This window comes from Rhinolophus ferrumequinum, chromosome X, assembly GCF_004115265.2.
Source record: "Rhinolophus ferrumequinum isolate MPI-CBG mRhiFer1 chromosome X, mRhiFer1_v1.p, whole genome shotgun sequence".
Classification (NCBI taxonomy): Eukaryota; Metazoa; Chordata; class Mammalia; order Chiroptera; family Rhinolophidae; genus Rhinolophus; species Rhinolophus ferrumequinum.
The window spans coordinates 123,392,295-123,464,383 of NC_046284.1; the positions used below are offsets into that span (position 1 = coordinate 123,392,295).

The window sequence follows — 72,089 nt, forward strand, 5'->3', positions numbered from 1 at the left end:
TGGCAAATACCGCTGCCGGGACAAAATTTTCCCCACAAATAACTCTAGGCTGGTACCAACCTCTATATGGTCTCTATAAGCCTTAAGAACGGGAGTATTTGTAAATACTGATTTTTTTCTGGCATTAATTCATCTATTGATTTACATTTGTTTAACACACTTTATTAATTCATCTGTTGACATCATGTGCCAACCTTCTACGGTGCCTTTGGGCTGTCAAGAAAAATTCACTACTTAGTGGTTAGACATTTATGTAATTTGCAAAGTGATCCTCTCTATAAAATTTTTTAAAAAAATAAATAAAAAGTTTTAAAAAGCCAAAAAAAAAAAAAGTCACTACTACAACAATGAAACTTCAAAACAAACAAAACACGTCTTGCTTTAAAAGCCAGTCGAGTGTTCCAAAACGGTTGATCTTAATGGTTTAATGTCTGGGTGAAGAAAAAAGTGCCTGTTTGACAAAGATGAAATGACTTGGCTTCTTCCCATGTCACCCGCAAGGACGGGGGCAGGTCCTTCTGCAAGAAGAGGCATGCCGCTTTCATGGTAACTGTGGGTGGAAATTTTGGTTGAAAAACAGTGCTGTGAAATTAAACAGGCTGCTTGCTTTTTTTTTTAAAGATTTTATTGGGGAAGGGGAACAGGACTTTATTGGGGAACAGACTTTTTTCCAAGTCAAGTTGTTGTCCTTTCAATCTTAGTTGTGGAAGGCGCAGCTCAGCTCCAGGTCCACTTGCCATTACTAGTTACAGGGGGCAGAGCCCACCATCCCTTGTGGGAGTCGAACCAGCAACCTTGTGGTTGAAAGGACTCTCTCCAACCAACTGAGCCATCGGGAGCTCAGCAGCAGCTCAGCTCAAGGTGCCGTGTTCAATCTTAGTTGCAGGGGGCGGAGCCCACCATCCCTTGCGGGACTCGAGGAATTGAACCAGCAGCCTTGTGGTTGAGAGCCCACTGGCCCATGTGGGAATCGAACCAGCAGCCTTCAGAGTTAGGAGCACGGAGCTCTAACCGCCTGAGCCACCGGGCCGGCCCAGACTGCTTGCTTTTTATTCACACAAGCTTAATATCTTCTTGGAATATGAAAAGCACAGCAAGTGTAGCCACAAACAGACACATCTACACCCTACATACATGCAGGCACACATAAAAGGTCTGACAATTATGTTCGTGAACTTGTTGCAACACTGTTATTGACCTCTTTTGATATCAGAAGGATTATTCATTATGAGTTTGTACCAACTGGACAAACAGTTAACCAAGTTAACTCTTTGGAAGTGCCGAAAAGGCTGCGTGAAAAAGTTAGATGACCTGAACTTTTCACCAACAATTCATGGCTGTTGCATCACAGAGCACTGTCTGTGAGGGAGTTTTTAGTCAGTAAACAAATAACTGTTTTGGAACACCCTTCCTACTCACCTGATCTGGCCCCCAGTGACTTCTTTCTCTACAAGAAGACAAAGAAAATATTGAAAGGAAGACAGTTTGATGACATTCAGGACATCAAGGGTAATATGACTACAGCTCTGATGGCCATTCCAGAAAAAGAGTTCCAAAATTGCTTTGAAGGGTGGACTAGGCACTGGCGTCAGTGCATATCTTCCCAAGGGGAGTCCTTCGAAGGTGACCATAGTGATATTCAACAATGAGGTAGGTGGCACTTTTTCTAGGATGAGTTCGGAAACTTCACTGTCAGACCTCGTATGCATGTGTATTGTAAATCTCTTCTTGGCTCTGTTTTTGTTGAGATAATTTTAACCTCTCGGATAGCTAGGCCAGCACATTATATGTAGCGATCAACTTGGGCCCTTTAGGTTCTTACGGAGAAAAACAGCAGAAGGGTCCAGCTTTGTGACAGCCCTAGCTCTGTACCTTCCAGTAAAGTGACTTGTATCCCATTTGAATAAGCAGCTAGCGGCGGATCTGAGATGCATTTTGGGCGATCAGGGTGTTTGGTGCCAACCTCAGGGGATATGGATGCCTGTTATGAATAAATACTGGCTCTTGTCCTCTGACCTCTCCCTTAGGCTACCCAACAAGCCCAGGGGCTGTCAGCTGTCCCCCAGGGAGACCGTTTTCCTTCTCTGCTTTATCAGCTTAGCAGGAGCTGAGGGACTCTATGCTCCCAAGTGCCTGGAGATCTTACTCCAGCCAAACTCCATACAGGAAGCATCCGCACATTTCTGTGGGGTAAATACCCTCCTCCCAGCCGCCTGTGAGCTGTCAATCAGTTTAGCTGCATCTCCAGCACAGCAGCAGCGCCCCATGCAAACCACACTTCCACTGGCGTATCTGGTCTGTCATTCGGCAAACTAGAGGGTCCCGAACTTGCCCACACATTTAGCAATACCCGAGGAACTTGCCCCAATCTACACTCCCTGCATGCATCCCAGATCAGTCAGGTACCACACCCTGGCTGTGTGGCCACCAGTATCTTTAAAGATGGGCCATGTGTCCAGCATTTGAGAAAACTGGGAAGCCTCAGCTCCACGTATTATACCATGAATTCGGTAATTAAACCTTTTTGTAGGTGCCCGCTTCTTGCCTACTCTGACGTGTCTGAATTTTCAGGGTGACACCTGGGGCCCCCTCACCCTGACATGTTTGTAAAACGGGCAGCCCCCATGCCTGGAATCGTCGTCAGAAAGGTGACCTTGGGCAATACAAGGTGACCTGTGTGTTAAAAGCACACCTATGTATCTAGGGAGCAAACCTCAACCTGGTGTTTCATGTCAATTCGTAGGCTAGCTTGCTGGAAATTAAAAAACAAAACAAAAAGTGATGCTGTCATTAAAAAGCTAACTTAGGGTGGACGCACGTCTTTAGACATTTGTCCAAACCCATAGAACGTACAACACCAAGAATGAGCCCAATATAAATGACAGACTTTGGGGACGATGACGTTTCCGTGTAGGTTCGTCAGCTATGACACAAGTTCCACTCTGGTTGGGGTGGGGCGGGGGCGGGGAACATTAACAACTGGGGAGGATGTGGATGTGCGGAGGGCAGGGGGCACACGGGAAAACTTTGGACCTTCATCTCAGTTTTGCTGGGAACCTACAAGTGCTCTGAAAAAATAAATGTAAAGAAAAGCTGATTTGTCGGAACAAGACAAACAAATGAAGAAACAAAAACTCATAGACACAGACAATAGTTTAGTGGTTACCAGAGGGTAAGGGGGGTGGGGGGTGGGAGATGAGGGTAAGGCGGATCAAATATATGGTGATTAAAAGAGAACTGACTCTGGGTGGTGAACACACAATGTGATATATAGATGATGTAATACAGAATTGTACACATGAAATCTATGTAAGTTTGCTAATAATTGTCACCCCAATAAATTTTAATTTAAAAAAAAGAAAGAAAAGAAAAAGAACAACAAAAAAAGAAAAGAAAACCTGATGTGTCTCATGCAAATTAAAATATTTTTCTCTCTTTGCAATGGCCTTAGAAACAGTAGTTAAAGAAAATTGAGCTTTTCAAACATTTTTCTTTAAGCCTGAAGGTTTTACATCAGCTGAGTTAGATCCCGGACCCTGGGTTCCTGGCTTCTCTTTCCCCTGTACTGACATAGGTCAGGCGTTCAAATGTGTCCCCATTCGCGGTCTGCTCCCCAGAGAGTCACGTGAGGTTGTAGACGGTATTGTGAACGCCCACCTGACACAGCAAGAATTTGCATCCTGGTTGTCTCCAGTTCTTGAGCAATTATTTGTTTTAAGTGCCTCTGGACCGTGTTGGGCTTTGGACAGGATTTAGCAAGACGCAGTATGCTGAGGGCTCAGTTGGAGGTACATATAGAAATTATTCTCATAGCTGTGCTTCTTAGCCTGTGGAATGGTGTTTTCCCACTGGAAGAAGTGAGTCTCGTCCTGTGGTATGGACTTATATCCCAAACCAAACACAGAGATGCAGGCTTGTCCTACTGTGGACGGAATTCCACTAGCCAGTATCCATGTACACACCACCTCCTTTTTAAATATACTCTGTGTCCAAAATACTGCCATTGCGGCAATGGGAAAAATGCAATAGTTGGGACACGTGACTTAGGACCATAACCAGAAAGCAACAGCTGATCAAATCCTTTTCAAATTAGTGATTTCATCCTAGGGGAGAAAGAATGCCGTTTGGTGTTCACTGTCTGCCCCACTGCTTATTAGGCATCCTGAACCTCAGCCCTGGCAGCCTGGGAAAACACATCCTGACATGCCTCCCAGCCCGAGGTCAGAAGCTGAACAAGGCACCTATTAGGATTACCAGCACTGAGACACGGAAAGCACCAGGAGTCATGACCCTTGCCATTCTTATGGTTTAGAAGTGAAACAAACGTAAGTAGTAGGACATCAATAAGTTAGATGTGTGCCCATGAGCTCAATGAGGAACAAGTTTCCACGTGTTCACGAATGGCTGTGTGAGCTCCCCCAGTCCACACTTTGCAGAATGACCAGCCAGAAGGATAGCTCCCGTGGGATGGTGTTTCCTGTTTTGCGTCCTCATCCAACACAGGCTGGCCACTGGCGCGGGCTTCAAAGAGCTCGGCATTGTGGTACCTGTCTCCATTTGTTCAAGGGAGTTGGCGCTGTGCCTGCTGATACCAGGCACGACTTAGGTGAGGGACGTTAAGGAGAGAACACAACCAGACAAGCATAGAACTCACACTCTAGGGGAGGCAGACAGTAATGAAAAAGAAAACTCAAGCAAATAGTAATAGTTGTGTAATTACAGGCTGTGGTAGATACTCCGATGGAAATCAATACCACGCTGGGAGAATGTGTAACAGAGAGGATGGGTTGCTTCAGGAGGTCTGAGATGCATGCTCTGAGTTTCAGGGTGGCCCTAGAAGACATAAGACGTCCAAAAGCTCTCCATCAGAGGGAGGTGGAAATGGCAGGCAGCCAGAGGGGGCGGGATGGCACATGGAAAGAACAGAGAGGGGAGAAATGAAACCAGGGAGGGAGGGAGAAAGGGAGGGAAAGACTGGAGCATTGAGTCTTGTGGGTCACGACAAGAATATCATTCCTTGTAAGAGCAATGGGAAGAGCTTAAAAGGTTTAAGGAGGCAGGATTTCCTCAAGTAGAGGGAGATTTCAGAACGGTCCCTATGGCTGCAGAGTAGAGAATATAGATCACAGTGGCTCCACAGGTTGGCCTGGTAGAAAGCAGAGAAAGTGTCCAGATGAGAGACGGTGGTAGTTTCCACTAGACTGACGGTGAATGGAGAGATGCATAGAAATGAGTTACCATCAAGGTTAGTGATGGATGAGACAAGGGGGTATGAAGTCTTCTAGGTTTCTGGCTTGTGGGACTGAACCTGCCAAGCTGCAACAGATGCTTGATCTTTTGGTCAAGAGTTTAACGACCTTTGTGATATCAGAGAGGAAATGTTGGAGATGAAATGAAATATAGAAGCCTGCAGTGTCTAGGCAAAATCTGGGCTGGAAACCTAAGTTTGAGATGACAGGTCTAGAGATGGACACCCAGGGTATCCGATAACAAAATTTAGAAGTGTTGGGTAGACTATGAGAATCGCCCAGGAGAGACCCTTGAGTTGCTGCAACATTCAACTGCCTGGTGAAGGTCAGAATGCATCCTTTGTGTTACTTGATGTTGATTAGATTATCATGCGCTCACTGAGAGCTAAAGGAACGGCAGGAAGGGTACATTTCAGATTCTGTCTGAGATGAAGGGGGTGGAGGAGTTGGAGTCTGACCATCAACAACTCAAAGAAAGTTGTCCATTACACTCACTTAGCTGTGATTCTTCTTCATGTTCTATCATCTACATCTGATAGGTTATATCACCGTATGTCGTTAGAAAGAAACTATTTCCTGTTATTTGTCTTACCACTGTATAAAGTTGCAACTCAGCAAGAAGCAGTGGATTCTAGTTCACTGATGGAAGCACAATCTGTATATCTCTTATCTCCCCTGAGATATCGTTTGGTTTTGTTTTTCTCCCAAATGCCTGGAACGGAAATAATTAATATGCAAAAACAAAAACAGATATCTTCCATTTCATGGCATGGCCAATTGCCAAAAGGAAGCCTTTTTTTTCCTTTTTTCTTTTCTGGAAAGTTCCCAAACTCACCAAGTCTATGAAAAGCAGAAGACCCTTCCTGAAAATATATGTCTACAATGACAGTAAAGAAGTACCATATGTTCCAGGAGAAGTCACAGGGATGGGCTCTGCAGCCCTACCAAATCTGTTCAGTCGAAAGCACTCTGTTTTTCTGCACGGAACTGCCTGTGTCAGCAATTCTCTGCACACGAGCTGAGCTGAAAATAGCCTGCTGACGAGGCTGGACCGCTTGGAACGACCTGTTGTCCAGATGCTTTGAGCTGCCCTCCTGTGTGGTCAGCAGCCAGCCCTCCTGGATGGAATGCAGACAGACAGCATTGTCCAGCGAGGGCAGGGTACAGACTCAGTCAGCAGCCATCGTCAGCCAGGGAAATTCCGGGAAGGAGGTGATATGTTCTTCTCCCCTGAAAGAACGCAACGAGGATGAGATTTTTTCCACATCGTGGTCTCTCGGTGTCTCGGAGGCCCCAGGAAATGTCGTGGGCGAGACTTTGGCTACTGCTGGAGGGAGCAAGTTTCTGGACAGGAAACTGGCCTCCCACGCAGAGGATACAGCACGGAAGGGGGATAATCAGAAGCTCCCGGGATGAACTGAGGGGACTTGAAATGTCTGGCAGCACAGAAAAGAAAAGCTGTAGCCCCAGTCACCATAAAGCTCCTGCCTGAGTTCCCCTCCCGCCCCACTCACGCCTCCTCTAACCTGTCACGTCCACTTTCCCTCTTTTCTGTGCCTCTCCCCTCTTCCCACCTCCTGGGCTCTCTCCTCCCACACTCTCTACTGCCCTTCCTCCCTCGCCATCCACTCTCCACTCTCCGAGAAGGACTTTGCATTCATTTAATAACTGACAACTCGTCCTATTTCATCCCTTGGTCTCTTCTGGGACGTCTTTCCTTTAAGTACAAGACTGTTACACCCTGCAAACAGGGGACGTCTCCCCAACCCCCCCACCCCGTGATGTTATAAGAAGTGACCACTGAGAGGAGGAACTGTGTTGAGCTGGAGAAAGTTTTCATCATGCCAGAAAGGCAGTCTCCCCGAAGCCCCCACCCCCATCCAGGGCTGGCTCCACGTGATGCTAATGTGTCAGACATACATATACACTGAGACGTCTCTATGTGCTTCTGCAGGTCAGTCAAGGCTTTTGGAGATCAAAGGAGAAATCCACACGCAGTGATACTGGAGCAGCTTAAGGCTTTGAGCAACGATGTTAGGGAATCAGGGCATGGATCTGAACGCCAGCTTCCATGAGTGTATTAGTTTCCCCGTCCTGGAGGCTGGAACCTGAGACCCAGGTGTCCCAGGGCTGGTCCCCCCTGAGGCCTCCCTCCTGGGCGTGTGGACGGCCGTCTGCTCCCCGTGTCCTCACACGGTCGTCCCTCTGCATGAGTCTGTGTCCTCATCTCCTCTCCTTATAAGGACACAGTCCTGTTGGAACAGGGCCCACCCTAGTGATCCCATGGTACCTGAATCCCTTCTTTAAAGCCCCATCTCCAAATGATAGTTTACTTAAGAGTGAATGAAAGAAAAAAATCACAGGACCCATTGAGTTTTTACTTAGCAGTGGGAAAAGATTTCTCCAACTTAATAGATTGAAAAGGGGTAATAGAAGGTGAAAATGGACTTTCTTTTTACCCTATGGTTATGGACTGAATTGTGTCTCCCCAAACTCATATGTTGAGGTTCTCACCCTTAAGACCTCAGAATGAGGCTGTACTTGGAGACGGGTCTGTAAAGAAGGGACTAAGGTAACATGAGGTCACTAGGGTGGGTCCTGAGCCAATAGGACTACGGTCCTTATAAGAAGAGCAGATGAGAACACAGACACACACAGAAGGACGACCGTGTGAAGACATGGGTAGCAGACGGCCGTCCACATGCCCAGGAGAGAGGCCTCGGGGGGACCAGCCCTGAGACACCTGGATCTCAGCCTCCAGGCTCCAGGACCGGGGGACACAAATGTCTCTTCTTCAAGCCCCCTGGCTTGTGGCCCTTCTTAATGGCAGCCACAGGACACTAACACATGTATGCACTGGCCACGCCTGTCCATGCATGTTGCCTGCATATCTGAGCTCAATAGGGTCCCTTTTCCCAAACTTTAACAGTCATGGTGAGAACCATCACAGCTTATGTCACAGTATCTGGTTCATTTTTTTTCCCACTTTCATCTTAGATTTGTTATCTTTGAACCACGTCAAAGTTCATCTTAAGACACAGTTGGCGTAGAGAGTTTTGCAAGCTTGGCATAGAGAGTTTGTGGCAATGACCTTTGACTTTTAGAGATGAGTATATTCTGTGCCTCTCTCTTCCCATTAGTAATAAAGACTGCCATTCATTAGGAAATTTTAAGAGATATTTACTGAACCGACTCTTAGTCAACCGCGAATGTCCATTCACTGAAAGCTTGCAAGAGTAAATCAGAAAGATTGAATAGGAAAGGTAGCTCGTTTGATTGTGGTTATAGACACTCTTAAGTCCTGAGCCCTTTTGAAATACGGAGATCAGAAGGTGAAAAGGGAATCTTTTTAGAGCATCCGCATAAAGTGCAGTGTGTCCTCTGAGTATTCACACTTCTGGAAAACCCACCCCACCACCAATACGTGGTGAGATGTTTACTGTAGACAAAACAACCCAGCAGGTAACTATGAGAAAACAGACACATACACACACACACACACACACACACACACACACACACACACTCGGTGCTTGCGGAGGTGTGCCATTTTAGATTGCAGATGAAATATCACAGCAAGGAAAGAGTGTTCTGTGCTTCCAAAGAAGTCATTGTAGGTTAGTTCAGTGCATTGGCTGGAGGTGAGATATGGCGGGTGTGCTCTGGTGTCTTATGTTTGCAGCTGGCGTTTCTACAAAGGTTCCTTACTGGTCTAATCAGCAAATTAACTCCATGTCTAGACAGTGAGTTACGCCTGGCAGGGGTCAGCTCTGCTCATGCAGATAGTATGGGCTGCAGTCATCTAGCCAAAACCTCTGAGAACCGCATACTGTTGTACAGACAGCAAGGAGGACGGGTTCCATCACAAGAATGGCCCCTTTGAATTCTGAGGGGTAGGTTGCATATATTCAATGAAGGACCTCCCACACATTATTTACCTAAAACACAGCTTGTTGAGATCATTTTTGGCAAGACCAATGCATCATAATAAATCATTATTTCCTAGTCTTCATATTGTTGGCAATTTTTTTTTTTTGGCCTGCGTTATTCTACAATTCCCCAAGGCACATTTTCATATCCTAACGGCCCTCCTTCCCTCCGCACATGAATCTTAAATGATCTCATGGCTTCAGCACGTTGTCAGTAGGTAACATGTCTGGAACGGTAAGAAGTTGAAGAGACCGCGTTGTCCGATGGGCAAAAACTAAAGGGAACCAGGTGATGAAACATCATCGTGAAGAAACAAAAGCATGTAAACTCATCACGATAACACTTATCAAACGCTTCCTGCATGCTAATTGTTGCACAGCCATTATCTTCCTGCACCCAGTGAGTCACGACTGTTAGGATTGATGATCCAAGTGGAGGCTGCAGTCTGGACCCATGGTTTGGCCGGTGTCTCTGCCTTCTTACTCACCCGTCTACACAGCACAGCATTTCAGGGCTCAGCACAATCATGACATGTGGGGTTTTCGTTTTTTCCTTCTTCTTCTTTTCACCTCAGGGATCTTGGAGTTCTTTCAAAATATAAATAAATGGGGATTTTTGTGTGTGTGAAACAGAAACTTTTTGCTGGATTTTTTTTCTTTTTTCTGTTTTTTTTTTTTTTTTTTTTTTTTTTGCTTTTTCTAATCCTCCTCCAAGCCGAGGAGTATAACTGAAGTGGTGATGCCCTCCAAGTAGGAATCACTTCTTGTGGGTGAGAAGGTACCAGAGCCCTTCTGATTTACTTCCAACACCAGCCTGGATTGAGGCCATCAGACGGACCAGCTCTTAGCTCTCCACTCAACTTTCAATGGAGGGCGTCTCTCAAGGTGTGGTTCACCGGTGGTTTCTGTAAGGTGCCAAAGGATATCTCTCAATGGGACATTTCTCAACAACACAATCTCTGTAAATCTGTTCCTCATGTTCTCTAGAAACCCTAGTCACTGTGGAAAGAGACATCTTTTGTTTCCAGAACTACAGAGTTTTGCCCTGCGCTGCGGCGTGACAGTGAGACGAGGCAGGCTGAAGCCCTCTGCTCTCTCGCCTTTCACCCCTGGCTGTTTTATGCCCCCCTTCAGGCTGAGTTCATTTGCAGCTACAGATACGGTTGGTTCCTATGGCTTTTCAGGAAATTGCTTTTGAAAACAAACAAACAAACAAACAAACACATTTTGATGAAGTTGAGTGGGTGTGTTGGAAATGTAGATGGGCGGTACAAAGAATGGTGGTGTCCTCCAAATGAACAGTAGGATTTTGTGTCTTGTGTACGCTGGAACCCAGTGTCACCTTGACCAAATGCTTCTGTCGTCACCACCCGTCTGTCTCTCTTGTCTCTTCGTCCACCTCATGGCCTTGTAATTCGATCAAGGATGAAGAATGGCCTCTTCCCATTTGGTAAGCCACATCAACACCCAAGGACAAATGACAGGAGTGTGTGCTTGAATTTCCTCCACTCTTGCTTTGGTAACATGAACAGAATGTCGTTCAGTCCTAAAAACCACTCGATCTCATTCCCCTCTTTGGAGAACCCAGGCGTCGGTGTCCATCTGCAGTTTGCCATTCAGACTGCATGTCAGAGTTACCCGGGAAGTTCAAAGACAAATTCAGTGCCCAGGCTCTGCTCCTAGAGATTCCAGCCTAATGAGTCCGCTACTCAAAGTGTGGTCCGTGGACCCACCGTGATAGCCAGCGTCACCTGGGGTTTGGACCCCACACGAGAGATGCTGAACCAGAGCCTGCATTGTAACAAGACTCCTGGGTGATTCATTCCCATGTTAAACTTCAGAAGCTCTGGTCTGGGAGAATCTCTCAGATCCTTATATTATGGTTTTTCCTATTGCAAGGCATTATGCATATTGCCACATATACTAAAATTAGAAAGTACCAATTTTCTATTAAGAAGTTCTTACCAGGCAGATCATCCATGAAACACGTTCACCCCAGAACACACTTCTCATGCCTACGCAGTACACCTATGCTTTTCATTATTAGTATTATATTTTTAGATTTCCTTAATAGATACTTGCTCTTGCAACCCTTTAATTTCATGTAGGATAAATTATGCACCAAAGAGGAACCTGAAACCTCTTCCAAGTAAACAGTGTTGAGAAAGAGCCCTTTTGATGGCGCATCAAATCTCTTTTTCTAAACCCAAACTAAACCCCAGAAGACTGTCTACTCCAATTCCAGGGCACCATGTGGAATCGTAGAAACAAATTATACGTTGAGAATTACCAACCACAAATTCCCCGGTGATCAGTAACTGGGAGAATGGGCACAGCGTACAAAGAATAAAGAAGAAAAAGAAAAGGAGACATTTTTCCGGCTGAGGCTTTATTTTTTAATTTGGAACTTGGCTTCCTTTTCCCACTTGTCTTCCAAGATGTGGACAAACTTAATGAATGGCCACTTGCCACCTGCTTCATTCAATTTAAAACGCCTCTGATCATATGATTTTTTAAACCGCCACTTTTTTGCCCCCTATTTTTGATCTACCTGCTCAGTGACACTGAAAATGTGCATTTGCTCTAAGTGGCTGCAGTTTTCAAGGCCTTTGCCAAAATGATATACATAGATACAGTTGCTTCTCTTTATTAAGTTTTTAGAGTTTTTCCTTTAGCCACTGACACTCTATAGATCATGGTTTATCTTCCTTTCCAAAATCTGTCTTCTGCGTGTAATGAATATTCACCATTTGCATTATTTAGTGACAATGTGTTATGTTTTGCATTTACAGTATATTCTATTATAGCAAAATAATTGCAGATTTTTTCCCCCTGTGCTGTGGTCTCTATAAGAACTGTTCAAATAAAAATGTCTAAAAATACCAATTGTTTTCCCTTTTGGATGTAGTTGGATTGAAGATCCAAAGGGTTTCTATATCATCAAAGATTACTTCTGACTCCAGCGCCAAGATGAAGAAGTATGAGTCTTTTGAACTGATGTCACTTATTTTCCAAATGCTAGCCATATAATGGTTTGCAAATGCCAAGAACATACTTTAAAAACACCCAGAAGGCACGTGGCTGAAAATGATCAAAGGAGGATAGGATGAATATTTTAGTATCACATATGGAGATGAATTTTAAAAATACATTTGGTCCACATTTCTACTTTGAAAGAAAAGCCTCTATTTCCTGTGAGTTCAATGGTTCATCTTTGCCTGATAGCATCCTGACCTGGAGAAAGGACAAAAAGAGGGCTGATGAGCAAGATGCAGCAAGCAGGCTTGACCTTGAATGGATATTAGAGGTAAATAGGGAAATTCTCCCACCAAAAGAAACAGTTATCACCATCACCATCACCACCATCATCACCACCATCACCACCATCATCACCATCACCACCATCACCATCACCATCACCATCATCACCATCACCACCATCACCACCATCACCACCATCACCACCATCACCACTACCATCACCATCATCACCATCACCACCATCACCACCATCACCACCATCACCACCATCACCACCACCATCATCACCATCACCACCATCACCACCATCACCACCACCATCACCACCATCACCATCACCATCACCACCACCATCATCACCATCACCACCATCACCACCATCACCACCATCACCACCACCATCATCACCATCACCACCATCACCACCATCACCACCACCATCACCACCATCACCACCATCACCATCACCATCACCACCACCATCACCACCATCACCATCACCATCACCACCACCATCATCACCATCATCACCATCACCACCATCACCACCATCACTATCACCATCACCACCACCATCAGCATCATCATAGTCACCATCATCATCATTCTATTGACGCTAAAGGGTCAGATGTTTAAACTAATATCAACTCTTTTATCTTTTTACTTCTCTAAATTCAAATGGCCAGTGGTAGGGTTGCCAGATTTAGCAAACAAAAATACAGGATATTTTTATTTTGTGTAGTGGAAGGAGCGTTTCAGATTAACAAAGAGGTTTTTGGTTTTTTGTTTTTTTTTCTAAATTTGACCCACTAAACATGTAGGATAGACTTACACTAAACAGAAATGTTCATCAGAAAATGTAATTGAACTGACGTCTGGTCTTTAATCAGGAACCCTAGCATGTACAGGGAACGCTGCACCTTCGATGCGTCAGACACAAGGGGAGTGCTGTGTTGTTCTTCCCGAGAGGAAGGTTGGGCAGCCGTCTGCACACATGGAGCTCCAGTAAGGAGGTGTTGCCTTGGGGACCACGTGCTACGAAGAAGGAGGTAGGCAATCAGTCAGGCTCTGCCTCATTCGTGATGTGGCTCTGAGCAAAACCTTGCTGCTGGAGCCATCCCAACACACGATTGCCTCATCCCCTGGCTAACGACACAGTGACCACAGAGTGACTTCATTAGGAGAGGCTGATGTCTGTTTGGTGGTTCCTAAGAAGAAAGGCATATGGACTAGTTTATTCCGAGATGCCTTGTAATCTCCTTTCTTCTGGCCACTTAGCACTCATTGCCTTTTCCTTCTGTGATCTGTTTTTGCCTCACCAACACGTGCCCTTCATTGGTCTTGGCTGGTTAGCAAAATAAAGTTAAGAAAAAACCAAGGCCTGCATTCTCGCAACAACGCTTTCTTTTCTTTCTTTCTTCTTTTTTCTATGGAGGGCGCAGCTCACAGTGGCTCATGCAGGGATCGACCCGGCAACCTTGGTGTTATTAGCACCACGCTCTAACCAACTGAGCTAACTGGCCACCCTGCAAATGTGCTTTCTGAGTTTTCTTAGGCTTCTCTTTGATTTTGCCATCTCCTGTGTCTTCCCTTCTCTCACAAATCGAACAATACCAATGTAATGTAGACCCTCATTGGTTTTGAGTGGAGAGTAGGATAAATGGATGGATGGGGATTTAATATGAAACGGGGTCTTCTCCTTCCCTAATGTAGAGAATCTCTGATTTCCATGGAGCCTGGAGTGCAATGGGGAGAAACTTTTCTCTCCCTCATTGCCGTGTGGAGCACTTGGCTGGCACCTAGTTTTGCATTATATTTTCATGGATATCTATCTACCCATCCATCGCACTGAGGTCAAGTTCTAACGGGAGATTGTTTCCAAAAGTAAATTGGGACAAACTGACAGGAGGAGGTCATTTTGGGGAGACAGAAGCACGTACACTCCTCTGAGAAGGAGGTCTCTGAATAAACCATTCAGCATCAGACGAAGACGTTTCTAAGCAGAGGGACCAGCAGTTGCAAAGGGCCTGAGGTGGCTTCATCTTGTAGTGTATGCTGAATGTCAGTGTTTACATGTGTGAGTCTCCTAGGGTGGCTGTAGCATATTACCTTCAACAACACGCATCTATGCTCTTTCTATGCTGCATATCAAGGTCTTAAAATTAAGGGGTGGGCAGGGCTTCTAAAGCCTCCTTGCAATCCTGAACTCACAGTGCTCCAGCCTCTGTTTCTCTCAACACGTCTCCTTTTTCTAGCATTGAGCCCCCCCCCCCGCCTCCCTTTCAAAAGGACCTCTGTGATGACACCAAGTCCACCTGGTTACACCAGCTATCCTGATTCCCTCCACCACCAGCACATGCCACGTCCGCTCTACACCTGACGGGCAGAGATTTCTGAGCAGCTCTGAAAGCCTTCACAGATATCTACCATGGACTCCATGTGGGTGGGTCGTGAGAAATACCTGCCCAGATCAAACGCTGCACCATGACATCCATTTCTATCACCTGAGGGGTAAACACGGCACTCTTTCCTACCTGGGCTCACCTGGGCAGCCATGAGCATGGGTTGCTGTGCTGTGAAAGGACATAGGAAAGGAGAAGTGGTGCAAGCAATGGTGCAACCATGGCATACATGAGCTTACATTTACTCCAAAGAGGATAAATGTAGCATATGAAGGGCTGCCATGTAGAAGTACCAGGGATCTCCCACATGTCCCTTCGGGAGGTACCCAGGACCCAAGACGGTTAGAAAGAGACAGACTCACGGGGTAACAGCGCTGGCTGAAGGTGGGAAGCATCTGCCACAAGCTCCCATCCCTGGGGGCTGTAAAGTAATTTAATCTGAGCAAGGATGTCATGAGATTCATTTTGCCATCGGGGAGCCGGTACCATTCAAGTGGGGAACACATAACCCAGCAGGGAAATGCACCCACTAAATTGATTTCCTTTGAAAGCACAGTGTTATCTCTTATTTCAGTCATCCCTTAAATGACACTCCCCTGTTAAGCACGTCAACGTCACTTCTCTCTTTTTATGTTACAGTGCCCCTCAGGACTAACGCTAGAAAAGGTCTGCATCTGACTTCCAGATCTACACACGCTTTCCCTCCATCAAAGTTATACTCACTATTGCCACCGTATTATTATTATTATTATTATTATTATTATTATTATTATTTGCAATTAATGTAGCTACTTAGGTTACGTTCGCAGACTACTGTTTCCTTACGTGGAAACTATGTAACTTGTATCAGTACACCTTCAGAAGAAAAGATATAGCTTTCCAGGTGTTTCATTGCTGTTTTGGCCCCAGGGTTAAATTTGATGTATGAACATGTTACTTGCTTTCTACTTGTTGAACAGTCCTGAAATGTTTCTTCTTTCTTGGAAACTGTTACATAACATCCTCCCACGGTGTGTCACTTAAGGATACAGGATATTTGGCTAAGTCAGCTCTTCTTAGATACCGAGGCAGGACACCTGGGCAGACTGAGGGCGGTTCCTTTAGAACATTTTGCCATCATATTTTAGCGTTCTAATTCAAGTACACGTGGCACTTTTCTTTTTTTCTGGGACTGGCAGAAGCAGGGTCTGAAACTATGTGGTCAAATTCATTTTTTTTTAATCCAGTTACACAATCTGATTTGCAGTCAGTGCCTTCACAAGCACTTTTTTAAAAAAGGAAGTTGGAGTGTCAAGTCCCTAAGCGGAAACTATGAGAATTGCACTTATGTTGTCCTGTTGACCACGTGACCCTCAGATTACAAACAAGATTGCCTTCGGCGGGGTTGATAATTCAGGGTAAAATTGATAAAATTGGGAAGGGGGGAGAAGAAAACTTATGACAAAGTTTCACCTCATTGGACTTGCCGAAGATTTCTTGTATATGACTCCAAAGGCAGAGGCAACTAAAGGAAAAACAGTCAAAGTGGACCTCTTGGAAAATAAGAAATTTTGAGCAGCAAAAGACAAGCTCCACAGAGTCAAAATGCAACCTGTACCATGGCAGGAAATATTTGCAAAGCGTGAATCAGATAAAGGATTACTATCCATAGTCTATCGAGTTCTTATAAAACTTAACAACTATACCAAAAAAACCCAATTTCACAAATAAGCAAAGGATTTGCATAGACCTTTCTCCAAAGACAACGTAAGACGGGCCGATAATCCCATGAATCAATATCACTAATTATCAGTGAAATGCACATCAAAACCACAGGGAGATACCACCTCACACTATATTTAAAATAAGAGAGAGAGAAAAAAACGAGGGTTGGTGAAGATGTGAAGAAATCGGGACCTTTGTGTCTTGTTGGTGGGAATGTAAAATGGTACAACCGCTGTGGAAAACAGTATAAAATTCCTCAAAAAAATAACAATGGAGCTACCATGTGATCTAGGAATTCCACTTCTGGGCACGTACCCAAAAGAATGGAAAGCAGAGTCTCACTTTTTCTTTTTTATATGGAAAGGCATTTTATTATTATTTTATGTTAGAAGAAATCATCAGACTCAACATTTCATATGGGCCTATGGATAAGGCTGTTTTTGTTTTGTTTTTTAAATCAAATTAATAGAAATGGGTTCCATTCATTTATCTTCAGGGAAGGTAGATAGAAGATTGATAATAGATGAGATAGATAGATAGATAGATAGATACATGATAGATATAGATAACCTTATTCCATCCAGCAGAAAAAAGTAGCATATATTAATATATTGAGTGGTAATAATAGACAAAATTTCAGAAGAGGTTCTGTGCCGAGAAGAAACTTACCATAAACAGGCCTTTATTAATACTGGTTTTAGTATCTGTCTCTCTACTTTTTCATACATGATGGATTGGAAAGATGTATGCATATGTACATGAAACAACTGAAACATCGGAACGGGACCTTATCTGGAAACGGGGTCTGTGCAGATGGGACTCAGTGAGGGGTCTGAGGTGAGGTCATCCTGGATCAGGGGGCCCTGAACCCATTGACAGTGTCCTCATCAGAGACAGAAGAGGAGGGACACAGACACAGAGGAGACGCCACGTGGAGACGGAGGCAGAGATGGGAGGGAGGCGGCCACCAGCCCAGGGACGCCTGGAGCCCCCAGGAGCTGGAAGGGGCAGGAGGGCCTGGGGTCTCCGGAGGGAGCGTGGCCCTGGGACACCTTGATGTCACACTCCTGGTCTCCAGGACTTGGGGACAATAAATGTCTAGTTTTAAGCAACCTGATTTGTGGTGATTTCTTACAACAGCCCCAGGACACCCATGCAACTAATACCAACGCTGCAGGTAGTTTCTATTTCCTATTTGCTTTGCATTGTTTCTTCTTTGCCTTTTCTTCTGGAGCTTCCTTTTGTTCTCCACTCTTCCTCACCATTCCGAGTCATGTGGTCCTTCTGATTCACTCACGAATGAATGGTATTTATTATACCTGTAAACACTGTGTCCCAAAGCATGTGGACACTTCTTGAGTTGAGTTTGGGTGTCGGAGAATGTCTCCTGCTCACACACAGATGCCTGAATTCACAACCAGGGAAATCTCGGTGGTTCTCTTCCCTGACACCCAGGGAGAGTAGAAGGTTCCCGGGCACATAGATTTATTGACTTCAGGTCTCTCCACAAATCATCTTTTGTCCATTCGTGAGGCCACTCCTTCCAATTCATGAAACAGGCGTGTCACCAAAGAATCAATGACTTTACCTAAAGTCCTGAATGCATCCACAGGTAAAACGGAGACACCCCCCACTTATTTCCTTATGAGACCCATAGCACTCAGAAATATCTCTTAATGACATGCTTTCGTTCCAGGCTCTATGGCGGCGTCCCTGGGAAAAGCCCTGGAAGCCACTGGGGTTTCATTCCTGGAGTCAGCCTGACTGGAGGAAGTGGAGTCAGCATGAATGCAGACCAAATGCCCTGCACAGTCCAAAAACAGAACACACACAATCAAAGGTCTTGACGCTCTAGGGAATGCTGACGCTTCCTCCTTCGCAGGCCATCTTTCGGAAATAAATAGTTTCATTTTGAAGTGGAGACCTCCGGCAGTTTTTATTTTGCAAAGGGAGACGGGTCTCGGTGCTGAGTCAGCATCCAGCGTTGAGGTCTTTGAAGGGGTGCATGCATAGGTGCTGGCCTCTCCATGTCTGCCTGTCACTGGCCTGTGTGGCACCGAGAGAGGACGGTGCTGAAAATCCACGCTCTCATCCCCCAGCAGTTGTTTTTTTCCCCAAGCAGAATGTGGGCAGTACCCAGAGTACAGGAGCACGTGTCTGACTCCCCTCATTTAGATACAGGGCGGTGATGGATGCATAGCTTCCCTTTTGCCCTGAAATCCCTTCCAGCGTGTCCCCCACGATGGGTCACACTGACCTCATGACTTGACATGCTGGCTGACCGGCAGGGCAGCATTTACTCCAGCCTATTTTTGCAGAAATGATTCAACTGTCCTTGGGAGATCTGGAGAGTTTCTTCAACATGGACCTCTATTTTTTTTTTTTTTTAAATCCTGTTCCATTTAAAAAATATGCTGTTGAGAAAATCTGGAAGCATTTTAGGACACACAACCGAGCAGGAGACGTCTACTGACTGTGGTGTGTGTGTGTGAACAAACCCAAACAAAAATACCCTGTCGTTTTCAGCGAGATTGCCAGCAGCCTGTGCTGTCATTGAAGGGTGACATAGACAAACGAGCCTTAAGTTTTACATGGAAAATTCCTAGAAGGCTCTTTCTGCTCACATAAAGATATGGCCTTACGAGCTCTTATCCACCCCCGGGATTTCCCAGCTGTGCAAGTAGACACTTCCTCTATGGCCTCTGTGTGTGTGTGTGTGTGTGTGTGTGTGCACGCGTGTACACGCGTTTGTCTCCAGTCATCCTAGAATATTTTGGGGCCACCATCCGCTGGTGATGCAGGCTGGGCAGCAGTGGAGATGAAAATCAGCATGAGTCAGAAATAACGTGTACAATCCCTGGTGAGCAGAGAGCCACGTAATTCCCGACAAGTCTGCTTTACAAGAGCAAACTCTCCCCCTGAAGAATCAGAAAGCCTAAGACCTTCAGCCCATGCAAGAAACAGCCACCATATCTGCAGAGATCCTGCCTTGGGGTGAAATTATATAAAAGGATGACAGACACAAGCATGCAGTCAAAATGAAAGACTGTTGGTTCGTGAGGTGCTGTAGATTGCATCCTGGTGTCACAACAGCTCTGAGAGGTGGTGTCATTGTCCTTATTTTGTGTCTGGGAACGCTGACTCCAGGGAAGGGGAAGACTGTGTTCTCGGCTCGCCATGGCGCAGGCTTGAGGAGGGGCTTACCGGATCGCAGCTGTCTGACTCAGAAAGCATTTGCTCGGAGGTCGGTTTTTGTGGGCCATACTCCCCTCAGAAGACAAGTAGATTGGAGGACCCTTACAATGACGCAGGAAAGACTGGGCGGTGAGGGGTCCCCCACAGAAAGGCTAGAGGGACTTCTGGGCAGAGCTTTAACTACCCCCACATTCCTAAGGGAAGCCTGCAGAAGCGCAGGAGTTGGAAGCTGGGGACTGACCTGGCCAGCCTTGCTGGGGTTTCCTTCTGAATGAACACACACACACACACACACACACACACACGCACACACACACACAGCTGAATTTCGAGAGCAGACACGTATCAGTCATGCCTTTTCCACATATCGCCTTTAAAAGGCTGCACACCCTCAGTGGCTGCTGGGGCATCTCAGTAGACAGGAGCTGTAAACCGTACCATTGGGCTCGTAAAAAATGCCTGTGTGTACGAAGAGAGGTCTTTTGTCGATCTGAGCCCACAAGTAAGCGAGAGTTCAAGACGAAGTGTATTGTCTTAGCTGGGGGGGCTGCTGTAACAAAATAGCACATGGGTGGTGGGGGGTTAGACCACAGACGTTCAGTCCTCAGAGTTCCGAGACCAGGGCAGCAGCAGAGTGAGTGACAATGGTCTTCCTCGTGCAGGACGGCCGTCTTTTCCCTGTGTACCCACGTGATGGAGAAAGACTTCTGCTGTTTCTTACTCTCCTTATAAGGACACTGATCAGCTGCATGAGGGTCTCGTGGCATTGCGTCACTAGGAGAAGTCCAACTTCCTGTCGGGCCACCATCACTTCTCTGCTCAAAGCACGTTAGTAGGTACCTACAGAGTTGTCCTGTCTCCTTAGCCTGTCTGTCATTCTCTCAACCTTCCTCAAGCACAGCTAGAGGAGCTGGGAGCAAACAGCTGAATTCAATTCAACCAACACGGATTTAAAACCTTCCCTAGGCAGACACAAACTCTGTTGGTGCTTCTGGGGATTCGACCACAAGTAAAACAGGGTTTCCTACCCGTGGGGCTAACCACCCAGGAGGCGGGCGATGCTAGCAGGACAAATGTCAAAACAAAAGCACTACACACACCAAAATATTGGTTTTTTTCCCTAAATTTCCCAATCACTGAGCATCCATAATGCTGTGTACGTGGATTTGTCATAGAAGCTAGGGACCGTGACTTCTTAAATGTACGCATTTCTTAGTAGACTTGAACTTCATTCGTTCGTTCGGTCATGCATTTAACCGAGCACCTAGTGTACGCTAAGCACCTCCGTCTTAGTGTTTCGACTTCAAAAAGGTACCATGTAATCAGAAAAGGGAAGTAATTGGCTATCGTGCAGACCAAGGGCCGTGTGGATGGGTGGGGGTGTTGGGAAATGCTGTGAGATGGGTGCTGAGGGGGAGATTGCCACAGACCAGTGGGGGAGGGGTAAAGAATGGGCTCAAACCAGCCCCTCCAGATGAGAACGTGCACGGACATTCGAAGAAGGAGAAGGGGAGGAGACGGAGACGGAGAAGGAGAGGGAGAGGGGGAAGGAGGAGGAGGAGCGATCTGGTACCATTTCTTCCAAGGCAGACATGTCAGCAGATGCAATATCCCTGGGATGGGCTGGGGTGACACTGGAAGGTCAACGTGCCACCCAGGACAATGTCAGGACCTGTTTTGATGGAGATGGCAGCTTTGGTGGCCCCTGGAGGTTGAGCAAAGAAGGAATTGGGGGAATCAAGTGGTTGGCAGAGGCTGAGACATGAGTTCTCAGTACTGCAGTGAGACAAAGGGAAGCTGTGGGGTCCCACAATTGTTAGGCATCAAAAGTCGCTAAGCTGGTCACCACTTGACTTCCAAGTCCTGAAGGAGAGGCCTGGGGGCGAGGATGAGCTCCCGGTTTAGTTCAGTTGGTGCATGACTGACATTGCTATTAAGGAAGGTAAGGAGATGGTCTGGGAACGGTCTTTGCTCTGTTTTTGTTTGTTGTTTGGTTTTAATCGGTGGGTTTTGGGCTTTCCAAGAAAGTGAAGGCCTGAAACGAGCTCCTGGAAATAAATTGTCCACACAGGATGGAGAAGTAAAGTTATAGAAGAAGTGAATTGGCCCGTTAATGAACCCACAGCTACACAGACTGTACCCTGGGGGCAGCGCTGTGGGCGGGGGCCACGAGCAGTGGCTGGACGCTTCCTGGGAGAAACTGAGGCACTCCTTACTCCATGCATGGGAAGGAACTCATCTCAGAGCCGTCTGAGGCCACCTCCTAACAGCCCTGCCAGAGGCCTGAGCGTGCAATACGCTCAGTCAGGACCCAGCACGCTCCTCCCCTGCATGGATGCTGGTGCTTGGACACCCCTGTTCTTGCTCTTCACAGTCGCTCTGTCCTTTGGTCCCAGGTGGGTTCAGCTGATGTCTGTCCCCACCTGACCGCTTCCTACCTTTGGGGGGTCTGATTCCTTCTGGAGGCCAGATGACCTCCTTCTCTTCCCTCCCTTTCTGCGTTAGCAAAGCCCCATCCTCTCCAGCCTCTGTTTCTTGCCTTCTTCTGGTCGTCAGTTCCCATTTCCCCCAGCTAGCACCATGAGGCTCCCCAAATTCCCTGTGCTGGCCCGGCTCCCTCAGGCTCCCCAAAATTCCCTGCTCCCGCAGGCTCCCCAAGCGGGACGAGAGCCGTCCCACCTTTTTGGCAGGAAGACTCTGGCAGCCGGAGGGAAGCAGGCGGCCAGGAGCCACAGGAGAGGCGGGAGGGCGTGTCCGTGGGTCTCACGTTGCAGCAGGGCCCGCAGCTCGGGGGACGCTGGCGGGGCGCAGCCGGCTCCTGCCTGCACGGGGGCTCCGAGGCGCTGCCAGAGGACACTGAGTCCCGCCTAGGGGAGTGCAAGCCCTGCTCCTTCTCTTTTCCCGAAAGGAAAGAAACCGTCTCCAGCTCTGCTGGGAGGAGAGCTCGGAGCGCGGACTCTGCAGCTCGCAGCGCTTCCTGCTTCCCTTCTCCACTCGGGTCCCAGGACTTTCTCTCCGACCAGCAATAAACGGTGCGAGTTTGGCGCCTGCCCTCCTTCCAGCGGGAGTGGGCGAGGCGTGCCCACCCGAGACGAGGCGCGATGAACAGACGAGAGGAGGGCTGAGCGCAGAGCGGCGCGGCCAGGGTCCCTTGGCTCCGGCCCGCGCGCGTCTCCCGGGGTGGGGCAGGGTGGGGGTGGGCCGAGGCGTGGACTCTAGAAGCCTCTCGGCGACGGGAATAAAAGGGCGCCGGCTCGCCGTGCCGCGCTGGGAAGCCGTGTCACCTCGCCCCCGGCTCTGGGAAGGGTATGGCCCCGGCGGACCCCCGGCGGTGACTCGTGCGTCCCGGCCTCGCGGATGCTCCGTGCGCACAGCTCCCGTGTGTCGCGGCTTCCGAAGAGCAGGTGAGGTCGGAGGACGGCCTGGGCGGCCGGGGGAGATGGAGGGCGCTGGCAGTGTCTGCACTGAGTGAAGAGAATTGGGGAACAACCAAGGGAAAGACCGATGGGTGGAGGGCGAGGGCAAAGAGGCGTAGTGAACTGTTCCTGGCACGACTTTAAGCGGCCGAGGGACCACTTAAGATCCAGAAGAGAAGCTGAGGAAGTCTGGCGGGAGGGTGCTTGAGTAGGTCTAAGGAACGTCCGACTCTTTCTCCCTCCTTCGCTCCGTCTCCCTAGCGACTTGTCACCCATCCACCCCTGGTTTCCAGGGAGCCACCTACTGGAACCCCTAGTGAAACCGACTGCGCCCCGGCGTTGGTGGGGGAAGCACAGTGGCGGGGCCTCCTCCCCCGACCCTCAGGCTCCCGGTGGTTAGCAGTCTCCTCCCTCCTCCTACTCGTCCCCTGGAAAGGGGGAGACCGAAGGCCCCGCCGGCGGCTGCGCGGTGTGGAAGCTGGAGAAGTCATCATGTTACTCAAGAGGCGTTCGGTGTCCCACTCCCAGGCAGCAGGGATCCGCGGGGCCACCCGAGCCACGTTCGGGCACAGCTCTTATTTCCCCGCGCCGCCGCCGCCGGGGCGCGTCCGAGCGGGCGCTGGAAGCCGGCCAGGGACGCCAGGCAGCTCCAGGTTGTGCGCCCCCGGCGCGCATCCCCCGCCCAGCTTTCCGGGGTTTGCCAGCTCGCTCCCCGCAGCCTTGCAAACTCAGGGCGGTTTCCCGAGCGGGCCCGGGACTAGGGTTCCCTGGGGCGCGCGCGTGCTTTCGGTGCCCGGGGAGGACCTGGGCAGGGCAGGGAGAGAAGCCTGGAAAGGAGGCATTGGGACACCGAGGCCAGGTCCGCCTGCGGGCACAGGGCGCCGGCCGCGGTGCCCTTGGCAGAAGCCCAAGTCGAGCGCGAAGGCGGGGCGGGGAGGCTGCTCTCTGCAAAGCTGCGGGAGCGCTTCGTTCCAGAGCGCGGAGGTGCAGCCTGAACTTGCTCTTTGCAAAGCTGCTTGCACCGTCAGCTCCTTAGGAGCGGCTGAAAGGCGAGACGCACACAGGTTTAGGAGACTATGTATATATGTAAAGGATGAAAAAGCTGCGGAGTTTGTCCCGACCCTGCGTGAGCCGATGTACAGTTTCCATGAGTCGTGAGCGCTTGCCCACCGCAGAGACGAATGGACAGGCGTGTTTCTCTGCTGTACCCTTTACTTTCCATGTGTATGACTGTTTTTAAATAAACTTCATTCCAGAGATGAATGCATGAAAAGCATGCGATGATGAAGTCATGGCGGTACATGAAAATACCACCACGGGCATTCTAAGTGGGGCAGCTGATGCAATCTAATATTGATCTGAACTCCTTCTTCCTTCTTTCATTCTTCCTTTCTCTTTCCTTCCTTCCTTCCTTCCTTCTTCTTTCTTTCTTCCTTCCTTCCTTCCTTCCTTCCTTCCTTCCTTCCTTCCTTCTTCTTTCTTTCTTCTTTCTTTCTTTCTTTCTTTCTTTCTTTCTCTTTCCTTCTTTCTTTCCTTCCTTCTTTCTTTCCTTCCTTCTTTCTTTCCTTCCTTCTTTCTTTCCTTCTTTCTTTCTTTCCTTCTTTCTTTCTTTCTTTCTTTCTTTCTTTCTTTCTTTCTTTCTTTCTTTCTTTCTCTTTCCTTCTTTCTTTCCTTCCTTCTTTCTTTCCTTCTTTCTTTCTTTTTCTTCTTTCTTTCTTTCTTTCTTTCTTTCTTTCTTTCTTTCTTTCCTTCTTTCTTTCCTTCTTTCTTTCCTTCTTTCTTTCCTTCCTTCTTTCTTTCTTTCTTTTCTTTCTTTCTTTCTTTCTTTCTTTCTTCTTCTTTCTCTCTCTCTCTCTCTCTCTCTCTCTCTCTCTTTCTTTCTTTCTTTCTTCTCTCTCTCTCTCCCTCTATTTCTGTCCTTCTTTTCTTTCTTTTTTTTTTTTACCTCACTGATCTTTTTTGCTTCCCTGAACATATTTCATCGGGCAATCCTTTTCCTGTTTATCTAATGGCAGATTTTACAGAAATTTCCCCAAAGTTCCTCCCTGAAAACAAGGAAGCTGCACCATCACCAGCCTTTGGCTCTGCCCAGAAAAACAAAAAAATATATATAATAAACAAACCCACAAATAATGGGATAAATTTGGCTTTAATGAATGCCTCCTTAAGAACACATAATTAAAACTTTAAATAATGTCATTAAAAAAAGGAACTAGTCCTAATGACAATGACCTTCTTGGAAGTTTTTTATTCAAATACATACCATATATAATGGCTCAGAATGAACATTGAAGACAGACATATAACAATTATTTTTATTGTTACCTTTATTTTTATAGAAACATAGTGGAGCTCCTCTCTCTCTCTCTCTCTCTCTCTCTCTCTCTCTCTCTCTCTCTCCCCACCCCCACTCTGTATTCCATACCCTCACCCACAACGTAGTGAGATTTCCAAGTCCTTGTATCAAAATCAGGAATTAAGGTTATGTCCTATAGTAATGATTAAAGTTACCGGCTAAAGGTCACCTAAATATGTTTCGTGGGGTTTTTTGCCTTAAATATTTGAAAGGGCGCTAGTGTCTAGCATTTGAAGTCTTGGGATGCTGAAAACCGTGACGCACAATTCAGACACCGTTGGCTGGACACGAACAAGCGCCGCCTGACGGTGAGCGCACCTCCCTTTGTGGTTCTCCCCACGCAGGTGTCCAGGGACCACGAAGCCCAGCAAGATGCCACCGCCGGCGCCCTGCGGAGCCCTCTCCGTGGTCCTGATTCTGCTCTGGGCACATCCACGCACGGGTCTCGCCTGTCCTCACCCTTGCGCCTGCTACGTCCCCAGCGAGGTCCACTGCACGTTCCGCTCCTTGGCTTCCGTGCCAGCTGGGATTTCTAAACATGTGGAAAGAATCAATTTGGGGTTTGTACCGCATTCTTCCTGCACATTTTCGCCTGTTTGCCTGTGTGTTTATTTGGTTCTGCCTGTGCGTAGGTGCATCCGCGGAGCTGCACATGTCTTTCTTTTCGGGTCGCTCTTTCGAGCCCTCTGACGTTCTCTATGGGCAGAATCGAGGTGGTGAGTTTTAACTCTACTAAATACATTCCCTTTGGGCGATTATCTGAACGTATCCGTCCTCTGTGATCGTTGTCCTAAAGTTTAACAAGGAAGCCTCATGAGCAACTGCAATGGTCCAGAAATGTCCCTCGACGACAGTTCTTTAATATGTCGTACCTAGGAATTCACACAACGCACACGTAAATATACGACTATTATTTAAGCAGTCGTCAGAAACTATTCAAGAATAATAAAAAGAACAAGTGAGGCATCTCTGACATTTTGTAAGCTATCTGGATGAAGTACTGTGACTTGGAAAACATAAAAGAGTTCTTTAGGATTTCACCTATTTAAATAACACAGCCAGGATGCCAAAAAAATGTATACAAATGGACACTTTGGTCAACGTGGCTCAAGCAGTAGTTTGCCATCATCAGAAGTGTCTGGACGCTGATGGGAACCACTTTGAGCACCTCTTGTGACTGCAGACGTCACACGGGACTTGTAGTCATCGTTTGTTATCAGTATATATTGAATATTACGATTTTAATACAGTTTTCCTTTCTTAAAATGTGCATACATTTTTTTTTTGGCACCCTCTGTATTTTAAGAGATATTTGAAAGCAGCATTCTGGATAGAACTTTTGTATTTTAAAATTTCATTTTATACACGTAAATGTTTTCTACACTTAAATGTTAGTTGTTATGAGCTTCAGGTACTCATGGGCAACTTTAGTTGTAAACGACCATTTGGATTTCTTTAATAAAAAAATATATTAGCGATATTCTACCATCAAGAAAACAAGAAAAGTAAGTTAGGGATTGATGACTACCTACTGTGGAGACGTATTGGTACCATAAGACGGTCGAGCTTGAATCAACGAGCAAAGACTTTACACCTTAGCACACAGAGTCTTAAAATATGCTCGCTTTTTTGACTCTATAGTGCGACAGCAGAATGAGAGAAAGGGAAGTTAAAACAGTAAAACAAACCTCCCTAGTCCAAGGCCCAGACCATTACATCGTTTTCTCAATAAAACCTTAGGAACAATTTATGACTTGACTGTCTGAAAATCCAACCACAGTGATAATAGCTCCGTGGGGAAAATCATTTGGGTTTGCCAGAAGAGGGAATATTAATAGATAATCTGGTTTCCTTTCTAGAATCTTACAATTTATTACGACTCGTTTTTAGCATATTTTCCCGCTCAACCATTTAATCCCTCAAGCCTGACCCCTTTATGGGGCGTAGAGCTGGGGGTTCTACTAGACAGGCCCTCGAGAAGCCCCCTGGAAAGTGTGACAATTCACCTGTTGTTATTTGCGGGTCGAGGCCATCAGTGTGGGAACAGGTGGGGAAGACACTCCATCCATCCTCCCGAAAAGGTCAACTGTGTGATGGCTTTAAACTTGCAACACCCAGAGACGCCTTCTTGTCAAGCTGTTTGCGTCTCATGTACCCAGAAACGCTGTCCCACTCATCTTTACATTGAAGTATTTTTGTAAGTGAAGTGTGGAAGGTAACTAACCTTTCCCTTAGAACATTGTTTCTGGTCGTTTCATTTTGGGCAACTCATGGTAAACACAGGCATTATGAGGCCCTAAAAGCTTTGCCACGAGAATGAAAGAAAGGTAGCCAACGCTTCCTTTTCCTACCAATGCCAGGGATATCCGAAAATGATTTTGTGTAATATTCCAGATAAAAGAAAAAATGACTAAGGAATAGCTTCACTGTCTATAGATGGAATATATTACTTCCATCTGGCTTAATTTGCAACATGAATTAATATGCCACATTTCTAAGTCATGCTTATAATACCACAGTACTGTTTTTGAAAACTAGTCTCGAAGTAGGTTGGGGGGCAGGAAAGAAAGAAGAGCGATATGTGATACAGAGAGAAATCGGGGTCTAATTTGTCTTTCAGCAGCCTGGAAAGAGTATAAAACTCTGAAGGAATGAGGGATTATTGACAGAGCACTTATGCAATTTTTCATTCCCACACAGATGTTTTTAGGGTTCCCAGTCTGCATTGAAAGACACGTCTCCTGTTTCCTGTTTGCTTTTCCAAAAAGCTCCTTTCCAAGTATTTTTGAGCAAACAAAATAAAACCGTCCACTTAGTGTCTGATCTGTAGACCTTTAAATAGTTTGCTGCTTATTTCAAACACTAAATTTGATGACATATTTCTGGAATTTCCAAAACGCCTGTACTACTCTTTTTTTTTCAGTTAAAGTTCATTGAGGTGACAGTGGGTAGTAAAGTTACATAAATTTCAGGTGTACAATTCTGTAATACATCATCTATATATCACATTGTGTGTTCACCACCCGGAGTCAGTTCTCCTTCCATCACCATATATTTGATCCCCCTTACCCTCATCTCCCACCCCCCACCCCCCTTACCCTCTGGTAACCACTAAACTATTGTCTGTGTCTATGAGTTTTTTTTTCTTTTCTTTTTTTTGGCCTTTTATTTATTTATTTATTTTTATTTGGGGGAAGGGGAACAGGACTTTATTGGGGAACAGGACTTTATTGGGGAACAGTGTGTATTTCCAGGACTTTTTTTATTGGGGAACAGTGGTGTGTTTTTCCCAGGACTCTCATCAGCTCCATCCAAATCAAGTTGTTGTCCTTTCAATCTTAGTTGTGGTTGGTGCAGCTCAGCTCCAGGTCCAGTCGCCGTTGTTAGTTGCACGGGGCACAACACACAACCCCTTGTGGGAGTCGAACCGGCAACCTTCTGGTTGAGAGGATGTGCACCAACCAACCGAGCCAATTGGGAGCTCAGCGGCAGCTCAGCTTAAGGAGCCATGTTCAATCTTAGTTGCAGGGGGTACAGCCCACCATCCCTTGCGGGAGTCGAGGAGTCGAACCGGCAACCTTGTGGTTGAGAGCCCAGCCTCCAACCGCCTGAGCCACCGGGCTGGCCAGAGTTTTTGTTTCTTTGTTTGTCTTGTTCCTTTGTTGCTTTCAGTTTTCTTTGCTTTGTGATACTAACCGGTGTCCGTGAAGCAGCTTTGCAAATGTTTCTGATATAAAAGAAAACATTTCACTTGGTTGGTTACGTAGTCAGTTACTGTCAACCAACAGGTGAAGGAGACCCTTTGAAGAGGCAGATAGATTGCAGAACTGGGCTCCCCCCACCCCGGGGTCCTTCCAATCCCCCAGCAGCTTCTCTTCCCCGAGTGCCACGTTAATTTCCCATCTCTCTGTGTGTTCCCTTTCCTTCACCTCCCCACCCTGGCATCCACTGTGCAGTTGGATGTCAAATCGGAAGTGAGAATTTCTGGAGGCTGAGATAGGAAACACTGATGAGCGTAGCACACCCTTGGACTAGCGTGTGCCAAGGAACATCAGACTCTTTCTGACCCGGTTTAGCAATTTAGCCTTTGACCTCTTCCTCCCCTGTGTCAAGGCCCGCCTGCTCTTTCTGGTCTCTCTCCTCTTCGTTCGTTAGCTTTGGGGTCTTCTCAGGTGATTTTTACTCCATTAGTCAGTTGGCCAATTCTCCTGAATGTGCACGTTTTGGGTCTCTGTCTCAGCCTCGAGCTTCACCTTGAAGTCTCACAAATATCTTCAACATCACATGGCAACTATAACTGAATTGTTCCCCCCCCACACACACACCTATCTCTCTCAGTCTCGCCCGTCTTGGCAAATGGCACCCCCCACCTATTTGCTCACATCTAGGCAGAAGCCAGTCCTCCAGTTTTTTTCTCCATTTGTAATTCCGTCACTCAGCCATGCCTGTTGGTTCCTCCTCTAAGCACAGCTGGAAAGTGTCCCTGGATCCTTATCTCCACCGTCCCCACCTGGGTCATGGATATCAGTGCCCCTCCCCGGTATTTACCTGGTCTCCTGCTTCTGGGTTTGTCTACCCCCCACCCATTCTCCCTGGAGGCACCAGCATTGTTGTTTTAACCTGTAACTCTGCTCACATCACCTACTTTCTTAAAACCCTCCAATGGCTTCCCATTGAACTTGGAACAACTGACGTCTCATGTCTCCCAGGTCTTGATTACCTGGTCCTTGCTGATCCCACCTACTTCATCTGATACCGTAACTTTCCTTACTGTTTCCGGACAAACCTTGGGCTCCAGAAATTGGGTGGGGGGAAGGGTTATATGTTGATATCCATTGCCTTTGTGTGTTCACCATCCCAGATGGATTTCCTTGTAGAATCCTAAGCAATGGTAAACAAATGAGGCAGAGTGTCAGCCCATACAGTGTGTTATAGTGTGTGTCAACTGTAATTGGAGAATGCATTAAAAAAAATCTTTAAACAGATTTATTAAAAAAAAAAAAGAGTTCATAAAATCACACCTGGCTGGCATCTCGTGCATGAAGCTATGAGCGCTCCATCTGAGTTCCCTATACACCTATTTCCTTTTATTTAGGTGATAAGGAGAAGTAGTAGACAATGTCAGGCCAGGTGTGTTAAATTTCAGCAGAAGCACTGATGTGTGCAGTAAGCGCCCTATGGGTTCTCCGTTCATTTTATCGTTGGTTCTCCAGGGGTTAACCTGGGGGGCTCCTTCTGCTATTACAATGTAGCAATGGGGATTTTCCAGTCAAGGGAGCGTCTTTACCCATGTTGACACAGAAACAAATCCCCACACATGCCAGAATGTTTACAGATAACGTATGTAATCTATCGGAAGGGACCACCTGTCCCTTGTAAAACAAGGCTGTCCACATTTGGCCGTCAACACTGTAATCTGATCCTTTAGCTCAGAGCCCTCTCCGTCCCTTATGATATGCACAGCTACTTCCTTCTGACTCTGCCTGCTTGTTTCCAATGTCGGGGGCCACGTGTTGTTTGTTAGTACTGCTGCTGCACCGTGCAGTTGGCAACGAGAGGCCATTTCGACCGCTTGCTATAAGAGTCTGGGCCTTGATGAACAGCCTCTGACTGGATCAGCATAGCCCAGGTCGGAATTCCCAACGAGCACGCCTTCATTAAACGAGGGTAGGGACAAATGTGTCAGGGTTCTTGAGACACATATGGACAAAGACACAAAGAGAGGACTGTGCTTTGGGAACAGCACCAGTAAGGACCTCAGAATCCATCTCTGCTAAGTTCCTGCTTGCCGGGCTGGAGAATCTTTCCATGTGGGATTTATGTCTTCACGGTTTCTTACTCCCGTTGTTCATTCATTCATTCATCTATCTATCCATCCATCCATTCATTCATTTATCCATCCATTATCTATTCATTCATTCATCCATCCATCTATCTATCCATTCATTCATTTATTCATTCATCATCCATCCACCATCCACCCATCCATCCATCATCCACCCATCCACCCATCCATCCATCCATCCACCACCCATCATCCATCCATCCATCAATCCATTCATTCATTTATCCATCTATCACCCATTCATTCATTAATCCATCCATCTATCCATTCATTCATTTATTCATTCATCATTAATTCATCCATCCATCCATCCATCCATCCATCCGTCCTTCCATCCATCATCCATCCATCCAGCCAGCCATCATCCATCCATCCATCCATCATCCATCCATCCATCCATCCATCATCCATCCATCCATCCATCCATCCATCATCCATTCCTCCATCCATTCATCCATCCATCCATCCATCCATCCATCCGTCCTTCCATCCATCATCCATCCAGCCAGCCAGCCATCATCCATCCATCCACCCATCCACCCATCCATCATCCACCCATCCACCCATCCATCCATCCACCCACCATGCACCATCCAGCCATTACTGACATACGTGTGTACATATGTATTTTAGGTTTAACAGTATACAGGCTCTGTCAGAAACCTCCTTCGCGGGACTGACCAAGTTGGAGCTGCTCATGATTCACGGCAACAACATACCCAGCATCCCTGACGGGGCGTTGAAGGACCTCAGCTCTCTGCAGGTAAAGCTGGGCACGTCACGGCATCCCCAGTCCAGCCTCTAGGACCCATCCTGGCGTCCTGGCTAGCGGAGGGAAATTCTGTAACGCTCCCTCCTGATAAAGAACATTGCCAGGTGGTTTTTTTTCTCCCCAAGAAAAAACAAGCTTCATGCCATCATTTTCCTGCCCTCTGTTCTGCTTTCTCTTCCTGGTTGTGGCTTTTTAAGTAATGATCATGATTTTCACTAGCAGTCCCCCTCCACTCCCCTTCTTGTCTGCATAGGTTTTCTTTTTTTTTTAAGTTAAAGTTTATTGGGGTGACAATGGTTAGTAAAGTCACATAGGTTTCCGGTGTACAATTCTGTAATACGTCATCTACATATCACATTGTATGTTCTCCACCCAGAGTCCGTCCTCCTTCCGTCACCATATATGTGATCCCATTCATAGGTTTTCAAATTCAGCTACAATAAGCTGCGCGTGATCACAGGACAGACCCTGAAGGGGCTCTGGAGCTTAATGAGGCTGCACATGGACCACAACAAAATCGAGTTTATCCACCCACAAGCGTTCAAGGGCTTGACGTCCCTCAGGCTCCTCCACTTAGAGGGGAACATGCTCCACCAGCTACACGCCGGGACCTTCTCCACATTTACCTTTCTGGACTACTTCAGACTGTCCAACATCAGGCACCTCTACTTAGCAGAGAACAAGATCCGAGCTCTTCCCGCGGGCTTGCTTCAGAACATGCCGCTCCTGGAGAACCTGTACCTGCAGGGGAACCCGTGGTCCTGTGACTGTGAGATGACATGGTTTCTGCAATGGGATGCAAAATCCAAAGGTAAGAAGGGAAGAGTGTCAACGTGTGTCCTCGTTACTCACCTTTCTGGAGAAGTCACCATCTCCAACCTTCTCACATGGCTCCATGTTGAATTGGGTAAAATTGCATCACCCAATCAGGAGGGCGGGACACTTACACGTCAACAGTTACAGCCTAAATGTTCAGGCACCTCCACTCCGTGATTCAAATGCATGTGTATCCTTTAGTAGAATGGAACGTCACCGTCACCTGATGGGTTATACTCAGTTGATGACGGTTGTCATACAATGGATATCTGAGTGTTATGCTCATCGGGGTTGCAGCTGGATGTGGGACTTTCTGTGATTCCCTGCCCTGTGAGGAAACACACAAGGGTGCTTGGAAAAGAGAAGGCTGGGGGTGGCTAGGGGACTATGAGATTATTCTTTTATGGAAGTGGAGAGAGATGTCCTATGGATTCGAACAATAACCACGAGGAAAGGACCAGTGTGTAGAAGTCCTAAGAAAGTAGATGCTGAATCAAAATAATGAAGTGGTTTGTTTTTTTTCAGTTTTCCTTTCGTTACCCCCTCCCCCAAGCCCTGCCTTGGAACTCATCCTCAGATGCCATTGGGTTTACCATATCCTGGGTCTCGTGCTCGTCTCCATGCTCACAGCCACCAGCCCGGGTCCAGCTCCTTCCTTGTCTCTCAGGAAGACACTGGAGCATTGTCTGCAGGTCTTCCTACAGCTTTGCTCACACCCTTTCAACCATCCTCCACAGAACTTGTCAGCACACATGTTCAGAATAAGCATCTGGCCACGCCCCACGCCAGCTTAAGTCCTGCAATCATTTCCCATTGCTTTTAGGATACAAAGCACGTATGCTAAAGCCCTTGCCAATGGTTCCTACACAATGGTGTTTCCTCGTTCTGCCCCCCTCCTCCTGCAACATGCTGGCCCCACAGCTTCCCTTATTGACCCACTTCCAGCTGCACTGCCCCTTCCAAACTCATTTCCAAACTAGTGTCATCGGGGTCACGCCACCTCCTGCCGAGAACACTTTTCTGCTAGACGTTCAAGAGGATGGCTTCTTCTCAGCACCCAAATCTTTGCTAAAAGGTCACCTGCTCTGAGGGGCCTTGCTGTCCTCAGTTTCTGCAAGACCCTCAGCCCGTGGCAATCGAGGAACTTCCCGCACACACACCTTCTGTCACAACTTGATGTGAGGGCTTTCGGCTGCTAGGTGGCTTTCTTCCAAGGACTGAGCAAGGAGCCCAGGGCTTCCCTCTATGGCTCTCCAAGGTGTGTGAAACAATCATACTTGTATGTTGAGGCGTTTACTCTGAAAGTTACATACAGCGCTGCATTCAGGGAGGCAAAAGTACATAGAGTGAAACCAGTGAAAAGTTTTCTACGCCTCCAAGTCCTAGGTGATGATGGTTTTGTATGGAGTATTCCCCGTGGGAACAGAAAGAAGTGGGCAGATGCCCAGCGGACGGTGCAAAAACATCCCTAGCCTTCCAGGATCCCCACGGGGAGAGTCTGTGGCACCACGTCCTGATATAAAACAAGGCGGAAGAAGCCGAGGTGTGGAACAGGGAGAAAACATAATTTGGTTCTGTAGATGGAGGAGCTGTTGTAACATCTAAATAGACATGTCAAGTAGGGAATTAGGTGTGGAACTCGCAGGGATGTGTTTGGACTGGAGCAGCACATGTGGAAGCCATCAGTGCTTAATGCATGCTAACTGAAACCACACGTGGGCAACATCCTCGCGGAAGGGGACGAACGAGGAGGAAGAGGGCTTAGACCCAGCTAAGGAACACTCCATCACTAATGCGTTGGGCAGAGAAGGGGGAAACAGGAAGAGACGGGATGGTGGCCAGAGGCGCAGGAGAAAATTCTGGAGGATTTCACGTCTCGAATGTGAATCCATAAAGCAAACACTGCCTGAGACAAACGAAATTGTAGAAAGAGGGAAAACAATGATTAAAAAGTAGGTAGGATGTGACTCATGCCAAAAGTTGGTCCTTCACCCTGGGAACACCTTCATGAATTATTTTACGTAGATTCTCTAGGACCTTCACAGAAGGCAACATGTGGAATGCGTGTGAGCAGAATTTTTAACTGAAGAAATGTCCGCAATGTACTCATTACTCATTGTCAGGCAGTTATAAAACCCTGGTGAGTTGCCACACACTGTGTGTATTAAATTGAACTAAGGTCAGAAATGACGTCACAGAGGCAAAGCATTGAGTCCGTATGGAAAGGCACCCAGGTGGGAACCGTGCACAGGAAGAAGCTTTATCCTCTGGCCACGTGCCAGGCATGCCGTTCCATAGGTCACTAACTTGTAGCGTGTTTGTTCGCTTCTCTGTTTTAGGGATTCTGAAGTGTAAGAAGGACAAAGCCTATGAAGGTGGTCAGTTATGTGCCACGTGCTCCAGCCCCAAGAAGCTCCACAGACAAGAGCTTCACAAGCTGAAGGACATCCCTTGTCTGAAGCCTTCCATAGAGTCCCCTCTGAGATCCAACAAGAGCAGCAGCAGCGAGGACGAGCAGGAATCAGAGGACGACAGTGACAGCCAGCTCTCCCTGGAGGCGTTCCAGCTCCCCCCCTGGAACATCTCTCTGAATATGACCGACGAGCACGGGAACATGGTGAGCCTTCTGTGTGCCATCAAGAAGCCGACGGATGTGTACAAAATTCACTTGAACCAAACGGAGTCTCAGGAGGTTGAGATCAACGCAACCGTGGCCTTGGACTTTGAGTGTGCGATGACGCGGGAAAACTATGAAAAACTGTGGAAACTGATCGCCTATTACAGCGAGGTTCCTGTGCGGCTGCACCGAGAAGCCGTGCTCAGCCACGACCCCAGCGTCACCTACCAGTATAGGCAAGACGCCGACGACGGCACTCTCTACTACACGGGCGTCAGAGCCCACATTCAGGCCGAACCGGAATGGGTCATGCAGCCGTCCATTGACCTCCAACTGAACCGACGACAGAGTACGGCCAAAAAGGTGCTCCTGTCCTACTATTCCCAGCACTCCTTGACCATGTCCAGCAAAGACGCCGAGCAGTCTCGGAGCAGGAGCTGGGTCATGATCGAGCCCAGTGGAGCTGTGCAAAGGGCTCAGACGGTCTTGGAAGGGGCTCCGTGCCAGCTGAGCTGCAACGTGAAGGCTTCGGAGAGTCCATCCATCTTCTGGGTGCTTCCGGATGGCTCTGTCCTGAAAGCACCCACGGAGGACCAGGATGGCAAATTCTCCATCCTCACCAGTGGCTGGCTGAAGATCAAATCAACGGAACAGTCGGACTCTGGTTTGTACCAGTGCATTGCTCAGGTGAGGGATGAGATGGACCGAATGGTATACAGGGTCCTTGTACAGCCACCTGTCATGCAGCCCCCTGATGGACACACAGTGACAATTCAGAGGAACCCAGGGGAGCCAGTGATGTTGCCTTGCAATGCACCGGCAATACCTGAAGCCCAGCTCACCTGGATTCTTCCAAACAAAAGGATCGTTAATGATCTGACTAACACATCACACGCGTACATGCTGGCCAATGGGACTCTCTCCATCCCCAAGGTCCAAGCCAGTGACAGTGGTTATTACAGATGTGTGGCTGTCAACCAGCAAGGGGCAGATGGTTTCACTGTGGCGGTCACGGTGAGTAAGAAAGGATCTGGCAGGTCATCAAAAAGAGGCCGACGCCCCGGCGGGAAGACTCCTTCCTGGCTGAGAGGAGATGTTGTGGAGGATGAAGGGGGCTCAGGCATCGGAGATGGAGATACCACTTCACGGAGAGTTCTCCATCCAAAGGATCATGAGCTGTTCATCCACACAAAGGACGATGCCATCCCCGGAGGTAAGAAAACCAAGAAAGGGAGAAGAAAACTGAAGCCCTGGAAGAATTCTGAAAAAGAGCCGGAGACAACCATCGCAGAAGGTCGCAGAGTGTTCGAGTCCCGACGAAAAATAAACATGGCCAACAAACAGATTAATCCAGAGCACTGGGCAGACATTTTAGCCAGAGTGCGCGGGAAAAATCTCCCCAAGGGAACGGAAATGCCTGAGGTCCCTGACAGCACCACTCCTCCATCGGTGAGCCTAGAGGCAGCCCCCGTTTTGCCTGCCGTCCCCCCTCCCTCAGTGTCACTGGAACAGGCCCTACTCAGTGCCGAAGAATCCTCGGCAGATGTGTCTTTATTTGGTGAGGAAGAGCAGGTTTCCAGTACCATTTCCTCAACCAGGTTGGGATTGGAACGTGGCCACAATGGAGTCATTCTTGCCGAAGCCAAAGTGACAGGCGCAGATCTGGAAGAACTAACTGAGGATGAATTTTCCGAGAAGGCTGAGGATACAGTTCCAACTGAAATTGACTCAACATGGGCTACCGCCACGACACTGATATCTGTGCCTTATACATCGTCTCCTACTCTACAGACCTTGGACACAGTCTACGCAGAGCCCACCAGGCAAATCACAGCCACAGAGGAGGGCCGGTTCGCAGTACACGTGGGATCCGTGCCAGAACCCACATCACGAGACGACCAGTCTCCTTTGGACGAGTCTGAAACTCTGCCATCCGTTTACCCAGAAGTGGAAACCCATTCACCACCCGATGAAGATAAGATGAAAGAACTGACCCCCAGGCATTTTTCTCCAACCCCGACCCTGTTGGTTGTGGACTCCAGGACATCGAAGCCATTTGAAATGGTCACTTTTTGGGAGCCAGACGTCCCAGCCCAAACACATCGACAAGAAAAAACAGGCAGCCCCCAGCTTGTGAACAATAGTTTCAGTACTCAGGGCAACTCACCGACTAAAAAGAGCAGAGAGGAGGATTCTCTGACGCTGCAGGAAGGAGCTATGGCAGAGAGAGACCGCGCAGACTCCGGAAATCCTGGGAGGAAGAGGCAGCGCATGAAGTCCAGCAGTCTGCTGGACTCTTCACCGAGAGCGAGGGGCAGCGTGGCTCCCTCCCAGGGTCCCCGGGAAACCACCCTGGTTGTTCTGTTTGACAAGGACACCACGACAACGATGCCAACCCAGAAGTTCACTTCACCATCAGTGCCACCCACTCACCCTTCTCGAAAGAGACCCAACGGGAGGAGGAGGTTTCGTCCCCACAAATTCCGACTCCGGCACAAACAGACTCCACCCACCACTTTTGCCCCAACGGAGACTTTCTCGGACCCACCGACTCAAGCCCCTGAAGTGAAGACTCCAAACAAAGTGGAGAGTGCACCCATTCCTACCTCTTGGGTTGACAGCACAGTTGGGATCCCCAAACAGTTAGAAATGGGGAAGCATGCAGAACCGGTAACCAAGGGGACCCCACGAAGGAAACACGGCAAGAGGCCAAACAAGCATGGTTACTCCACGTCTACAGTGAGCTCTGCCACATCTGCGTCCAAGCCCAGCCCTTCCTCAGAAAGTCAGCACAGAAATACTATTACCTCCAGTGCAGAGACTTTACTTTTATCTACAAACGTTTCTTTGCGAACTGGAGAACCACGTCAGATGACTAGAGGGGAAGATTCTATGACAACTGCCAGAAACATACATTTACCTCACGACACATTCCAAGAGACAATTCCAGGCACAGATAAGCCTGCATCCGCTGGAAAAGCAATTAAGAATAACAGTGTCACAGATATGAATGATGATAAAACTGATGGTTTCGTCCCTGGTGAGTCAGTCATTAAGATCGCATCAACTTCTGGCTCCGAGGTCTCCACTGTGGGAGAATTTAAGGAAGCATCCCCTCCTTTCAGCTTTCCAGGAGCTGAAAGCTGGAATCCCCCAACCACAGCCCAGCCGGGAAGGTTACAAACAGAGACAGCTCTTACTAGCTCTCCGGAAACCCTGATAGACACATCTTTTTTTAACAAGTGGGAGGACCCGGATTTTCCCCCTGAGGTTTCTCCTTCTGTGGCAGTCTCTACACTATTTCAACAGGAAGGACATGTTGCTTCAACGACTCTCTTGGACATGAATGTAGAGTTATCTTCAAGTTGGGCAGAAACCGTCAGTGCTCGGGATCATCAAGAAACCACTCCCGCTATTACCCGTTCTGAAGTCAGACCACCCAGTCAAGACGCCACCCCGGCCCCAGTGGAGGAGCCAGCATCCTCATTCTCCCACACGACCTTCGTGTCTTTGCTACAAACCTCCACAACACCCTCACCTCTTACTTCAAGGGTATCTCCAACCCCAGTAGAGTCCAAGGAAAACGTTTTCTTTAATTACGTGGGGATCCCAGAAACCAAAACCCCGCCAGTCCACAATGAGGGCACTCGGCATATTTGGAGGCCAAATGAATTATCCACCCCATCTCCCGACAAGGATGGGTTTAAGTTAATTCCAAAGAAGGAGTTAGGAAGGGAAGCATTTGATGGTAAGGCCCAAAACATTCTTCCACGTGGCCCAGACCGTCCCCACCAGGCAGGGAGAGTCCAAGTTTTCCACCAACCGGCCAGAGTTCCTACTTCACCTATCCCACCAAGAGGGACTGTACGGCCGCAACCTGTGACCACACAAAATGCCTTTAGATACTTTGTAACTGTCCAGCCCCCTCGCCACTTGACCAACAAACCGGAAATAACGGCATACCCTCCTTTCAGGGGTTTGCCTGAGAACCACCACGTCACGACTCCCAAATTCTCAAGCGCAAGCACTCCTGGGGCTCCGTGGCGTAGTTCCAAAGCTGGCATTCCTAGTAAGTTTCCCGACCAAGGAGCTGACCGATGGAACGGCAATGCCAAAGTGTTTGGAAATAACTACATCCCGGACCTACGAGACCCTGGGGGCAAGCTTCCAAGTTCAAGAGGTCCGCAGTATTCGAATGGAAGATTCCCTTTCTTTTTCAACAGGACCTTGTCTTTCCCACAGTTGGGAGTTACTCTGAAGCCGCAGACACCCACCTCTCCTGCCCCAGTGATGGGAGAGAGAAAGGTCCACCCCGGTCCTTACACGAGGATACACTCTCAGAGTATCAGTCATGGAGACTTGGGTCCCCCAGCACCTCCGTTAGTGCAGCAACAGCCCCGCAGCACGGCACTGCCTTCAACAAACATCCAGAACATCCCGCTCGTCCACTCCACGCGGAGCTCTATCTCCTTCGTGACCTCTTCTGGACAGCCTTCCAGAAGCTTCCATCAGAGCGGCTCCAAGTTCTTCTCTGCCGGAGGACCACCTGCATCCAAATTCTGGACCCTTGGGGAAAAGCCCCAAATTATCACTAAGTCCCCGCAGACCGTGTCTGTCACTGCAGAGACTGACGTCATGTTCCCGTGTGAGGCAACAGGGAAACCCAAGCCTTTCGTTACTTGGACAAAGGTTTCCACAGGTAGGGGAGTTAAGCATTTTAATCAGGGCTCATGTAGCAGGCGGCACTTGAGTCTGTGACCTCAGGGCAAAGCAGAGACTCTGGGAAGAGGACAGGCAGGTAGGGTCGGAGGGAACACCTGAGAACCTAGGACGTGCCCATCCCTTTACAGGGACAGGAAGTAAGGGGCTGAATTGATGTGAGATCTGAATGCAGCCACGGAAACGTAAGAAATAGGTTCTTTGCCTGGGAAATAAGGTGGGCTTAGGAGCACTTCACAAAGGAGCCCCTGACTTCTCCCAATGGGGTCCACTACAAAAGTTTTGCACCACACCTGAGGGGTGCAGTGGGGGGGCACGGGAAGGTGGGGGGCAGTGTGCAGAGTCCCCTGGTCCTTCCACTGCCTTGCAAAGGTAAAGTCACCAGGTGTCGCTTTGATTTGAACCTGGAGGTACAGTTGTATTTATTCGGTACGGCTGCCATAACCAATACTCCAAAAGGGATGCCTTACACGACAGATGTTTATTCTCTCCTGGTCCTGGAGGCTGGAGTCCGAGATCCAGGTGTCCCAGGGCTGGTCCCCCCTGAGGCCTCCCTCCTGGACATGTAGACGGCCGTCTGCTCCCCGTGTCCTCACGTGGTCGTCCCTCTGTGTGTCTGTGTCCTAATCTCTTCTTATGAGGACCCCAGTCCTGTTGGATCAGGGCCCACCCTAGTGACCTCATGTTACCTTAACCCCCCTTTTCAAGCCCCGTCTCCAACGTGGTCACATTCTGAGGTCCTGGGGGTGAGGACTCCAACGTGTGAATTTTTGTGGGGACACAGTTTACCCCTAACGATGGTCTATATGATGAGCTGTAGTTGGAATCGCACACCCTGCTGCACAGAAATGACCATGTGCCTTGTTGGGCAAAGACATGCTTTCCAGGTAATAGAAGAAAGTAAACCTGAGAAGCACAGCCGCCACGGAATGCCCTTCCCTTTCCCCTTTCTCTTTCCTTCTCTCTCAACACAGCTGTGTCTTCAGGCCTGGATTCTGATCAGAGGGTTTTTTGGTTTTTGTCTCCGTTGTGATAACAGAGCCATGATTTATGCTAACAGCACTTGGGAGACCCATGCTCTCTTTGGAAGCATGCCAAACGTTAGGTGCTTGGAGCGACTGAGCATAGGGAAATTGGCTTCTTTGATCAGCTCAGCATTTGATGTCGTATGTTTCGTAATGCTTTACTAAGGGATTTTGCTTGAAGTAGCAAATGGGAACACCGTGGGTTTGTCCTAATGAAAGGAGAGTGTCTTTGATGGAAGGGACATCCCTCGACGGGGATAACCCACGGATCCTGTGGGTCTCCCATGTCCTGGGCCACTTTGCAGCATCCGTGGACCAGGCGCCCTCCATGCACATGCACACACATTCTTCCACATGTCTGGGAAGCAGCTTCCACTGCCGGCTGCTTCTTCCTTAGCTAGCTCCAGTTTCTAGAAAGCTCTTTGGCACAGCGTACCAGAATGACATCTTCTCACGTCCACTGAGTGCTGCAGTCTAGAGTCGTGGAGTTGCACGATGCCTCTAGTTTTTTGAGCCTTTTCTGCTGGATCAACCCAATTAACTCCTTAGGTGAGGGCACCTTCTACCTGCCCAGCTGATCAGCAGGTGGACTTCTCAGCTGCAACATCTGGAACGCAGGCAGGTGACGCCGGCATCAACCAACACCTATTCTGTTGTGTTCGGGTGGCTGGACCCAGCTCTGGAGCCGGGAGCTGCGTGCGGTCTGGCAGCATCAATAGGCCATTGTTTCAGTGTTCTCTACCGGAGTACACCATCCTTGACATGCCGCGTGCAGGTCTCTTAGGAGGTGTGTGACCTTGGCAAGGGATATGAGTCGTCTTCGGGGGTGAGGACTGAGGGGACCTTCCAGCATTCAAAGCTCCATCGAAAGGAAGGACTGCCGTCTTACACAAAATGATTAGAGGAAGAGGCAGAGTTGTGGGTCAGCCGGGAACCAGGAACACAGCAGCGTGCGACAGGAAAGGATGACTGAAAATCAGGGTTTCCCTGTTTTTAAATATAAGATTTACTATTATTCAGGTATGGCGAGGTCAACAGAACAAGGACAATTACCACTGAAAAGATAGTTGGTTCCTAAGGAGGATCACGGCATGAGACAGAGGTGCCCCCGGGGCAGCAGCAGGGTGGGTGAGAAGGCAGAGGGGGAGAGGAAACGGAGACAGGAGATCTGACTGCGGTTCCTGCTGGAAGGAACAGATGAGGCAGAGTGAGCAGACTGAGGACTGGCTGCCTTGAATCCTTTCAGCAGGTTCTGTGGCATAAGGGCTGCCCCTAGTTGTCTGGTACCTGCCCTGGGGTGACAAAGGTAGGGTGGGGGGGTGGCCTGCCGAGTGACAGCTCCGCAAAGGAGGTGGTCTCTGGACGGTGGGTTTGTACATGAAAGCAACACTCGATTGCCAATTGTTGGCTGGACCTAGGGATTGGCCGGCCCCGAGCAGGACAGTCTTTCCAGGGTCAGCAAGGTCCCCAGATGTCACAGCATCAGAAATGCTTGGTTCACACAGAGGCTGACTGGGGCAGAACACCAAGAAGACAGGCTATGAAACATGGTGAGTATAGAGAGTGAGGAAGAGAAGAAGCAGGTGTCCCCTGATGCAGGGAGGGCATTGGAGGAGCCACCTGGGAGCACGATCTGATGCCCAGCTCCACCAGACTGTAGAGAGAAAGACGCTCCATCTGGCTGTCTTGTCGGACTGAGGAGTCTGGCTGGACAGAGCTGGCTGGTGGCTGCAAGCCTGGGGCGTCCCTGCAGCCAACCTGGGGACCCAGAAGACAGCACCCATGCAGCGAGGCAGGGGCTGTTTGGACGGAGTTTGTGGCTCCAGGACCTGCAGGGAATGAGGTGGCCACCTTGCATGGGCCTGGGGCTCATGGAGGGTTCCAGAATCGTCGATGAAACCCATTCTGGCTGCCCTTTCCTTGAAGGTGGCATGTGTCCCGATTCTTGGATGGGTGTTAAGAGTCCAGAAGAACGGTGGAGCCGAACGTTCTCTCGTCCCCATTCTGCAGGTGGGGATGGGTCTCTGCTTTTGCTCCTTGCCACCTAACCAGGAGAATTTGGCTAAGTACCAAAGAGTCCTTCTTCGGTCCTTATCGAAAGGGACCCCTTCTCTGTCACCTGATCGTCCCTGTTTTTGATTGCCAGGTGCTATCATGACCCCTAACACCAGAGTGCAACGCTTTGAGGTCCTCAAGAATGGCACGTTCGTCATCCGGAAGGTGCAGATGCAAGACCGCGGGCAGTATATGTGCGTGGCCAAAAACCTGCATGGCGTGGACAGGATGGCGGTGGTTCTCTCCGTCACTGTGCAGCAGCCCCAGATCCTGGCCTCCCACTACCAGGACGTGACCGTCTATCTGGGAGACACGATTGCCATGGAGTGTCTAGCCAAGGGAACCCCCGTACCCCAAATCTCCTGGATCTTCCCGGACAGGAGGGTCTGGCAGACCGTGTCCCCGGTGGAGGGCAGGGTCACACTGCACGAAAACCGCACCCTGTCCATCAAGGAGGCCTCCTTCGCCGACCGAGGCGTCTACAAGTGCGTGGCGAGCAACGCGGCGGGCGCCGACAGCCTGGCCATCCGCCTGCACGTGGCCGCCCTGCCCCCTGTCATCCAGCAGGAGAAGTTGGAGAACATCTCCCTGCCTCCCGGGCTCAGCATTCACATCCACTGCAGCGCCAAGGCCGCGCCCCTGCCCAGCGTGCGCTGGGTCCTCTGGGACGGGACGCAGATCCGCCCTTCGCAGTTCATCAACGGCAACTTGTTTGTGTTCCCCAATGGGACGCTCTACATCCGTAACCTGGCGCCCAAGGACAGCGGGCGCTACGAGTGCGTGGCTGCCAATCTGGTGGGCTCCGCGCGGAGGACCATCCAGCTGACCGTGCAGCGCGCGGCGGCCAACGCGCGCATCACCGGCACCTCCCCGCAGAGGACCAACGTGCACTATGGCGGGACCCTCCGGCTGGACTGCAGCGCCTCCGGGGACCCCTGGCCTCGCATCCTCTGGAGATTGCCCTCCAAGCGGATGATTGACGCGCTATTGAGGTACGTGCGTCCCTGGCTTGACACCAACCCCTGGCCTTCCGATGCTGGGGACAGTCCTGGGACACCTCTTCACGGAGTGTCCTCGTCCAGGATCAAGGCGCACAGGTGTTGCTCCGTGTGTGCCCTGGGGGCGGGGGGCAGTTGTTTTTCACACAAAGAAATCTTGATCACCCAGGATCCAGAATTAACCCCCGGCCTTTCCCCTGCTCTCCCACCCACCCCCCAAACCAAAAGTGACCCAGATAGTGTTCATTTCAACGATTATATTAGTAACCTCATTTCAAATAATAATATCAGCTCAAGCAATCTCCGTTGCCTTCTTTTTTATTATCTAATGTCCACAAAACTCACAAACCTCTGGCTCTCATTTTTAATCGGCATTCGTGATGGAAGGAAAGGCCGTAAAACACGACATGTAAAGCCACGAGTCCAGGACCAGGGTGGCACATTGGGAATCCCGAGAGATCCTTTTGGCCAAGAAGGAAGCCACCTGCATGTCGGTGTCTTCAGTTCCCAGACATGTGGATCTAGCGCAGTGGTGTCCAGCTGGGGACAGTTTTGTCCCCAGGAGACATTTGGCAATATTTGGGGACATTTTGTGTGGATGTGACTCAAAGAAGGGAGGTGGGTGAAGACTAGGATGCTGGTGAATGTCCTACAGGGCCCAGGACACCCCACATCAGAGCGTCATCAGCCCCAGAGGTCAGCGGTGTCCATCCATCTATCCATCATCCATCCATCCATCCATCATCCATCCATCCATCCATCCATCCATGATCCATCCATCCATCCATCCATCCATCATCCATCCATCCATCCATCCATCATCCATCCATCCATCCATCCATCCATCCATCATCCATTCCTCCATCCATTCATCCATCCATCCATCCATCCATCCATCATCCATCCATCCATCATCCATCCATCCATCCATCCATCCATCCATCCATCCATCATCCACCATCCTGCTTTAGGTTGAGAGGTTGAGAAACCTGCTTTAGCAAGAGAGAGCCTGTCTGTCTGTCTGTCTATCTGTCCTAGTCTGTTATTTATGTATCCATCATTTATCTATCACATATCTATCTATCCATCAACTATCTATCTGTATCATCTATATATCATCTGTCTGTCTATTTTCTATCTACCTATTTATCATCTATCTATCTATATCTATCTATCTATCTATCTATCTATCTATCTATCTATCTATCGTAGTCTATTATCCATCTATCTTAGTCTATTATCTATCTATCTATGTATCCATCAGTTATCTATCTATCACCTATCTATCCATCATCTTTCTATCCATTGTCTGACTATCTGTATCATGTATCTATCTATCATCTATCTATCTGTCTACTGTCTATCTGTCTGTCTGTCTATCTATCTATTAACTATGGCTGATAGATAGGTTCCCAACTAGATGCATGAGCCCCAGGAGACAGTCATCGGTGTCTGGAGACATGCTTTTTGCTTGGCACAACTGGGGATGGGGGTGCTCCTGCCCAGTGGCTGCAGACCAGAGATGTCCCCCACACCCGACAGGGCCATGTGCAGGAGGCTTCCACCACGGAGAGTCATCCGGCCCCAAATCCAAAAGAGTCAGTGTCTCTTTAACGAGCATTTCAAGATACAGAGGAAAGGGACAATGATTGCAAGACGGAATCAAGGGAATGTCAGAGGTGCCCTGGTGGAGGAACCCTGGCTTATGATGTGCCTTCAGCATCCCCAACCCAGCAGCTCGGGCAGGACCGTGTGTCAGTGAGGGATCCTCTCCAGGATGTGAGCGAAACCAGTATTCATGGGTCCTACACAGCTGCATCTCATCTGTGTCTTCCCGATGCAGGAAAAGAGGGAAAGTGCTTTCCCCCCTGTGTGTATGTTATCTTTAGAAGGCTGGGTGGTGCCTAGTGGACCTTTCACTGTCAATCCCGAATTCCACACACCCAATTTTCCCAGGAACATCTTCCAGCTGGGCAGATGTGCCGTCTGTGCACAAGTGTTTCCAGTTGATTTTGGCACAGCTGCAGCCATACGAACTATAAAAGAATATCGTTCCAGTATGAATGTGAACCACTCCACTAGGACCTCCCTATAAATCATGAGTCCCCATCTCTGTAGCTCCATTATTACTAAATTCTGACTCTCTTCCTAGTTAAGTGTAATTAAACAACCCACGTGGCTTTTATAGCACAGCAGCTCTTGGCCCTGCCTACCCATTGAGGCGATCTAAAAATACAGATATTGGAGTCTCCACTGATGCGTGGGCACGTCTAGTTTTCAGAGTTCCTCAGCTGATTCTGATTACGACTGGAGCTAGGAATCACTATTACAGAAGTTTCAAAATGTGTACAGACATGTGCTACTATACACATTTTCGGATCCAAACTCCAAAGAGTTATTAAAATATCTTTTCTATTCCCTCTTATCCTACCAATTTAGGTTGGTGACCCTGTCACTACGGCCAACAAAACGGTGCACTCAATCATTGTTCGTAGCTGCTTTTCTTAACAATAATCAGGTTGAAGGAAATCCTAGGCAGACTTTATTTATTTTTTAAATATCTACAACATAGTCCGAGACACCCTATTAGAAGAATAGGGTGTGTATAGGAAATATTTAGGGATTAAATTGAAGCCCCCACCCCCAACTATAAAAGTCACGTGGGTTGTTTAATTACACCATTATAATTTATGTGTCATTGAGATTGACAATCTGGACACTTTTACAGTAAGAGCCTGCCAAATATTTTCACCCTGTTACTCAAAACATTAGTCCCGAATTGCTCAACAACACACTAATATTTATAAAAATGTCATGTGCACAGTGAAGATATTTCTATTATTGTTTCCATGTTGCTCCTTTAAAACAAAACGCCTTTTATAAATATTAACTCAGGGGTGTGTGAACTTGGGTCCGACTCTTACCATTTCACGTAGAGGGACGGACACTGGTGAGTGTCATCCAGCTTTGGTTTCAGACTCTAGGGAAGAAGACTTTGCATCAATATTGTCATGTTCCTAAGAATCGACTTTTAGCATCGAAACTCTGGGCGTCACCATGGTTACGTAATCCATAGTATAGCCGTTTTGCTGCCTGTTGCTTCATAATGGGACACAATATTGTAAAAAACCATCAACAGTGAAAATAGTGTCTAATGCATTTTTTTTTTCAGAAAGAGCTTCATCTCTTTATAAGGATAACTGAGATTCATTCTGTCCATGATGGTAGCATTTTACCTGATTTTATCCTTATAATACACTCTTCACGGGCCACCAGGCAAATGCTTGATCCCCACACACCCACACTAACAGGGCTGAAATCCTTCACTGCATTTAATGTCCTCCAATCAGTAGCCAGGCCACCCCAAGGTCAGACTCCCCCGGGGAGTTCTCATTTGCAGTAAATAAGCCATTTCCGTGTGTGGACAGAGTCCTCTGGAGGCTGCAGAAACCATCTGACATTTGGCAGGAGCAGTCGTGTGAGCCGATCATTCTCAGAACCACATGTTTCTGCTTCATCCCAGGGACCTCCACTCAGGGGATGGCATTTAGGAGACAGGCATCTTACGCCTTTTCTTTTTCTCCATCAGCTTTGACACCAGGGTCAAGGTGTTTGCCAACGGGACCCTGGTGGTGAAATCCGTCACCGACAAAGATGCCGGGGATTACCTGTGCGTGGCTCGAAACAAGGTTGGCGACGACTTCGTCGTGCTGAAGGTCAACGTGGTCATGAAACCGGCCAAGATCGAGCACAAAGAGGAGAACGACCACAGGGTCTTTTACGGGAGCGACCTGAAAGTTGACTGCGTGGCCACCGGCCTTCCCAACCCTGAGATCTTCTGGAGTCTTCCAGACGGGAGCCTGGTCAACTCCTTCATGCAGTCCGACGACAGCGGCGGTCGTACCAAGCGCTACGTGGTGTTCAACAACGGGACCCTCTACTTCAACGAAGTGGGGATGCGTGAGGAAGGGGACTACACCTGCTTTGCGGAAAATCAGGTGGGGAAGGATGAGATGACCGTACGTGTCAAGGTGGTGACGGAGCCCGCTGCCATCCGGAACAAGACGTACTCCGTGGTCCACGTCCCCTATGGGGACGTGGTCACCGTGGCCTGTGAGGCGAAAGGGGAGCCCTCGCCCAGGGTGACGTGGCTCTCTCCGACCAACAGGCTGATCCCCACCTCCTCCGAGAAGTACCAGATCTATCAGGATGGCACGCTCCTCATTCAGAAAGCCCAGCGCTCAGACAGCGGCAACTACACCTGCGTGGTCAGGAACAGCGCTGGGGAGGACAGGAAGATAGTCTGGATTCATGTCAACGTCCAGTCGCCCAAGATCAACGGGCACCCGGACGCCATCACCACGGTGCGGGAGATCGCAGCTGGTGGCAGCCGGAAGCTCATCGACTGCCTGGCAGAGGGCGTCCCCACCCCCAGAGTGCTGTGGGCCTTTCCCGAGGGGGTGGTTCTGCCGGCCCCGTACTACGGGAACCGGGTCACCATCCATCGCAATGGCACGCTGGACATCAAGAGTCTGCGGAAAAGCGACTCGGTGCAGCTGGCCTGCATTGGCCGCAATGAGGGCGGGGAAGCCAGGCTGATCGTCCAGCTCACCGTCCTGGAGCCCATGGAGAAGCCCACTTTCCACGACCCAGTCAATGAGAAGATCACCGCCATGGCCGGGCACACCATCAGCCTCAACTGCTCAGCCGTGGGGACCCCGACCCCCACCCTGCTCTGGGTGCTCCCCAATGGCACGGAGCTGCAGAGTGGCCAACAGGTGCACAGGTTCTACCACAAGCGTGACGGCATGCTGCATATCAGTGGCCTGTCGTCTGCAGACGCCGGGGCTTACCGCTGCGTGGCCCGGAACGCCGCCGGTCACACCGAGAGGCTGGTGTCCCTGAAGGTGGGGCTGAAGCCCGAGACGCACCAGCAGTATCAGAATCTGCTGAGTATCATCAACGGGGAAACCCTGCATCTGCACTGCCTCTCCCCGGGGGGCCGGCAGGCACGCTTCTCGTGGACGCTCCCCAGTGGCCTGACTCTGCAGGACCCCCAAGCACGGGGACGCGTGTCCATTTGGGAAAACGGCACCCTGACCGTGCGAGAGGCCTCGGTGTTTGACAGGGGCACCTACGTGTGCAAGGCAGACAATGAGTTTGGCTCTTCCGTCATGAACTTCCCCGTAATCATCATAGCGTACCCGCCCAGGATCACCAGCGAGCCGGCACCCGTCATCTACGCCCGGCCCGGGAACACCGTTAGGATGAACTGCATGGTCATGGGGATCCCCAAAGCCGAGATCAGCTGGGAGCTGCCAGACCGATCACAGCTGACCGCCGGCTCGCAGGCCCGTCTGTACGGAAATAGATTCCTTCACCCCCAGGGGTCATTAACCATCCAGCAGGCCACACACAGAGACTCGGGGTTCTACAAGTGCACTGCGAAAAACATCCTGGGCACGGACTCAAAAACAACCTATATCCACGTTTACTGAAACCCCAGCCGGAGAGCGTGGACTCCACGGTCATTGCTTAGGAACTTAGGACAAAGCCACATCTGTACCGAAAGCCCTGGGGTAGAGAGTCCGAGCTCTGAAAGGCATTGTCAGGGGCCATGATGGGCCCCACTTGGGTTTGGGGTTCATGTTGACTTTGACCTGTGCCTGTTGGCAAAAGGAAGCGACACAGACGGGGAAGGAGGGCTCAGCCTCTCCGGGGACTTGCTTTCATGTTTACAGGACTCCGTGTGCTCTCACCCGCATGTCACGGGCCCTGGGCACACATCGCGATTTCTGTGCTGCACACGCCACTCTGATGCTTTCATGACTGTCTGTAGCAAAGCTAGCAAAGGAGCAGTCACTGAAAATAAGCCACAGAGATGAGTAGCGCCCTGTTATCCAATTGAAGATGCCTCCTCTGCTTAACCCTCTGCAGATGTACCACGATAGAACATTCTAGAATGAGTACCCGCCTCTCAGTTACTTCCTCTGTCACTTCAAAACTCCAGTTTGCCCACTACGGCCTTAGAACCAGAGTGATTTATTATTTTTTTTTAATGTACAAGTTTCATACACTACAGCTACCATTTTATATGAAAGAACTCTTTCTCCCTGGAACTCACTTTTTATATAGTGTTTTATATATATTATATATTTTTTTTCTTTCTCATTAGACGATGAGGCTAGAAAGAGAAAGAAATACTTTCTGTCTCATTAAAAGTAATAAATTATTGGTCTTTACAAGACTTGGATACATTACAGCAGGCATGGAAATGCAATTAAAAAAATTCCTACCCAACTTCCTTTAAATTCAGTCACTACTATTAGATTACCTTTCCCGGGAACCCCACAGTGGGGGAGGCTGGATATTGGATTTCCTAGTTTATAAAGTTTATCTTAAGAGCTGCAGTTGGGGGAGGAGGGAGATGAGAAGAGAGGAAAGAGAGAACCAAGCCGTGACCCCACAGAATGAACCCAAAGCCTTTCAGGAAAGCCTGAAAACGTTTCTCGCCCCCGTCAGTTTGTGCCCACGGGACATAGGAGACCTGATATTTCCATGACTGCTTTACTGTATTTTTAAGGTCAATCTAATGTACATTGGATAATAAAGTGATATTTTCCAAATAACTGGGCAGTGATGACAGTGATATTTTCAAGAACAAAAGCACCCCATGAGAGAAGTGGAGTTGAAAGCAGAGTGGAGTGAAATCAGAAGAACTGCTTGGATCCATCCCTTTGGAATTGTCCTATTCACTACAAGTGTTTCACAGGCAAGGAAACTGGGTCAAAGGACTGATCTGACAGCCCAGAAGGTGGGGTGGGGCCCCCCTCAGTCCCCTGTGGTGACAGTTCCCCTAGGAAGGGAGGTGATTGCAGGATGGAGAAGTGGTGCCTCAGAAATCTTTCCGGAAATTTTCTACAGGAAACAGACATCTGGGGTGCATGAACGCGTGCTTCCCAGTTATGCGGCACTGTCATTCATTGGCTTAACCGTGAGAGGAAGCGGAAAAAGGAAACTCAAGATAAATATTTGGGGAGAGCACGACTGTCAGGGCTGAGAGAAACACGGTGCTGCCAATCTTTAAAGAATGTCAGGCATGGAAACAGTCTCTGTGGGAAGCCCACAGACTCTTTCACTCGTTAATCCATTTATCTGCTGGATTATGTCTGCACAGCCTTTGTTTACCGTGTGCCAGGTACCAGCTTGGGCTCTGGGAACACCCAGATGTGTAGGAAACGTGTTCTGGTTGAAGTGTTCACATTCCATACACAGGCCCTTCAGCTAGTGCAGGCTCTCTCGGATTTAACACGAGTGACGTCTGGGGCTGCACCACTCTCTATGGTGAAGACTGTCTTGTGCACGGCAGGGTGCTGAACTGCAAACCTAGGGAACACCTGCTAGACGGCAGCAGCACCCTCCACTCCAGGTGTGACAACCAGAAATGGCTCCAGATATCACGAAATGTCCCCCTTGTGGGGACGGGGTGCAGAATCACCGATGTTTGAGAGCCACTGCCATAGATGATGACGGATGGATGGATGGGTGGGTGGATGGATGGATGGATGGATGGATGGATGGATGGATGGATGGATTGATGGAGAGAGAGAGAGAGAGAGAGAGACAGAGAGGGCAGATAGATAGATGATAGATAGATAGATAGATAGATAGATAGATAGATAGATAGATAGATGATAGATGGATAGATAGAAAGATATAGAGAGATGATAAATAGGTAATAAATATAGATATATCAATAGACAACTGAGTAGATGATAGATACACAGAGTCTTTCATGCTTAGGCAGGTCTCAGCCTCACACTACTGACCTTTATGGCTGGATGCCTGATGCAGGGAGTCCTGGGCCCTGTAGGACACTGAGCAGCGTCCCTGGTCTCCACCAACCAAATGCCAGGAGCACCCCTTCTTCCCTACTTGTGACAACCAGAAATGTCTCCAGATGTTGCCAAGTGCCCCCTGGCGAACAGAATCCTCCCTGGTTAGACATCACTGTGCCAGATAAATAAATGCAGCAAGGAATGTTAGAAACATGTGGGTTCAGACTGCCTCCCTCAGGGTATGGATGCAGAAACCGAGACCCAGGGAGGTAGGGCCAGGCAGGGATAGGAAATCATCTGCTGCATAGACCTGACTGCAGTGTCATCTGAAAAAGAACAAGGACACCATCCCACTGACCATCATTCTGGGTCCACACAAGGTTATAGACTGGTGATAAACTTCCGTGGGTGGACTGAGCATACATTCTCGCGGACTTGTTCTGTCCTGCTATAGGCAAGGTAGGTTGGCATGAAGGTGCAGATGGTGGTTATTCTCTTCTCATAGGACCTCTACCAAATGTGCAAGTCAAATTACTAAAAGGCTGAGACAGGCAGAAGCATTAATGGTAGTTCAGGGAGCGTTTGAGTTCCAAGGGACTCAAAGACCACAGGAGATGGAAGGCTGAGGGAGGTATTTATGACTGACAAGGCATTTTTATGGGCTAAGAAAGAGGGATGGCTAAGAAAGAGGGAAAGACTGCCCCCCACCCCTTCCCAGTGGCAAAAGCATTGCAAAGAAGGTTACAGCCTCAAGCAAGGAGACCTGGTGTGTAATGGCAGATAAAATGTGATAGGCATATTTGGACTAGAGTCTAATGTGTTTCATTTTGGGTTGAAATGTTAAGATATTGTAGTTGGTTGAATAGTGTCCTCCAAAAAATTCACCTCCATCGGGAAGCGCAGAAGGAGACCTTATTTGTAAACAGGGTCTTTGCAGATGGGACTAGTGAAGGATCTGTGATGACGTCGTCCTGGATCAGGGGGGGCCCTGAATCCAATGACAGTTTCCTTATAAGGGACAGATGAGGAGGGACACAGACACAGAGGAGACGCCACGTGGAGACAGAGGCAGAGATGGGAGGGAGGCAACCACCAACCCAGGGACGCCTGGAGCCCCCAGGAGCTGGAAGAGGTAGGAGGGACCGTCCCCTGGGGCCTCTGGAGGGATCGTGTCCCCGTCACAATGCTGTATTTCTTTCTTGTCACTGTCATATATATGACCACAAACCAGGTAGCTTAAAACAATAGGAAGTCATCCTCCCCAAATCCTGGAGACCAGCACTCTGAAATCAAGGTGTCTGACGGTCGTCAGAGGCTTTCTAGCAGAGGGTAATTACTGTAGGTTGTTGTCTGCAGAGGGAAAGGAAGGGCTAAGAAGCCCAATGGGTGCTGAGCTTTATGGGAGTGACATGGAGCCCGTGAACTTTTACTATGACTCATCCTCAATTTGTCCCCTCTTATGCACAGTTTTCATTCTCAAACACATCCCAAGGTGTGGTAAAATCGCATGACACAAAACAGGCTCAGGCTGGTGGTGTGCTGGATAATGAAGAAATAGAGCTTCTTTCTCTTCTGCTGATGAGGGGAGTTGTGGGGAGTCCAGTGGCCTGAAGAAATGTGGTATAAAGCCCTGCAATGTCTGGCAAAAACTCAAGAGTGGCTTTGGGAGCTGGACATGATAAAAGATCAATAGTGCCAACTGCCATGTGACAGACAGCGTTAGCTCTCCTCAAGCCTCAAACACCCTTACTGCAGGATGGTGGGAGGCAGCTTCCCCCACTGAAACTACATTTCCCAGGCTCCTTTGCAGCAAGGTGGGGTCATGTGACTAATTCTCACCAATGATGTGTGTCCTTTATAGACTGCGGTGATAAAGCAGCAGAAATGCTTTTTCCAGCTCTCTCTTCCCAGCCCTTCATTGAATGAAGAGACTACAAGGCACTAGGGATGGGAGGAAGGGCACAAGATGGGAAGAACGTGAGTTCCTAAATCTCCAAAGATGGGGGAGGAGGGCTGTCAGGTGGGGGCTTTGTCTGACGCTACAGTCCTCTATTATCTTACCTCCTACAGCCACTATAGGTCTTAAGAAGTAGAAAATAATGCTTATGCTGCAAGTCTGAGGTTTCTTTTACCCACAGGCCCATCTCACATTAGACATTCCACCCTCTGTTTTACCCATAGCACAGTCCTACCTAAGACAGGAGACCATAGAAAACAGTGATGCTTAAATGAGGTAATAGCAGTTAAGGACTTCTCACGGAAATGTAAAAACCTAGTTCTCATCATCTTCATCCTCATCCTCTTAATGGAATGATAATGTAACTCACATTTGTACGGGTGGGAATTTTCAAAATCTTTCATACGCCCTGTGATGTAAAATGCACACGCCTTTAAATGAAATCTGAGTCTGACAATGAAGTTCGCGAAGAGTGGCAACACTGTAGCTCACCTTTTTTGATATCAGAGGGATTATTCATTATGCATTTGTACCAACTGGACAAACAGTTATCCAAGTTGACTATTTGGAAGTGCTGGAAAGGCTGTGTGAAAAAGTTAGACGACCTGAACTTCTCACCAACAATTCATGGCTCTTGCATCACGACAATGCACCAGCTCCCAGGACACTGTCTGTGAGGGAGTTTTTAGCCAGTAAACAAATGACTGTATTGGAACACCCTCCCTACTCACCTGATCTGGCCCCCAATGACTTCTTTCTTTACCTGAAGATAAAGGAAATATTGAAAGGAAGACATTTTAATGACATTCAGGACATCAATGATAATATGACAACAGTTCTGATGGCCATTCCAGGAAAAGAGTTCCAAAATTGCTTTGAAGGGCGGACTAGGTGCTGGCGTCAGTGCATAGCTTCCCAAGGGGAGTCCTTCAAAGGTGACCATAGTGATATTCATCAGTGAGGTGTGTTGCACTTTTTCTAGGATGAGTTTGCGAATTTAATTGTCTTACCTCATATTTCTTCTTTATTCAAGATCTAGGAACTAGAGCTCCCGGGATCCAGGGCCAAACCCAGTTCTCGCATCTATGAGTGGCATTAAAAGACTGCCTGCAGCGCAGACTGATATTTAAGTTGGATTATTAAACATGGCACGTACTAAAATTTTCTACAATGATCCAGTCAAGACATCCAGACTCCAAGGCCCTCTCTTTCATTAAAGAAGGAGACAAAGTAAAGTATATTTTAATTTTTGGAAAGTCATAAAGAGGTTTGGGAGTAGCGATGAATTGTGAGTGAAAATGTAATTCAACATTCTGTTATGAAAAAGAAAAGGCAGACATGCTGCTTTTGGAAATAAGAAAACAAGGCTGTTTTTCATTCATGTCCTGCGATGTGAACTTCAAAACAATAGTAAAAAACAAACAAACGGAAAACCTAAGAGATTCCATATATGATATGAAGGCTCCTGAAGTCCTGTTTATTATTGTATGTTGCATAACCTTTTTGTGAAATACTTCAAAATAATTCAATGGTACGTTTTCTGGGCCTAGATGAGGCATTGGAGTTTCGAATCTTCCTCAGGATATGGCTCTGAAAATAACTTATGTGTAAAAGCTTCTCTCTATTTTTCTTTCTGGATGATGCTTAGGAGCTTGGCTCTATTTTAAATAAACAGTGAAAGGAAGAGATTCAAAATGCAGTTTTCAAACAACCGGGCGAGGATCTACTCCAGCTTCATTTTCTTATTGTTGATTCTGGAAAATGAGACTTTCGGCAAGCCAGGGTTTAAACTAATAATTAAAAAAAATAATAACCACTGAGATTTTTTTTTCCTACAGAAAAGACTGCATTTAGTACATTTCAAAGTGGGGAAAAATAATCTTTTTTGACATCCTTCCAGCAGAAACCAGAGAAGTGTGCAAAAGGCCACCCACCGTGAGGCCAGCCTGCTGCAGGGGACCGAAGGAACTGGCCACAAAGAGCAGATAGGGGCCATTTGGGAGAAAACGACCGAGTTTCTAACGTTTTCACACTTAAAGCTTCCGCCAGACTGAGTTTTGGTAAAAGCCTTTATTTCATATTATGAATGTTACAAATAATAAAATACAGAAATAAAGAAAGAGATGTGAATAGCTGAAAATTATTTGCAATCCCATTACTGAAAGACAAATACTCTGAACGTGGTCAGATTTTGGTAGATATGTGCAAAAACATACATATATATATGTATATATATATATATATAAAATATATATTATACATATTATATATATAATATATAATATATATATTTTATATATAAAATATATATGGTGCTAAAAAATGTATACACGTTTTAAGAAAGGAAATAAACTATTAAAATTGTAATACTCAATATATAGTGATAACAAACAATGAATACAAGTCCCATGTGACTTCTGCAATGACAAGAGGTGCTCAAAGTGGTTCCCATCAGTGTCCAGACACTTCTGATCATGGTGAGCTATTGCTTGGGCAACGTTGACCAAAGTGTCCACTTGTATACATTTTTTTGGCAACCCCAGTATATATGAAATTTCAGTTCTGTGTGTAAATCAAACCATATGGTGTAAAGTCCATTTATTTTCTGCATAACAGCGTACGATTTGCATAGGATTGCCTAACACTATATGATCTGCGTATTCCAATGAGTTGGGTTATTACCCCACGATGTGGATGTGCTATAATGTGTTTAATCTTCTCTTGGTGGACATCAAGGTTTTCCCCCCCAGTTTTTGGCCATCTCTCCAAAGAATCTCCCATAAATCTCTGAACTTCCAAGATGACCCACGCCTACACTGAGAGGTGTGAAGATGTTTAAGGGTTTTGCCAAACATTTGGAAAGCACTCTGTTCAAAGGATTTCCAGTTTTTATTGCCACCAGACTGGTGTATGACAGTCTTATTTCCCCACACTTTGTGCCCAAGGGTGGCTCCCATCGTAACAACTAATTTGTTAACTTAATGTTTCTTCCTGTCTTTCATGTTGTTTAGTTAATAGCCAAACTACGTATTTTGGGCATTTCATGAAGGAATTATTTATCAGCTTGTCCCCACATTTCTATTGGGCTGTTTAGACTTTGTTTTTTGAGTAATAAAAATAATTTACATAACAAGGCATCAACACATCGTAAATATAACAAATCACCGTAAGGCATTAAAACTTGTCCTAAAAAGTATAGCACATACTTCTTTTTTTTACAGTCATCATTGTTTTTTCTTCAATTTTATAGGACTGCAATTTTGGGAAGCGCAGAGGTTTTAAAATTGTACCTGTATCTCTCTTGTTTTAATTTTTTCACTCCTCTCTTATGTGTGCCACGCTCTTCCTCATTCTCATTCTGAGATTAGATATTTCCCTACATGCTTATATAATGTTTTTCATTTTTAAATACTGAAACTTAACGACATTTGAACTTGAGTGTATGGTACAAGGTGAAAACTTAACTTTCATTACCCTGAATATTAATCCAATTATCCTAATATCATGTCTTAGTCTCTTTCCTCAGCTAATGTCCCAAGTTCCACTTACATGAAATACCTGGGTGGGTTTCTGTTCTGGCCTATTGCAGGGTGTTTTACAACATATGTTAATATGATAGCACAACTTTCTCAACATTTTCCATATTATCACATATATTCTTACCTATTTATTGCCTTTAGATATATTTTATTTTCTAAAATTTCATAACAAAAAGTCATTGAGATTTCAATTGGAGTTTTTTAATATACACATCCATTTTTTAGCTTTTATGCTTTAGAATAGTGTGTCTTCCCAAGCAAGAAAATGAGTTGGATCTCTGTGTTCATAAGTTTCTGTATCTATCACAAATGGTCTCATCTTTCCTACAGGTCACCAACATTTTTGCTAAATCTTCTCATAAATGTCTTTTCTTTTTTATCTACATCATTTTTAGCTGAGCTACTTAACCATATTGTCTGTGAAACAACTATAGTTTATTCTCTGCTTCAATAGTTACATCCCTTATTTCTTTTTCTCTTTCTACCCTATTGGCTATAGGCTCCAAAGCAGTGGCGGGCAACTTGCCCAATTCTTACAAAAGAAAAGTGTGTCTGGAGGAGGCTTTCTTAAGGGACTCTCAGAACTCTGCTTCTAGCAGGTGTTCTAAAAAGGGCTATTCTACTCAAGAAAATCTGCACCAGGCAACATAAGGCGAACATTCATCACCCTTAAGAATCATGTGACTGGCTCTAAATTACTAAGTGTGATCTTTTGCTGAAAAGAGGTGTTGACCGGGATCAAAGGCTTTCCCCACACAACTGTGTACTGGAGTAGCTCATCTCGGCTCTGCAAAGCCAACTCAAACATTCAGAAATTCTGTGGGCCATCTGGTCAGTGATGGGCAGCTTGAAATCAACTGTGGTGGAGTATTTACACCACAGAAATTGGCAAACACTACAAATCATGGAGACAGAGAGACAGAGATGGGGACAGAGGGGGCAGGGGACAGAGAGAGACAGAGAGACAGAGAGAGGGAGAGGGACAGAGGGAAACACAGAGAGAGAGAAACAGAGAGAGAGAGAGAGGAAAGAGACAGAGAGAGAGACAAGAAGAGATGAGAGAGAGACAGACAGACAGAGACAGAAAGAGAGAGGGACACACAGAGAGAGACAGAGAGAGAGAAGGGACTTAGTTTTGGGAGTTGGTTTGCTTAGCACAGCACTTATTTATAGAGACTACCTCATTCATGTATTCATTTAATAAAACTTTTGAGCGTATTTTATGTGCCAAACAATGTGAGAAGAATAATGAATAATGCAGGTAAAGATTAGATGAATAGTTACTCAGTAATCAGTTAATAAGCACAGTTAGGATAAGTATTCTAAGGAAGAACAAGATGCTATCAGAGTTTGTCCAACACATGTCTAGCCACACCTGCAATTTTATTCCCCTGAGGAAATGGTGCGTCTGCTTTGACCTTGTCATTTTCCAACTCTCAGACTACCCCGTAAATATATAAACAACTGTTTCCTACCTGGAGTTACATATATCAGATACAGAGAGTCCACTCGGTTTTTTTTAAACAGCTTTCCACAACAAAAAGCACACAGTTCAGTAAACACACCCACGCTACAGAATTGAATAATACAGACTCACTCATATGGGAGACATCTGAGAGATCAAAGGAACAGCATAGGGCATTTATAGTGGAATATATAAGAAATTTCAGAATGCACCATCTCTTTTGTAGGCTTCTCTTTGTCGAGGCTTCCCAGGTTCACTTTCCCACAAGTCAACCTACCATCAGTTCTGGTCCTTTGGTTTCCAGATAAATTATTGTCTCTGTGTAACACAAGGCTCGATGGGGAAGAAAAGTAATGAGATTCACATGGTTAGAAATGAAAACACCATAAAAGCGTAACTTGGAATAATTCATATTTTCTCACTGCCCACCCAAATTCTGCATGTGTGTGTGTTTAGGTTCTTGGAAACTTTTTTGTTTTCCCTGATTCTCTGTCTTGTGTTTAGAAGCAGCCCGAGGTCACACCATGGTTTACTCTACCAAATGCTGCTTCTGTTAGCTTCACATGACAGAAGTGCCATTTTGGTTGTGCTTGCCGTTAAACCACCTGATGAAAGATCACATCAACATACTCAGGAACTGGGTTGCTTTTTGAGCTCCTCCCTTCATTCTTCATTGCAGAGATTCAAGGATAGCCAACCTTGCATGGAGCTCTTAGCGTGGCATGACGAGGACATTCAAAGTCATTATATATATGTCAGTTTCATCCATTCCCATCTTTCCATATTTAGTGAAGACCTACTATTTAAAGTGATTCACAGTTCGGTGGAGAAAATGAGACAGACATCCCAATGTCACAGTACACCATCTATGACCATTTACCAAATGCTCATTAGCAGGGGTCGTTGAGAGAGTTGTAAAGAGGAAATGAAGTTGGATGAGAAAGGGTTCTTAGAAGGAGGGTCAGTCTGGGCCAATGCAGGTAAGATGGAAGAGTCATCTGCAGAGAACCAGCTTAAACAAGGTGAGAGGATGTGGAGCCTGGTGCTTTGAGAAACAGGGAGTGGTTCAACTGGGCTTAGAGATGGGTTTCATGGCGTGCAGGGAACAGACAACACTCGAGAAGCTCGTTGTGCTGTGCCTGAGGTGTGTCTGTTCCATGATGGGGCAACGTGGAAGAGTTGTCGGGTTTTCTTGTTTGTTTTTAACTACGCACCATAGAGTATTTGACCACTAAGGAATTTCAAGGGAACTAATGGAGACTTGGATTGACTCCCAATGGGAAAAATTAAGTGGGCTCTTGGCACAATTAAATCGAAGGACATTGTCGTAATCTAAACAAGAATTAATGGAGGTTTGATTTAAGGTGATCTGAACGAAAACAGAAAGGAGGAAAAGAGAGTTGAGCAATGTAAGACAAGAAGATTCTCTAGAATGTGGTGATTGCATGCAAAAGACGAAACAGCAACATCAAAAAGTATTTCAGATCTGAGTGACTGAGAATAATATATCTCCTTCAACGAGAGTGGGGGTGTTGAAGGCACCAGCCCAATAGTTAGAAATAACAAGATGTCTGTTCTGCATGACCACATTCAGAAACAATTACATTTTTTTAATGGTATCTATTCCATGATTCTAAAGTTGAATCTTTTTGACTGTTAGATATGCCTTTATATGCTCTGAGCTCAGGACACAAAAAGAAGGATGGTGTCAGGACAAAAATTCCAGCTGGCACAAACAGCACGGGGAGTGCTGGGGTGATGTGTAGGAGGTAAACTGAGGATTTTGATTTAAAGTGCCCATCACTATAACCCTCAGCATGTGCTAGATGCAGATTCGTGAAAAGTTAATGAGCCTCCCATAAAAGCTCTGTTGCTTGGTCCAAGGAAGGGCCATAAAGTGCCAACAATGAAAATCAACCTGTTGCAATGAAGCCCAGTGAAACGTACCCTGAGGACCGTGGACCAGTGGCAGGGTCCCAGCTGGCCTGCCCAACTACGTCCTTGAACATTGAGGAACCGGGGTGATTTATTGCAGCTGGTGATATCCCAGCCCACCACACAAACGCCCAGACACAGAGCCTTCTCCCCAGGTATCAGCGAGAAAAAATCTGGCAGACCTGTGAAGATAACTTCAAGATGCAACCTTTATTCTCTGCACATGACAGCCATTCAGACTCCTCAGCCACTGCTCCCAACCCCAGAAGCCAGTGAGAGAAAACACATAGGGGACAGAAAAAAAAACACCCATGTTTCTGTTGCAGAGCTAGGGACATGAGCAAGAGAGGGAGGACACAGAATGCACAGTTGTGATAATCACACGTGTCGGACGGTTGATGAGATGAACGGGCTTCTCAGCAGCCTGAACGGTCGTTGACCCTTCACCGCCACCCAGTCTGCCGGGATAAATAAAGCCCTCTGGACCCGTCCAAGCTTGGTGAACAGCTTCAGTGCTCAGGGTGGAGCATATGCAACCTCATGCTTCCAGCAAAAACGCACTCAGGCTCTTTCCACATGCCTCCAGGATGAGTCACACTGGAGCTCAAGCAGCAGGAAAAGGAGCAGGCAAGTGAAGGACGGCAGGAGTTCTGCTTGCGTGCAGTGGCGAGTTTGGTGGACTTTTACTGTATGTTTTTGGAGATGGTAGCCTCGGTAGGTCAAGGGAAGAGTCACACAGAACCAGAAGCACTGCCTACTACATCAGTTCTGGAAAACCCTCGGTTACCATTTTCCTAATTTATGACAATGAGATTGAAATCACATGGGATAATGGACATACGCTGGGGTAGTAAACGAAAGCCGTGCAACGGAGCGTGAAGACACGAAGCCGGGATAAAGGAGACATTCCTTTATCCTGTGATGAAAGGGATACACCGGCTTTCTTAAGGCCAAAACCAGTGAGGGTAACATGCGGATTTACTTGCAAATACCTGTCTTCGTGAAATTAAGACTGCAGCGTACCCTGTCAACATGAAAGAAATGTTAGAAACCTAGCCGCGCACTGTAATGTTTCCTAACAAATGAAACAATAGGTGTATCCCTGGACGGTGGAGAAGTTAAGGATTTGTTCACTGGCAAATTGTGTAATGTGTAAGGGGCAGTCTGCCAAAAAGCGGGACACAAAATGGATTGCTTTTGGTCAGAGGGGATTAACAAACGACAGGCAGATCTCAGAGTTACTGCAAGTTCTGTTCCAAAACACCGCAATAAAGCGCATGTCGCAATGAAGGGCGTCACACAAAGATTTTTGGTTTTCCAGCACGCTAAGAATTATGTTTACACTACACCCGTAGTCTAGGAAGTGTGAAATAACATTGTGTCTAAAAAAAAAAAACAATGACTATAATAGTTTATTGCTGAAAAATGCTAACCATCATCGGAGACTTTAGCCCGTCGTAATCTTTTTGCTGGTGGAGGATCTTGCTTTCAATTGGCTTTAAAAAATACAGTATCTGCAAAGTACAGTAAACTAAAGTGCAATAAAAGGAGGTATGCCTGTGCTAGAATAATTGGCGAGCACTGGTTGAACATTTGCAATACACCACCCCCTCTCCCATCCAAAACCTCAGGATTCAATGGAGAGGCTGGTACACTTGCTTCTCCTTCCAGTTCTGAAAGAGATGGAAATAGTCCTGCGTGAGGCATACATTTTTCCTTCTGGACTAAATGCCCCCTTCTGTGTCCCTTCCTCCCTTCTGACCTTCTCAGCAGCCCAGGTGCTCCACATGTGGTCCAAGATCAGCAGCCACAATATTACCTGAGAAGCAGGTCCAAAATGCAGAATCCCTGGCCCTACCCTGAACCTGCCCCCTCAGGAGCTGAGTTTCCACACAATCCCCAAGGATTCCTGTGCACCCCAAAGTCTGGAACACACCGGTCTAGAGCATTCACCCTTCCTGGGCCAATCTTCTCACAGCCAGTCTTCAGAGTCTTTGGTGGCAGAGGCGGAAGCTCCTTTGTGCGTGATGCAAAGCAGCCTTCTCCAGCAGGCGGCTTCTTTCTGTGCACGCACACTAATTTGTATATATTATGAGCACAAGTTGCTACTATTTTAGCTCAGCATGTTGTGTCCAGGAAGCACAGCGATTTCCCCATAATTAGCTAACACGCACTGTTCAGGAGCCCACTCCCTAATGGTTGGCCTATCTCGTCTTTACCCTAGAATCCATCCTTTTAGCATACGACGTCTGACAATTAAGTTCGTGAACTTGTTGCAATGATCTTGCTCACCTTTTTTTGATATTAGAGGGATTATCCATTATGAATTTGTACCAACTGGACAAACAGTTAACCAAGTTTACTAGTTGAAAGTGCTGAAAAGGCTGCGTGAAAAGGTTAGATGCCCTGAACTTTTCGCCAACAATTCATGGTTCTTGCATCACGACAATGCACCAGCTCACACGGCACTGTCTCTGAGGGAGTTTTTAGCCAGTAAACAAATAACTGTATTGGAACACCCTCCCTACTCACCTGATCTGGCCCCCACTGCCTTCTTTCTTTACCTGAAGATAAAGGAAATAGTGAAAGGAAGACATTTGGATGACATTCAGAACATCAAGGGGAATACGATGACAGCTCTGATGGCCATTCCAGAAAAAGAGTTCCAAGATTGCTTTGAAGGATGGACTAGGCCCTGGCATCGGTGCATAGCTTCCCAAGGGTAGTCCTTCGAAGGTGCTGTAGTGATATTCAGCAGTGAGGGCTGTAGCACTTTTTCTAGGATGAGTTTGCGACCTTAATTGTCTGACTTCCTATCTCTCTGAAGGATAAAATTTCAGGTTCTTCACAATTTGTGAATATAGTCCCTCCAGAATGCTAGGCCAAGTATCTTAAAGGTAAGTACCTGGGCTAGGGAGTGTGATTATACAAACGGGCATTACACTATGTTGCTTGCGCACAGTAACCGTACATGTGTGTTATTTTGACCCATTCTGTGGCCTTGTATCACTGCCCACCTAGATTTCTTTGTGAACAAGTTCCCAGGGATACTGATGGTGCTGTCCCAGGAACCCCACTTTGAGAACCATCAAAGAACTATCAAAGCAGAGAAGAGAAGCTGACACCTGGGAAACTCCATGGCCCAACCATCAGGTTGGGACACAGAAGAATGTAGAAGGAACTGCTAACTCTTTCCTGAGATCACAAGGAAATGCCAGCTCTTCCGTCCAAAGCCAAGAGCTGACAGTTCTCACTTAGACGAGGTGCTTATGCCCTTGTCTTTTTCAGATGCTCCTGGAGGTGCAGACCAGTTGGAAAGACCCCCGCCTGCCCTCCAACTTGTGGAAGGCTGAGAACACAAGCTGCTTGCGTTCTGACACCTGCCTATCTAAGTGACGTCTGCGCGTGCATCTTACATGTGCCCCCAATTGGTTCCAGAGCCACAGATGGAAAGCTTGCAGACAGCTTGCCAGTGCTCAGTGAACCTGGGTTTTATGGCACGACAGGCTTGGTGGGTCTTTAACGACAACCAGACACGTTAGAGGCATCTTCTGCACACCAGATGCGAGCAGCCTTCCTCCCTCCATCATCTGTTTAGATGAAGCAACTTCAGTAGTCCACGGGATCACACGGCTTGGTGTGCAGACACCCAGTCACTCTGAATTCCACGTGAGAACAGGCTGCCTCTATCCCCTTCAGCTGCAGGAACCTACAATGCTTGTCAGGACAGTTCAGTAGCAGCTCATCTGATCACCAAGGATTGAAAACCTTCCCCATCTTTCAAATGTGTGGGAAGAGGAAGGCCAGAATTTGGCCACGTACCCAGGAAAGAAAAAGAAAACCCTACCATCTTATGCCCGGGACTACTTTCTTGAGCAAATCTTGGCTTGATTGGGTACGGAAAGGCTTCCCTCTTTAACTGGCATTTCATAGTTTCAAATCATTGGAGAGTCTTCAGCCTTACCCCCATTTCAATGAGTCTCTGTGAAAATATTTGCTTAGAACACACGAGGACACGGAGAAAGCCACAAATCATTCCATTTTGGTTTCTTCAACTATGAAGGACCCTGTCTTTCCTGGGAAGGTGATTCTCTCTCTCTCTCTCTCTCTCTCTCTCTCTCTCTCTCTCTCTCTCTCTCATTAAGGATTTACTGTTCTAGAATGTTATTCCCACTTCTCATAGCGACTCTGCTTTGTGCCCACACATACCGCCATTAATCGTGGAAAATGTGTCTGAACTGAAATCTTGACTGGCGGTCCCGGAGAGCCACACAGGCACTTCTTATAAACACTCCAGCTTTGGCTCACTTTCCCCTGGATTGCCTTTTTTCCTAATCAGCAGGGTGAGTGCCTGCGAGTCCCTGACTCTGCACGTCCCCACATGCACAGCTGCTCTGTGATATTTATTTGCAACATCCAATTTAACCTCTTCTTCTGCTCGAACTATAAACACCAGGGCTACCTCAGGAAGACGGTGGGGGTGGCAGGCTCTGACACGCAGGGTGCTGTCAAGGCACTTCAGAGGCCGATTGGCTGGCAAAGGACCTTTTATGCTGCAACGACTGAGGGCAGCTACAGAGGTAGAGTTGGAAGGTGGAAGGCCACGTTGGAATGAAGGGTCCTTCAGGGATTCAGTGGGTCACAGTGTGTTGGGGAAGGGCGTTAGTAGACAGGGTGTCATCTTGCTGTGGCTTTAGCCTCATGCTATAATGATGTTATAACTGGCAGAACTCGGTGCTCGCCTACCAAAGCCAGTGCGATAACCGATTACACTTGCTGCCAGGAGTGTTGGAAAGAATCACAAGGCGAGTGAATCTATCAAGAAGCGGGAGGTCTGTAAGTGAGATTCTGGCATGGTGAGCCTGCCGTGTTCACCAACCAGACGGGGGCATGAAGGAAGAGTCGCCTTGCTATGGGTGGCTCTATAATTCATCTTGGCATGTCACTGGGCTGCTCAAGCAGGGAACAGGGACAATTTCTTTTTCAACTCGAGCACTCTAGTTACAAACGTGGGGTCCTCACAGGGGACCCCTTCTCTCATCCGAGATGAAGTCAAGAGTGAAAGCTACTGGTGTGGCCCAAAGACCTCGTTAAAAAACAGTTCCACTCTGTGGTGTCAGTATTTCATGCACCAGAGAATGGTTTTTGCAAAGAGGCAGCTTATGTGTACGTTCTTTACCAAGGAGCTGGCATAATGAATGGGAACCTTTATGACTGCAAAGTCTCAAGCATTCTGCTTCACGTGCACGTTTTTTAGGCTGGAAATGAGGCACCTGGCTTGATTATCCAATCTATCCATTTGCTTTCGGGCAGAAGACTCAGTTCAGCACAAAAACCTGACAGCAAGTTAAGAAAGGTACAATGTGGCAGCTCTACACAAGCTCCTTTTCCGAGTCCAGGGACAGGGAGGCATGTGGCTGGGAGCTTTGAAGAGGAACTTCCGTCCTGACAAAGATAGAGTTCTGCTGCAAAGACACCTACCACTGAGAAAACGTTTGGACACCACCACACTCTTATTCAAGTTGCATAGAACCCTCCACACCCTGCCTGAAGCCTCCCTGTGATCTGATATTTTGAGGGCAGACATTTCTGTGTCCTCGTAGAACTGGTCTACCTGCTATTTGCAGGACTCCAGGACTCTGGGTATCACATCACCAATCCAGCCAAAGTCGAGATTCTTTTCACTCTGCAAAGTCCGCTCTCTATGTCTGTGATATTGGAAACTACAGTGCATTGGGAAGGATATTGCAATTTGGTCTTGACAGATCGTGAAGTCACTAAAGTAGCTTCGTGATTCTTCTTGGCTCCTTGTTTCTTTACTTTTTTGCATTCGCTTCTCCATCATTCTCTTAAACCTACCAAACTATGCATGAAGCCTTCTCATGAGGGAGAATCCGCTGAGACTCTGTGTCTAGGTCTCTTCAAAATTCCTGGGAGACACACACACACACACACACACACACACACACACACACACACAGAATCCATACTCGTTATTCACGGATTCCATACTCATGAATTCATTTATCTTATAAAATGTCCTTGTAACCCCAAAATCAACTCTGGTGTTTTCACAGTCACTTGTGGACATGTGCAGACTAGTGAAAAGTTTCAATGCCCACTTTCCCAGCAGACGTTTAAAGAAAAGAGTGTCACTTACTCTACTTTTTTCAGCTCTCATACCCCAAACAACCCCAAACAAGTGTCCCTTTTGTAATCTGCTCAGTGCCATGTTTTTCACATTTTTGTGCTGCCTGTGGGTGATGTTGCTGCTGAAAATGGCCCAAAGTGTAGTGCTGAAATGCTGTCTACTGTTCCTAAGGATTCAGGCATGCTGTGCCTTCAGGAGAAAATGCGTGTGTGAGATGAGCTTCCCTCAGACATGAGTCTCAATGTGAATGAATTGCGATGTGGACTCAATAAGGTATGTTTAGGCAGAAAGACGCATATGACAGGTTAGGTATCTCGATCGGTTGATGAAAATGTGACCAGAAGCTTGTGGGAACCTGACCCCGTAATTCCCCTATGAGCGATGGTTCAGCGGTCACTAATTCAGAGATGGCTATGACTTCATAGAACATAACCACTGTGAATAATGAGAGTAGATATTCCTTCTCGTATATTCTCATTTCTTTCTCATATGTATTTCTCACGTACATTCTCATATTTTTTCATCTATAGTTATTCTGTATTCTCTTATATATTCTCCAATGTATTTTCACATATTTTCTATGTATTTTCTAATATTTAATTCCCATATATTCTCATATATATTCTTATATATGTTCTCATGTGTATTCTCACATATATTTCATGTATATTTTCTGATACATATTCTCATATACTCTCAAATATGTTCTCATATATATTTTCATATATATTTTCTCACCTTGAATTCAAGCAACTGAGTTTTTGTCTCTCCTTCAGAGCTTGATGGTGTGTCAATTTTACTTCTTTTTTCTTTTTTTTTCTTTTTTTCTTTTTTTTTGCATATAGCTTCCTTAACTTCTGCTAAGTTAAAGGAAAAGGTTACATTGACGTTATCAGCTAGGAGGCCAGGAGAATGTCAACAAAGATTTCATAGTGACGTGAATAGACTTAGCATGAGTTAGAAAATAGAACTCATTACTGTGACCCAAACTTGCAGTCTTCCTGTCACCACCCTTCCAATTCTTCTCACTATTTTTGTCCTAGCAATCACCCCACTCTTGTATTAGAGTTTAATGAGTAGCTATGTCTGTCTCTTAGGCTAAGAGACGGACACATACACACATCTCCCCTTGAGATGTGATGACTGTACCATCATCTGCTTCTGAGTCTTTGCAGAAGGTGACACAGGAGGTAGACCAGTGGTTTGACATGGGCTCATGTGGACATGAGTGGAATTTTAGAATACGTAACTACTAGTGAAATGAGCGTGCCTGCATAATACCATGAGTGATATGTACTGGGTTTCTAAAAATCAAACACTTCTTTCTGAAAACATATTGAATTTTTTTTTTTTTTTTTTTTTTTTTTACTTTTTAAGTATTAAGCATTAATTCAAAAGCAAATATCCTATATGGTTACAGAGTTTCTGTTTTGCAAGATGAAATGAGTTCTGGAGGTTGCACAATGGAAATGTACTTAACACTACCAAACTGTACACTTAAAAATGGTTGAGGACGTACATTTTATGTTGTGTGTGTTTTACTGCAATTTTTAAAAATGTGGTGCTAAAAAAAATGTGGCACATTGTAAAAGAGCAAACAAACAAAAGCCCTCCTTCTTGATAATAATCGATGAGCTGATACTACATACATATTCCTCTCCCGATAATAGCAGACACATAATGCTGCCTACATTTTGTTCTTAATATCAGTTACCAGATAGCTCACCAAATGCTATAAATCCCGCCCCCCCCTTTTTTTTTTTTGGTACAGTGAGAAGCGTAGGAAACAACCACGTGTGTCTGTCTCTCAGAGCCGAGGAGCTACTGATCACAGCAGACTCACATCACACTCCAGACCGAGCAGAAAGAGACACCTGGATCTCATTTACCTGTCCACAGAGATGCTGTATTTCAGAGACGCCAGTGGAAACCCATTTGTACAAACCGTATTCATTTCTTGTAGCCTAGCAGTGGAAATCAAAGAAACGTCCTTTCTGATAAGATGGCTTTAAAATACATGCCCCCAGACAAGCAACTTTTTTTAATATCCGTAGTGATTGCACCACAAAAGAACACTCAACATACAAGGTGATGTTGAAGCGTGGTGCCTGTCTGTTTTCATTTAATTCTTACCATCAACGTTGAGGTAGGTATTATGGCTCCCTCTGCTTTACAGCTCAGGAGACTGTAATAACAAGCCCAGGGTCACACAGTTAGGAAATGTGCAGTCAGAATTCCAGCCCATGGAACTCGTCTCCAGAGAGTCTAAAAACTCTTACCAGCATCCTGATTTTCACATCCGGAGGGGTTCCATGGGGTTCACAACCACACACTTCTTCTTCACAGATTAGCTCATTTCACACATGTGCAACCTGAAATGAAGTACTGTGAACCCATCTTACTTATTTCTGCCTTGGTGGTGTTAAGCTTCAACCCACCCAACAAATATGGGGCCAACCACAAAATACAAACTCACAATACATTTTGATGTACATTGAAGTCGATTCAAATGTCGATGACACAGTCATCACCTGTACAAACGATACTCTGCCGGGGACCACAAAGCACCTGTAGACAGGTAACTGGCGCAAAGCAGCTTGGGAAGTACGATCGAACACGTGAGTGAAACGTACGGAAGGAAGAAGAAGATTTGTTTTGGGTGGAGGAATTTGGTAGCGTTTCAAGAGCAAAATGACTCTTGAGTTGAGATTTCCAATGATAAGTTTCTGGCTTAGAGAGAAGAGGCCAGAGAGGCAGCACGAGTATTGGTGGGGGTAGGGGAAAGAGATGGAAGAAGCAAATGGACCAACAGGAACTACAGAAGTGACACTGAGGGAGGAGAGAACCTGGAGAAGCTGACAGAGGTCATTGACCTTTTTCTACCTAACAACAGCTTTGGGTGGTTTTCTGACGTAAGATGGGGTCCCACTTCTGAGCTTCAGCATGTTCCCCAATTCCTTGAAGTCTCATCTTTCAAAATCAAAACCAACAGGAGCAACTATTTCACAGAGTAGCTTGTGTGGAGTATTTATTTTTTATTTATTAAATTTATTGGGGTGATATTCGTTAGTAAAATTATAAAGGTTTCAAGAGTACATTTATGTAAAACAGCATCTATATATCACATTGTGTGCTCACCACCCAGAGTCAGTTCTCCTTCCATCACCATGTATTTGAACTCCTTTTTCTTCTTCTACTACCCACCTCCCCACTTACCCTCTGGTAACCACTAAATTATTTTCTATTTGTTTCTTTGTCCTGTTTGTAGCTTTCCATTTTATGTCCCACATATGAGTGAAATACATAGTTCTTGACTTTTTCTGACTTATTTTGCTTAGCATAATAATTTCAAGATCCATCTATGTTGTCACAAATGGCAGCCTTTCATCTTTTCTTACGGCAGAATAGTATGCCATTGTGTATATATACCACAACTTCTTTATCCAATCATCTAGCAAAGGACACTTTAGTTGTTTCCGTGTCTTGGCCAACGTAACTAAAGCTGCAATGAACATCAGAGTACATACAGAAAGTGCCAAAAACACGTATACACATTTTAAGAAAGGTGTCACTTTGGTCAATGTTGCCCAAGCAGTAGTTTACCATAATCAGAAGTGTCGACGCTGACGGGAACCGTTTTCAGCACCTCTTGTAAATGCAGAAGTCAAATGTGACTTGTATTCATCTTTGTTATTGGTATATATTGAGTATTACAATTTTAATACAGTTTTTTCCTGTCTTAAAATGTGTATACTTTTTTTGGCAGCCTCTATATATCTTTATGGATAAATGTTTTCAGATTTTTGGGGTAGTTTTTTTTTTAAAGGCATATAAAATGCTTATCACATTGGCTGTCACATAACATAAAATAACCAAACACAACCCAAATTCAAAGGCAAGGAACTGACTCACAGCACAGAGTTAGTGATATGTAATTTATAAATGTTTATGATCTCAGGCTTTATGGATAGCCTGTGGTGGCTTTCAAAGCAGTTCATTATCCACAGTTTCGATATTCACAAAAATCACCTACAGGCCAAAGTTTATGTGTAATCACCATGTCAGTACTCCTGGTGCTTTCGCTGTCACTGGCAGAAAGGCACAGAGTGGAAAAAAGAAAGCTGAGTCTCCTGACACACACATTCCCCGCTGGGAGTGCAGAGGGTGGCTCAGCTCTCACTCTGTAAACACGTGTCCTTTATGCAGTCTACCAAGTTCCATGTTTTTTCTCATTTTGATGTTTTCTGTTCCTGATGTTGCTGTTTCAAGTGGCCCCAAGCGTAGTTGAAGAGCTGTCTACCGACCCTAAGCACAAGAAAGGTAGACTGAACCTTACAAAGAAAATATTAATACGTATGTTACACGCGCTTCATTTCAGGCAACAGTTACAGTCCTGCTGGTTATGAGTTCAGTGCTAAGGACTCAACAATATCTATTCAGTGAGGTGTCTTTAGATAGAGACACACAAAACAAGGTTAGACTAGTGACCAGAGCCTGCGGGAACCTAGCCTGTATCGCTCTCAGAATTTGCTATTTCAGTATTTGCAGTGACTTTGTAGAACAGAACCACTGTGAAAACAAGAATTAACTGTAATCCGAATTTTTCTTTCTCCTGGATGGTGACCTCCATCAACCCAGAACTTGTTGGATTTGCTCATCTCTGCATGACTGGTGCCTAGCTCGGTGCTGAGCTCATAATAAGCATTGGATAAACATGGGATCAATAAGCCAAATTAATGATGTACGTGCAGGCGGGCTCTGTTATTTAATTCTGTCTACTCCCAATGTAAAAGGTGTTGCATTTGTTAAGGAACTGGGACATGAAGAAGTAAAATGCATAACATT

The 72,089-nt window shown here is 46.9% G+C and overlaps 1 protein-coding gene across 2 annotated transcripts; it reads left to right on the top strand.

Annotated features, from left to right (window-relative positions):
• Positions 1 to 22,549: 22,549 nt before the first annotated feature.
• On the top strand, positions 22,550 to 50,964 carry MXRA5 (matrix remodeling associated 5). Of its 2 annotated transcripts, none has more exons than XM_033115419.1 (7): positions 22,550 to 23,144; positions 25,857 to 26,072; positions 31,991 to 32,120; positions 32,550 to 32,940; positions 35,285 to 40,261; positions 43,453 to 44,353; positions 47,949 to 50,964. In XM_033115419.1, exons 1-7 carry the CDS (start codon positions 23,098 to 23,100, stop codon positions 49,855 to 49,857), a joined length of 8,571 nt encoding a protein of 2,856 aa, XP_032971310.1. In that variant the 5' UTR covers positions 22,550 to 23,097; the 3' UTR covers positions 49,858 to 50,964. The 2 variants fall into 2 exon arrangements, with proteins under 2 accessions (XP_032971310.1, XP_032971318.1); XM_033115427.1 differs by having other exon boundaries at positions 22,550 to 22,772.
• The last annotated feature ends 21,125 nt before the right edge of the window (positions 50,965 to 72,089 follow it).

Coding starts and splice junctions, on each gene's coding strand:
- MXRA5 (XM_033115419.1), top strand. CDS start 23,098: ATGCTCCGTGCGCACAGCTCCCGTGTGTCGCGGCTTCCGAAGAGCAG. Junction 32,121..32,549: donor AGGACCTCAGCTCTCTGCAG/GTAAAGCTGGGC, acceptor TCCCATTCATAG/GTTTTCAAATTCAGCTACAA. Junction 40,262..43,452: donor TTGGACAAAGGTTTCCACAG/GTAGGGGAGTTA, acceptor TTTGATTGCCAG/GTGCTATCATGACCCCTAAC.